This window comes from Gymnoscopelus braueri (genome assembly GCF_963280865.1).
Source record: "Gymnoscopelus braueri genome assembly, chromosome: 13".
In the NCBI taxonomy this organism is placed as follows: domain Eukaryota; kingdom Metazoa; phylum Chordata; class Actinopteri; order Myctophiformes; family Myctophidae; genus Gymnoscopelus; species Gymnoscopelus braueri.
The window spans coordinates 24,365,324-24,437,412 of NC_137615.1; the positions used below are offsets into that span (position 1 = coordinate 24,365,324).

Consider the following 72,089-nt stretch of genomic DNA (forward strand, 5'->3'; position numbering starts at 1 on the left):
ACAGACGTGCCTGACCAGGGCTTGTTGTGTGACCTGCTGTGGGCTGACCCCGACAAAGATGTCCTGGGCTGGGGAGAGAATGACCGCGGGGTGTCCTTCACATTTGGGGCGGATGTGGTCGCCAAATTTTTGCACAAGCATGACATGGACCTTATATGTAGGGCACATCAGGTAAATGAAACCAGACCGTCTGAAAGCTGGGATAGCTGCAATGTTGAATCTTTATCTGTTGCTTTTGTGAGGAACCGGTAATACGATTCCATTGACAGTAAGTGCATGGCGAAACAGGTTTCAAAATCACACTTGGCACATAATGAACATGAAGAAATCAAACAAAGCCAAGTCTGACGAGTCTGATTCTGTCTTACATTTGTGGAATGAGCAGCACAGCTGAGTATGTGGGTTGCGCCCATGAAAAATCTCTGCCTATGCAAACGGCTTATTCTGCTGCTGTTATTGTTTTGAGTTTCCTACCCCAGGTGCATGCAGGTACCCGCTCCGGGGGTCCTGGGGGGCTCTGTGTCACCCAATAGGATCCTACTCTAGCAGACCTCCAGGCCATTAAGGGGCCGTTCTAATTTTATCCGAAGGACAGGCCTTCATTTTCCCATGCACCTGCTGGCCTGAGTCCTGTTTAATGGAGGTTTTTCCCCAGAGAGGGGAGAGTGCAACAGCTTAGGAACTCGTGGGCCCTTGTCTCCCCATAGGATCCTATGGGGAGACACGGAGCCCCATGTACCCCCAGGTCAATAGCAACAGCAGGATAAGCTGTTTGGCACTGGCAGAAATTTGTCACATTTGTCATGGGCGCAACCCACATACTCCGCTGCGCTACTCATCCCACAAATGCATGTTCGTTACTAATGGGACGCCATTTAAAAGGGAAATATACAGGCTTTCCAACGATGTACAAGTTATTGCCAAGAGGGATTGTTTCAACAGAGAAATAATCTATCAAACACATTTGGGATGGCTGCAGAGGACTTGTATAGAGCCCTGAGGGACTCCGCTCAACAACGTATGGGGTTTAATTACGTCACTTTGTTCATACTACCCTAGCCGAACAAAGATCAGCGTTTGTTGTATGCTGCAGCCTTTAGTCTGTTTTCCTCCTCATTTCACATGTAATTTACTCGCACACCAATTTAATTTAAGCAACGTTTCGGTCAAATAGACCTGAGATGCCTGAAGGTGGTCTGTGCAGACGGTGTGCGGGTCATTTAATTGTATTCTCTGCGTTTGATCCCTGCCTACGCACGCGTCTGAGCCGATCAGGTGGGCATAAGACTTTGTTTCCTGTCACATGTAATTTAATGCCATGCAATCTCTGTCCTGAAGGTGGTAGAAGATGGATATGAGTTCTTCGCCAAGAGGCAACTTGTTACGCTATTCTCGGCCCCCAACTACTGTGGAGAATTTGACAATGCCGGTGCCATGATGAGTGTGGATGAGACACTCATGTGCTCCTTCCAGGTGGGTAGACAGACCTCTCATGGCTTTTCAGCCTACTGTCTCTTTAAAACCTTTGTTTTCAGCTGCCTAGGTTTCAAGCATTTCCTGCCTTTTTTCTGCCTGATGAGTGATTCATCATAAGGCCTGTCAGGGTTCCTGAAGGGCCTAGAAAAAGTCTGAAAATACCTTTCATAGTTTGTTTTGTTTTTTTCCAGGCCTCAATGTTTTAAATACTGTCAGTCTCAAGAAGAAGTCATAAAAAGAAACGTTCTTTTAGAATCTACCTAGTCACACTGACCTGGATTCTCATGTTTATTTTCTCTGGTAAAATTGGTCTCTTGAAGGGCAACATCGGTGACTTTTAACCTGAATCGTAGCAAAATGCTGCCAGCGCAGTCAGAACGTGAATTGATGTCCTCACAATTGAACCAAAATCTCCAATTTAAAGCATCTTTTAATTTAACTGGCAATTAAACATGCAGTCACCCTAATATCCTTAGCTGTGTAAAAAAACAACACATCTCTGTCCTGTCTGCCAGATTCTCAAGCCAGCAGATAAGAAGTTGTATTCTTACGGTGGCGGAGGTGGAATGGGATCCGGGAGACCAGTCACCCCACCTCGAAATTCAGCCAAGGGCGCCAAGGCCAAGAAATAACAGCCGCTGCTGGATCCTATTCCCAGAACCAGCCAGCCCTGTCGCTTCAACAACACTCTTCCTCTACCTCCCTACTTGTTTCTCCCTCTTCACCAAACAAAGCGACAAAGCAAACAGTATCCAGGGTTCAGTTCTGCTTTTTTGTTTTTCTCTAAAAACTACTATTTTTACCCGTTTGTGTGTCTGATTGTGTGCGTGTATGTGTATCTGTGTGAACGAGAGAAAACGACAGTGATGGGAGTTTGTTGTGTGTATGTTTTCTCCTGTACCCCCTGCTGTTACTCTGTCACTTTGTAGATTAAATGAGTCCTAAGCCCTCAGTGATGTAAATGCTCACCTGGGGGATGGGTGGGTGGGGAGGGAAAGGGGGAGGAAGAGAGAAAGGAGCCTTTACTGTTTATGTTAAGGTCCTGCACTGTTTAATGCTAAACACAAGCTTTTGTACATCCTGTTTGAGAGGTGTGTATGTGGGTGGGGTGGGTGGGAGAGGGAGGGTTTGGGGGGTCGGGGTGGAGTTGCACGGTGAAATGTTAAAACTTGATTTATACTTGGTTGCACGAGGGTGTAGTGCATCGAACATAGCAGATCTGCAAGCTCGCAGTGCATCGCTCTGCAGAGTCTTGACCTTGCAGATCTGCTATTTTTGGTGCTTGTCACAGGCATGCAACTAAGTGTAAATCAGGCGTAACAAGCACATACTGTACCACACTGAGAGCCCAGGTGGATATGTGCAGATGGATTCTTAAACTAAACGGATTCACCTCAAGCTATAAACTTTTTTCCCCCTTTGAAAACCAAGAATTGAAAATACAATCATGGAAGTGGAATGGTTTTTCTTTTCTGAAATTTCTTTTTTTGTTTTTTTGTAGATGCATAAAACAAAGGGTTTGAATTTTGCGTTTTTAGTCTTATCTGGAAGTCGAATAAAGAGAACCATTTATTTGAAATGTGCCACCGTACTGTCCACTGTGTGTTTACCATTGGCTTGTCATGTTCATGTATTCCTTCTCAAGTCTTTTCCATGCTTATTGTCTGCTCTTGTCTGAATATTATTATATTACATCAGGAAAAGCATTTTTTAAAGAGCCATTTAGCAAAATGTTCAAATCTAGTTTAAATGGGCACTGACCTCATTACAACTTTTAAAACTTGTTGTTTCATATTTCTACTTTTATTTGGATAGGATGATGTTGAATGGGGGAGTGGCAGATAAGAGGGATAACAATTGAATGCAAGTCTGAAATCTTGACATGGTCATTGAATCACCAGGGTGCCCCTATCTGTACTTTTATTGGTATCTGTGCCATTTCACATCTGGCTTCAGTGTGCTGAAAGGAGACACTTGAGTAGGGACTGACAGTGTTGCCATTCAGAGAAGGCAAGAACCAAAGTTTTTTTTAGTATTGTAAAATGAATTGGATGTCTCTTCAGTACCTGAAAAGCTACTTTTTCACATTTGAGAATGCAGCTTTTTGGCCTTTTGAAGCTTACTGTAAAATGTATATGAATTGAAGCCATAGATTCTACCATGGAGTCACTCTTAAGTGAGTGGTTCTGCTCATTGATCTACTGGGCAGTTTAATGAAAGATTTTGCTTAAAGATATTCTGTACATCCCCTAAAACAATATATATTGGAAATGCACATGGTTAATACACATGGTTAATACAATCTACATGTGTAACAGCATAGACATGTTAAATGTATTTTGCACACAAAATGCCTTATACAGTGTGGCTTTTTCAGCTTTCCATAATACTGTATAGAATTTTGTCCTTGAGTCTTGATGCAAAATGAAGCCCTTCAGTCTCGATTCAGACTGCATTCATTCTTCTCTCTGACACTAGTAGAACCTGTCCTCTGCTTCCTAACCTTGTGCACTGCTTTGGCAGCTTGGAAAATTCCACCTCAAATTCAAGTCCACCTCAGTTTGGTATATGGACCAAGAATAAGACCATAAACTAAACATGGATGTATAAATTAAGCTTAATGCAGACCAAGATCAAAATCATTTATGTTCAACACTATTAAGCAAATGATGGTACATCTGCATCTCTTTGTCCTCTTCCAGATTGTTTGGTTGGATGACAAAATAACGATTGTAATCCAGCGAAAGTAAGCAAATTACTGGTGTGTGTATATATATATATATATATATATATACACATCACCATTGTTGTCATCATTAGGTACCCCACAAATAGTATTTGATACAGGGTATTGTACAGAGTATGTTCTTAAAAGGTTGCTTGTGTGTGACATGAAACCCTTTTCCGATTCCATGTTTTACCCTAAGTTTTGGAGAGACAATTAAAATCAGAAGGATTAAAATTGCGTTTTTATAATTGTTAAAAGGGGTGCTTGTTGACTACAATATTCTTTTCTCATTTCTAGTAGCCTCTAATACAGTATAGGCCTATGTATAATGAACCACCATGATAAAAGTGCATTTATCTTTCCCATGTGATTTAGATTATTTGGTTTGAGCCTGTAAATAAATAAAGGATCTCTGAACACATGTGAACAAGAAGTAATTCAGCATAAGCTGTTATAGCAGACTATTTTTGTACAGTATTTCAGGGTCTTAAGTGGAGGTATAGTCTGGGTACATGGGGAAAAAAGAGGTATATGTTATAAGAGGTAAATAAATGTCATGTCGGTTGTTGCTCTGTTCCACTGCGTGTCAGGATGTGCAACCTCATTTCTCCAAACAGATGGAAGCAAAGCAATTAGTAATATTGGTCAACGGGAAGCATTTGCTGACAGTACATACTTCAGTAGAGTGTAGGGAAATTGAAATGTCTTTCCACCATCTGACAAATCGTCAAGATTTTCAACATGGTACCTCAGTAACTGCTGTGTTTTCTATACCATTTGCTCCATACAGGCAACTAACTGACATTTTTATTTGATATGTAAAGATTTATCTGTTCCACACACACACACACACACACACACACACACACACACACACACACACACACACACACACACACACACACACACACAATGCTTAGGGATAGGAAGTATAGTGGTGAACAGCTAAAAAAGCATCATGATAATCCTTCATGCAAGAGAACTGAGTACAGAATAGAATAGAATTAGAATTGAATTGATAAAGGAAATGGAATCACGTCACAGTTCAGATATGCAATAGCCTAGCTTTTGTGCATGTTCTTGAAAGAGTGCATAATTGCACTCTTCTTTTTTTAACTATAGCCTAAATATCATAAAGCTCACTTTAGTTTTAAGTAGATAGTACCCTACTGATAGTGAATACAGTATGTTGACAAAGAGTTCTTGAGAGTTGTGGAAAAAGGCCACTGACCACAGTTCAGAGAGCCAGTCTACCAAATTATGCGTTTTATACCAGTACACAAGCATTTAAACTCAATGACAATGTAAAGCAATTAAAAAGCTGCTGTTATAGAACAATATAGTTAAACACATAGGATTTACAGGTATACATGTTTGAAATAAGCCTATTAAAAACAGTTTCACCTCCATTTCCATGGCTGAGCTGTAAAATCTTCCGCTTGCATTTCATAATTGTTAAGCATTATTATAATTGTTATTATAATTTATTATTATTATTACTACGACAAAAGATCTATTCTTTTGTGTATTTTTTTGCATATTGTTTGCTGTAAAGAAAATTATGCAAGCTAATTTGTTACTGTAGGACAATTTTGACCAAACAGTGATGTTTTTGCACAATGTGCTGACTCTAAGAGATTAAATATTAGATTAATCAAAACTATAAGGAAATAATACTGGTTTGTGTGTCATCTGTTTTTCAATCAAATCAACCACAATCTGTCTTTGTTATGAGTAGGTAAAGAATGTCTTATTGCCTTATTTTGGATTCTTGTGATTTGGATTGGAGTACTGTGAGGGGATTGATGCTGGTCACTGGAATGTCTGTTGAGGTGGATCTGGTCACTCAAAAATAGCAGGGCTTTCACTGGCTAGATCTGCAATTATAAACAGTACCTTGATAAGAGTTCTTTATCAGCCAGGCACCATATCTTCTCTTAATTCTATATTTGAGCTCATGCCCATACACACACCCTTAGAGAGCCGTTGGTATTCCCTTAAACAGCTCTTTAGTGTCCCGAACAAATAATTAGTATAGTTATGTTGGGTTTTATTTGATATGATTTACATCAAATTCACCTCACAATGTGATATAACCTAAATATAACATAATAATTTTACTCAAAGGTAAAGAAACAGTAGTTGATAAGAGCAATGTTGTCAGTCAAACAAGTACTTGTGTACAATGTGTATATATGTCTATTTATTCATTTGCTTATTTTACCTGTCAACATGCCCACTAACAGTGTAGTGAGCAACTTTATCAAATCAAAACTTACCACAGTGCACCCCTAGGTTGAAAAACTCTAGCAATGAACAGCCATGCAAGTTTACTTTATGACCTATCCTTTCCTTTGGGTTACCTTTTATGAGTTTTTTTTTATGAGGCTGAAATGGCTATAGAATGAAGGTGGGTCAGTGCTGTCATCTAGTGAATTAATGGTGTTGTGTTAACATTACGTTCATTTTAGCCCATAGGCTGGGCACAATATAGTGTCAGATATATAATGAACTCTAAATTCAAGTCAAGTCAATTTTATTTATAAAGCACGTTTAAAAACAACCAGGTTGACCGAAGTTCTGTACAACATGATAAAACATCCTCAAGTGTAAACAAACAATGAACAACATTTAAAACAACAAAATTGTACAATGACAGACCATAAGATAAGAGACGTGTGGGGCGTGTGTTGGACTTTGAGAAGCCTCTGGTCAGAGGATCTCAGTGATGTTCAGCGATGTAGGGGTGGTGGTGCTAGTAGTCCATTTAGTGCTTTAAAAACATATAGGCCTAGAAGGATTTTAAAATCAGTTACAAATCTGACTGGTAGCCAATGGAGAGCGGCCAGTATAGGGGTGATGTGGTGCCGCTTACGGGTGTCAGTAGAAGTCTTGCGGCAGCGAGAGCAAGCTGGAGGCGGGAGATGGAAGAGTTAGCAACCCCTATATAAAGAGAATTACAGTAATCCAGCCGGGACGTGACAAGACTCAAGAGCATGAATTACTTTTTCTAGGTCGTGGGCTCAGAGGAAGGATTTTATTTTTGTGATTTGCCTAATTTGGAAAAAGCTTCCCTTAACCACAGTGTTTATTTGCTTGTCAAATTTGAGGGCAGTGTCAAATAACACACCAATGTGTTTTTCATGTGTTTTTATGAAGGGGGATAAAGATGCGAGAGAAGCTGAGATCTCAGCGGTTTTGTCTGGGGGACAGAAGAGTGCAATTCTGTTTTGTCATCATTCAGCCTGAGGAAATTACTGGACATCCAAGATTTGATTTTGGTGAGACAGTCAAACAGGGGTTTCAGGGAATGAGTTCTGTCAGGTTTTAGTGGGAGGTACAACTGGGTAGCTTCTGCATAAAGATGGAAAGAGATGCCAGGTTTACGGATAATGGAGCATGTATAATGAGAATAGGATAGACCCGAGAATTGATCCTCGGGTGAGAGGGGCAGGGGAGGATGAGACAGAGCCGATCTCGGTTGAGAAGGATCTGTCTGGGATGTAGGACTCAGACCAGTCTAAAGCTGTACCATGGATGCCAACCTCATGGTTGAGTCGGGAGGTGAGGATATTATGGCCCACCGTATCAAATGCAGCGCTGAGGTTGAACAGCACCTGAACGACACAGTCACCGGAGTCAACAGATAAAAACAAGTTGTTTGCTACTTTTAACAATGCAGACTCTGTGCTGTGCCGTGCTCTGAACCCAGACTGAAACACTTCAAGGGAGCTATCATCAAGGAATGACTGTAGTTGGCCAAATACAACCTTTTCCATGACCTTTGATATGAAAGGTAGCTTAGATATAGGTCTATAGTTTAAAAGGACGGTGGGGTCAAGGTTAGGTTTTTTAATAATGGGCTGAACCACAGCATGTTTAGAATATAGGGGGACATAACCTGAGATAAGACAGCTATTGATAATTGACAGGGCTCTAGGACTCAACATGTCAAAGGCCTCTTTGAGTAGATGTGATGGGACAATATCAACGGAACAGGTTGTGGGTTTCATATGAGAAACTATGTCCAGCAGACGAGGGAGGGACACAGGCTCGAACTGGCATAGGACAGCACTAGACACAGAAACAAGGGGTGTAAAATGGTCACTTGCAGATGGTGAAACACGTGATCTAATATCGGTTACCTTTTTAACAAAGAATGAGAGAAAGTTTTCACAAGTGGTCAGGGATGTCTGCTATTATAAAAACATCTATTCTAAAAAAAAACATCTATTCGAACCCATTTTTGTGGCACACCTTTTGGGCATGGTATTTTTGCTAATGGACAGCTATTCATTTTGAAATAGGGAAGCCTTTTATAATGTTGTAAATCCATTGCTGACCATGATGAACAAATGTGCTTTTTGTCTGAGAGAAGTACTATAGGGTTACACAGCTATTCCAGGAAGCCATTGTTTTCCATTTATTTCAGTAAGCTATTATAAGGTATGAAAATCTTGAAAACTTGCTTAAGTTCAACACAGTTAACTGTCACTTGCTATTGTCCTATGTGCCTGTCTATGTACCCAGCCAACAAGCGTGACCAGGCTTTTTTTCATTTGGGACATTATAGATATGATTTCTTTAAAAAAATAATATACTGTAATTTGCACCAGAAGGCACTGGCAAATAATGACTGACAAATGACTTGATCAAGTGGACAGTTCAATTTGGACTTCTGTAGAAGCTCTCAGATTGGAACCATCCATAGTTTTGTAATATTATAATATTTCTGAAGTCTTTTCTATATTCACTTGCACATGAGGCTACAGTAAACCCATTACTGTTTCCAGTGTAGCATCCAGTGTAGCTGTTAGTGACTGGAGTGGGGGAGCCAGCATGTCCCAAGGTGAGTTCGGGTTTGTGCATTGTGTTATTGCATCATTATTTACTATGGTAATGTGTTGTGGGGATTCATGTGTGATTGATTAATGTAATTGGCTTATTTATGTTATGTTATTTTGATGTGTGTGTTTTTTGGGTGTGAGCTATGGGGGAAATCACAGGGAGCACCCCACCTCCCTTATCTGCCTTGTCATCAAGGTGGTTAGGGTTTGATATTAGTTATAAATAAAAAAAAGTTGAATATCATAGGATGACCGAGCTGAAAGAAATCAACTGCCCCTTAGGGTCCAAGAGGTGAACACTGGGAGGGGCGAAAAGGACACTGCCGTAGTGGTGCCTGCCGCCGGATATCAGCTCATGTCACTGAAGACACTCTTGAAGAGGAGACCAGGGAGACCAACATGGTGCCTTGCTGTCCTTGACGACTTGCTGTACAGACAGCGGTGCACATCTGAGGAGGACCGCAAGACTCAGCTCATGTAGCCCCATGGTCTCCGCAAAAAGGTGCTAGTCAATGGCTTGGTTCGGAGTCTCCAAGACCCTACGGCAGCTTTAGGCCCGGATCTACTGGCCAATCTGCCAGCAGGATGTGGAGACGTACGTCCACCAATGTGACCTGTGCACCAGCCAACCCAGAAAGGCCCTACCCAATGCTCAAATTGTCCTCTACAACAGTACCAGGTTAAGGGGCCCTGCCCTGGAGCATGTGGGGGTTAATATCCCATTCCCTGTCATGAATCATGAAAACTGCTTTACCGTCATGAATCATGGAGACAAATACCACCTGAGCTGGAGCTAAGGTGGGAGGTGGTGTTGGATTACTTCACGCAGCTATATTCTTTCAGCAGAAGCCGGTGCTCACCTTTAGCAGGCCTACGATTCCTAATAATGTGGGAATGGACTTTGATGTGGGTGTGGGTGTTTGACCCCTCACAAAAGAGAAGGTATCACCAAAGCTTTGCAGTACGTGTACTGGGCCATGTATACTGTGTCCCTGTCCCACCGGCCATTACAATAGAGTAGGCCTCCAGTATACAGTATGTGAACAGTATCCAACCCACATCTTTACTGTATAGCACATCGAAATAGGCAAGTTAAAGGCAACGGTAGTGATCAGGGCCGGACTGGGACCGAAATTCAGCCCTGGCATTTTGGTCCTCACCGGCCCACCACCCCCCGGGCCGTTTTGTCAACGGGGGGGGGGGGGGGGAGTCCGTTTTGTCAACGGGGGGGGGGGGGGGTTTCACTGTTTCAGACCAGTCCTGCACATGAACTCTGCAGCCGCACTGAGGCCCCTGCTGGAAAGCATCCCAGCCCAAGCATTAACGTAACTAATAATTGGGCCGCGCGACCCGGAAATGACCGTAATAATCCTAAAACGGGCATTTGCACGGTACGCCAAATGGCCAGTCCGCCGCTGGGAGTGATACAAGAAATGAGGACTGCTTACAGCGTGGGGTGGCCAGAGGTGAGTTTTCAGACTGCAGCAAAATAATTGGGGAAGGAGTTTGCAGTCCTCCTGACTTATGATTGATTGATTGATTGATTGAACACTTTATTAATCAGAAATGTAAACAGCATGTGGTACAGTAATTCATTAAGTCTGAAAGGATAACACAAAAGAGTCCTGGGGACTTGTTTCCATTGTGGTCATGTATTCAATTCATCAACGTACGTAGCATAAAAAAATTACACAAATAATACATGTCATCAACAAATACAAACACTATTATGTACAAAAGAGATGGGGAAATTACATTTACCTCCCCTTGAGGTCTCCTAATAGGGTTTTTTTTTTTTAGGCCAATTTTGAAAGAACATAATATCAGTACCATGGAACTGATATCAGTCCCATGGTAAAGTCAGTACCAATAACAATGCAACAAATGAATAGTACAATCAGCATCTCCAGTGAAGTTGTTGTACAGTTGTAAACGTGTCTACAAGAAATCAGCCAATAGGCTACTCAAGTTGTCATCAGTTGAGTTTTGGTAAAATTGTGAATTTGTATACTTAAAGGTAAGGTAAGTGATATTTTTTGGTTAAAACAAAAAGTATTTTGTTAAAAGGTTAAAGCACTATATAGTGATAGTAATCATTGCTATAGAGTGTTTGTTCAGTAACAGGGGCCTCCCCGTCTCTACAGCTCTTTAATAAACAGAAGAAAAGAAAATTGGTAGGTGACATTATTTCAGCCAATCAGAAGAGAGTACCCATTTATCAGCTTAATTTTTTATAGTGTTCCAGTTCCCATTTTGTCAGCTCATTTCTTAGTTTCATCACTTCCAATTTCACTTGTTTAATCTGTATCCTGACTGAATTCTCTATCCTTATTGGATAAAATTGGAAATGAAACTGAAACTGAAACAAAAATGCATTTTCTGTTTTATAAAGAGCTGGAGAGACATGGAGACTCCTGTTACTGAACAAACACTCTATAGCAATGAGTAATATCAGAGTATAGAGCTATTTAACACTTATTTTAACCAAAGAAAATCACTTACCCTACCTTTAACAACGTGGCAATTCATCGAGTGACAACATTTCAGGTAAACATTACAATAGCACACTTGAAACAGTCAGCAGGGCACAGCAGGAAGTTGTTGAACCCTGTTTCGGTAAACCAGGAGTACTACCATACTACTGGTGCCTTTTTTGCTTTTTCACACCATGTCCTTACTTGCATGAGAATAGAGTTATTTTTTACATCACAAAGCAAAAGGAGGGTCATGTCACAGCCAGACTAGGCTACTTTTATATCCTACTGCATATTCCATCTGTCTCCCTTGCTGTATTTACAACATAATAGACTAATTGCAATGGATTGCTTTATTAATTAGATGCATTTCAAAATAAAAAATTACAAAACTCAAACAAAAATGATGTGACTTGTAAGTTGTGACCAAGGCTAAAAGAATGTGATCATGTAACCTAAAAACAAGAGCGTTGCGTTAAGACTTTCAATATTTAGGGCGCTATTTGGGGGAAATAGGCAAAAGCCAATGGAATGAAGTGCAGTCAGTGGCGCTTGGTGTCGACAGACTCAACACGTCTGAAGACATTTTTTCTTTCACTTTGGCCTTAGAGATGGGGCGTGAGCTGCGTGACGACGGCTGGGCTGACGTTTGGTATTGTGGCGGGAGGCGGGTGGATGTTAGGGATGTCCTTGTGCGGAAGGCGCAGTTGTCTAGTGTCAACCAAAGAAAATCAACAACAGACAGACCGCTCAAAACAGAAACGGGCGGCCCGTGTTTTCTCTTCAAATGGAAATGATACCTCATGATTTGGGCGCAGTTATTTAATGGGTATGATGAAAGTTTTGATTAAAGGATTACTGAACAAATACCAATTTTCCTGGTCATTACAATTTAAGGCATTTTACCATCATATTGGAAAGAAAGAATAAAACAAAAAAAATATGACAGGAATCAGGATGTTACATAAGTATTCACATAACATAATTTGTGAACTACAGTACCAAGCATAATCTAATCTAATGTACTGATGGTGGAAAAAACACTCTGTCCGTCCGTCCACTGCATGAACCATGTGCGGTCCAACCCACAAGCAGCCTCCACCAATCACAGCGTTCGAGAACCTACGAGAAATGGTATTTTCTCTGATCAACCTGGGGTTGAACCAATCAGCGCGGCGCGTGGGCCTGTCTTGCGGTAGTAGTTCGGTTACACTGTGGGTGTCACTCATCATCTTTTTTGGTACTAGGCCAAAGTCTTGAGTCAAGCTTACCTTCAGTTCCCACACATGAAACTGCATCATTTGGGGGTTAATAACACCAAGCAGCCATTCATATTGAGGATTTAAAGTGGTCCTAATCTAAAAGGAACAGCTGGACCAGGTCAGCCTACAGGGCGCCGGAAGGGCTAGCTGTGTGGCTAGTCGTTAGCTGCCTGCAAAACAAAAATAGCTAAAAGCCAGAAGAGAGCAAGCTCGCAGCTTGCTGTTGCAGTCGAATAGCTTGTCTAATCTGACGAAGGTTCCGTTGACTGCAAAATACTCCCAGGTATAGGTTTCCACCACGTTAGTTATATTTCATTATGCACACGCTGTGTTAAAGTGTTTTTTTCTGTACGCCTGCGGTTTGATAACGGGAGAGCTATCGTCGGGGTTGCTAAACCTAGCTTCCACATTCTTCTGCTGGCTAATGCGCTACTACTGTGCTGCTGGTACACGTTCACACACTGAACCGACGCTGAACTACCGGTAATCAAAGCTAATTATTTGAGGCGTGATGTTAACTTTGCGAACAGCTGTATTCTTATTGTGATGGGGCTTTAAGTTAGCCGTTATGGGAAGTAACGTTAACGGTGCTGTCATCTCTGACAGACATACTTATGGAAAAACATACCCTGTGGGTGTTTTAATTGTTACTTTCAATGTTGTGACTGAACAGTAGCTAGCTTGCTAAAACAACCGCCTATGTATGATAAGTGATTGCACCATCTAGTAGTTGTGTATTATTGCCATTACAGTTATATGTATTGTTAGGTCATTGACCTCTGTGCTTTCACTTTTTACTTGTATTATACATTGTTTTATGTCTTGTGTGTGTGTGTGTGTGTGTGTGTGTGTGTATACATATGTGTGTGTGTGTGTGTGTGTGTATATATATGTGTGTGTGTGTGTGTGTGTGTGTGTGTATACATGTGTCAGCTCAGTCAGAGGAGCATGTCACACCAACATTTCACAGCACATACTTGTATGAGTGACACATTGAAACTTGAATTTTTCAGCATGCTGATGGTGGGAGACGATGGACTGGTGCACTAGAATGAGCGTGAAGGAGCTGTGTGAGACAGATGACTTGGCCACCAGTTTGGTGCTGGACCCCCTGTTGGGGTTCAGCACCCACAAGATGAGCATCAGGTACTGGCACTCCTCTGCAACAATGATTCTCAACCTTTTTAATTACAAGGACCCCCAGTTTCATATACACGATTAGGCCACAGGCCCCCATTTGATATGATTTTTTTACCACCTGGTCCCCAAACCACACTTTCAAATCCTCAGTCTGAGAATGTAAATGTGGTGGAACCAAGTCAAACTAAATATAATGCCTGAACTCCTACATTCCAAGTGTTTGTGAGGGTGACAACAGCTCAAACATGATTATTTTTGGGGGTCACGGCCTGAAAAGGTTGAGAACCACTGTTGTAGAGTAGTGGTTCTCAATGTTGAGTCAGGGGACCCCCTAGGTGTCCTTGAGAGGGTTCCAGGGGATCCGCAGGTAAATTATTGATAGGCAATAAATGGACCCTTACGAGTCTGTAACTCAGAAAGTGGACAAATGCAACCAAATTGACTCTCACAGGTCCACTTGGATTGAATGATTGCACTCTCCCACAGTAATAAGGAAAAAACAACACATATTGGGCATTTTTACACTTTAATAATGTTACACTCAGTGTCAGGGACCTCAGTAGCGTGTGGAAGAGCCATACACAGCCACAAGAGCTTGGCATCTCCTCCTCATGCTGGTCACCAACCTAGCCACATTTTGCTGTGGGATGGCATCCCATTCCTCAACCAGGATTTGTTGCAAGTCAAGTCAGCCAACGTGGTTCTGTTGGTCACTCAAGCATGTACAGCACGCCCAAGCTGATCCCACAAGTGTTCAATCGGGTTGAGGTCTCGACTCACGGCAGGCCATTCTGTGAGGCGAGCGTTGTCATCCTGGAGGATGGCGTTGGGTTCCAGATTCTGGAGACGTGGGATCGCCACTGGCTCCAGGATCTCATTTCGATATCCCCATTGAGATTGCCTTCAATGATGACATGTTCCGCCTTGCCTGTGAGAGAGATGTGTATGGATCGTCCACACGGTACTGCAGTCCCTGACATTGAGTGTAACAAAAGTGTAAAAATGGCCAATATGTGTTGTTTTTTCCTTATTACTGTAAGAGTGCAATCATCCAATCCACCAAACAACTCAAAACAAGGGTGAATACCAACAGAACAATGCAGGGTATTTTGTGGCGCTAATCACACGTTTAGCTAGGTTGCTCATTCCACAAATGCCCGATCCTTACAAGCTGTACCTAGTTCTAAAGGTGACTAATACGATAACGATAAAAATTATATAAAATACAATACCAATTGGTATTAAAGGGGAGAAATGATCAACAAAGTTACATTTAAACTTTTTGTGGGCAGTTTAGTTAGAATATCAGCATCACCTTTTAATTTTACAATCCTCATACCAGAAAATCAGAAGGCGGAAACGTATGCCATGAAGCATTCATGTTGTGCTGCGCACTCTAAATATGATGTATTTATTTGATTGATGAATCGCCCAAACTACACAGTTTACCTAGTCGAGAAGACGGTGTACGTTGATCTCTAGTGATTGGTTATGGAAAATCAACGCTCCCCCTGAGGCCTCTAAACAAGCAGACAATTCAGTCTAATATCAGGCTAAAGGATTAACACTATAGAGTCCAAGCAGCAAAGCTGCTGGAACCCTAATAGGGTTCCAGCAGCTTTGTATTGAATATTGTATTGTATATGTTAGGATTATTCTTTCTTCTGTAATAAATGTACCAGGTTCTCAGAAACGGTAACGGCTACAGTTCCCAAACCTGCCAGATATTATTATTTCACCCACTATACAGACAAAAATTTTAATGATTGGTCAGATGGTGGTGCTATAAAAACAAACTTTATGTTTTTGGCTTAGGAGTATATTTGCACAAGTTGCTTAATGTGATTTTTAATACTATTTTTCCCTCACATCATGGGGGACACACGTCTGAACCTGAAAATTGTACTTGGCTCACATTGCTACAAGATCAGAACCAAGTTGGGTTGAAAGAAGGCCAGGTTCTCATTAGGACAGGAAATGTGATTCATCCACAGTATGTTTCTGATGATAAACGCCTTCTAAATCCTGAAGTTTTCTGAAAAACTTCAAATATTTATTCAAAAATTACAACAAATGTATGTTGCTACAGTATATACTGTACATAGCAACAAGAACCCCAAAAGGGATTCCCGTTAGGGATGCCATCGATTTTTCGAATATTCGTTACAGTCTCCATAATCGAAAATGATTAAAAAAATTCGATTTTAATTATATATATATATATATATATATATATATATATATATATATTATTTTTATATTTTTTACTTTTTACTTTTGTATGCCTTAGTTTCAACCAAAATATATGCTGATACTAATAATAGTAATATAGTATTAATAATTGTAAATGGCCATTGGTGTTTTACTGTAATAATGTAGTAGTGGAGGAAGCCAGCTGCGCTGTCTGTGCAGAGAGCAGTCTGCTGCTGCCTGCTGCAGCCTGCTACACACTGACCCGCCCCCCCCCTCTCAGTCTCAGACACACACGTGCGATTGATTGATTGAGAGGCGTTTTACAGAACAGTGAGAACACAACTAAAAATGAACAAAGCGACACGTCCAAAGAAGAGTTCCTCGTGGAACTACTTCGAACTAACAAGTGCAAGTGGCGAATAATTGAAGAATATTTGCCAGGGCTGTCCGATTTTCAAATTTGATCATGGTCATATTGTGGCATCCCTAGTTCCCGTCCTGAAAGTTATAGTTACAAATAGGGGTTTCCGCCCAAAATGGGTTAAAGAGAATAAGGATATGGATGGAGTCATTTTAAGTAAAGTATGGATGTACATTAATCAGGAAAATCCCATGTATGTGATCGTATAACAAGAATTGGATAAAAACGACTAGAATGACTGTAGCAGATGAGAAACTGAGACCTGGGGTTATCACACAACATTGTGACAGAATTCTACACTGTGTTTTCTGTCCTCATCTGGTGTTTCCCCATTTGTTTTTCTTCTCAAGCCCCATACCAGAGATCCGTCGTTGGGGTATCCTGAAAGAGACTCTGTTACGCTTCAAACGTACACTTGACTTCCAGGCCACGTTTGAAGCCCTGACAGAGGTAGAATTAGCTGGTGGGGATTACTTCAATGCGCTGGGATCCCATCGTCAGGAGCTGCTGAGACAACATGTACGGTTCTGTTTTCCCTGTTTACCCTATATCAGCAGACATTCTTAATTATTTTAATATGAGAACAATAACATATAGCTGTAACCATTTCCATGTTAACAGGTGTATCGCTACCTCGGTGCCTTCCTCTTGGAAAGTGGTGTCACGATACAGGGCTGTGACAGATACTCCTCAGAGACCAATGGAGCAAAGATAACCGCAACGAGGCACTGGTAATCACTCCTATTTTCAGTATTTATGTGACTCGGATCGACACTGACACTTACATATTGTGGATAGCAGTGATATGTCCCAGACAGTATGTAAACCATTGACAGGGCCTGAATTTCGGCTTGGGATTTGTGTTCAATTTAATATATGGTATATGGTGCATTTATATAGCGCTTTTATCCAAAGTGCTTTACATTGATTGTGCCATTAACCCATTCACACACACATTCATACACCGATGGCGGAGGAAACCATGCAAGGCACCAACCTGCTCATCGGGAGCTAAATTTTAATTATTGCAAATTCAGCACTCATAACGCGGGATATTCCCACATACATTTACAGAGATGTTAACACATTGGGTGCCAGAGGTTTATTAAAATATTATACGTTGAGTGCCTGCATTTCTTCCATCCACTTGCGTTATACGTTTCGTGCTGTGAGAAGCCCCGACGCGGAAGTGCATGTAAACAAAGCGTGCGTGCGTGCGAGACGGCGGAGGGTCCCGACTAACGCCTGGAACAATAATATTTCTAACGCGATCCTCCATTGCAGCGTGATCGCCGATCGAAAACGGCTCGTTTTCACCACATTAAAAAGAAATGGAGATATTAAGCTTTTAGTCAAGGAGATAACATTGAAAACGCCGACCGGAAGGATTTTTGACATGGAGCCAGATCCAGCCTCTTCTTCTCAGAAACTCCTTGGGTGATGTCAAAGTTTCGTTTTAGCGCCCCACGTGGCCCACATGTATAAAAATAGAATTGGGTCAAAAACGGTCCGGACCGTTTTCGGCACTTCTCGTTTGGATCCTCAAAAACGGTCCGGACCGTTTTTGGCATTCAATGTGTTAATAATATGGCCTGGACCGCTGGCCTAGAGGTCCGGGCACTTGGGCTCTAAAGTAGCCTGACAGTGCATCGCAGTCCCGTTCCTGACGATCTTTACTGCATGTCTTTCCCCATCTCTCTTCCTCCCCGTTTCCTGTCTATCTCCACTTAAAAACTATCAATAAAGGCAGAAAAGCCCAAAAAAATCTTAAAAACATAATAATATAATCGCCTGATGTGAATGCGGGAGGACCGGCTGCTGGCGCTGTAGACAGACCGTCCGTCTATCATGCCTCTCGCTCTCTCTCCAGAGTGTCTGCCATTTGCCTCTCACTACAAACCCCTGTCCCCCTCGCCTCCGCTGGCTATGTATATTTGTGCTCCGTCGTGCGACGGTGTTGCGCTTTGGGGGTAGCCATTGTGACCTCGTGGTGCGTTGTGCTGTTGTGCGACTGAGTATAAATCAGGCTTAAAACGTAAATACATTATCTGAAGGGAATCCCGCTCAGTAAAAACCAGACCAATAAGCATTGGTGCAAATGTCTATTTGTTTCTCCAAATATCATGTTCTGTCTGTATTAATCTTCCGCGTTCCACATCGTGTTTGTCTGCCTGGTTGTTAATTAGGTCCTATCTATCTCTGTTTTTCTGTGAAGTGTAAATGTGAGCGGGTACAGTGCTTTAGGCAGCAACGGGGCATTTTTCATTTTTCATTTTATTACAGATTGTTGAAGTACAGAATATAAGCTTTCATATGATGTATCATTCATTGAAATTGGAACACATTTGAAGAAGATGTGATCATTTGAATCTTGTCATCTATAATAGTCCAAACTGAGATAATAGCTTCCAAAGAATTTCCACTTTCTAGCACCTCTCAGCTCCAGGTAATGGGCGTGAACAATGGGTAATTTATTCAACCTAGCCACTCCTCTAATCACTCCCCCATTTTCGGATTTTTACTGTGGAAAGTAACTAAGTACATTTACTCAAGTAGGCTACTGTACTTAAGTACATTTTTTTAGGTATTTTATACATAGGCTATTTGAAAATAGCCGCTCTACAAGCTCACAATGCGCATTGCAACGTGTTGTGAGCTTGTAGATCAGCTATTTTCAAACATTTGAGTACTTTTACTTTAGGTACTTTAAGTATATTTTGATGCCAATACTTTTGTACTTTTACTTTGCTTGAACGTAACATTGTGAGCACAGGCCTTTTACTTTTTATATTGTGGTATTGCTACCACCAAGTGCTTCTTCCACCACTAAATTTGACCCACTGGTAGTCGACTATAGTCGAGGTTTACCTACTAATGATAAAGATACGCACCAGCTATAGGTCCTGGATTAACTCCAACCTGGTGTTTGCACTCTCCATTTACAACCCGTACATCTACATAAACGTTCAGATTTCAAATATAAAGTGCTTACCTCATGACCACGGATGTTACCATTCACTTCGGGTGGGTCTAAGTACCCGTATCTTCCATATTGTTCAATAAAAAGCATTTTAATCCGATCGGCGGCCATTTTCTCATAGAGTTATAACGTATCAGGAGTGCAATACACCCCCCAACCGATACGGCCGCGTAGTTGAAAAAAAAAAAAACGGAGATGGCCATCGGATCAAAATGCTTTTTATTGAACAATACGGAAGATACGGGTACTTATGAGGGCCCGTCCATAATTATAACACCCGTGGCCATGAGATAAGCACTTTATATTTGAAATATGAACGTTTATGTAGATGTTGTCAATGGAGAAATGCAAACACCAGGTGTACGTTCTGCCATGACGCTTGGCGGCGAGCTAACAATGCTAGCTCCTAGCCTCGTTACTCCACTGTTGTTTTGGCCACATCTTCAGTGAAATACTTCCATACGAACGTCGAGCGGCCTGTTGTTTAGCTGGGGCTGCCCTCACCTACTGTAGCTGCTGTGTTCGCTACAATGTTATATTGTTTATACAACTAGATTCTGTCCCGAAAAAGACTAACGCAATACTGGCCGCTTCCTATCCCTGATCCAGAGCGTTAGTGAGATTATTTTTATTTACTCCACTGCGCCCTCTACAGATCTGGACAATTTGAACTAACCATCAACCAAATCTGTAGAGGGCACTGTGGAGTAAATAAAAATAATTTCCGTCTCGCGGACATAATTATATATTTTATTTTCTGCCCAAAAAGTGTATTTTACAGAGTAGGTGGGGTGCTGAGAGGCTTCCCACCTCCGAGAATAGACTTTCAACAACACAAAATAGCCTTTGTTTCGGTGAGTAGCGAAATGGTTTTGTTTATTTTCACTACTCTTGAGGGAACTTGAGGGAACTGACTAACGCTCTGGACCAGGGCTAGCCGCTTCCCACCGTGGTGAAGTTAGTTTCAGCCTCAGGTTGAATATTCACCCAGTGGATATTACTCCAGTAAAGTAAAATACCTCAAAATTGTACTTAAGTACAGTAATTTAGTAAATGTACTTAGTCACTTTACACCACCACAGAGAGGAGCGAAACTGATGGGCGGGGATTAGGCTTGTAACCAGAGAACAATGGGCCAACGACCAACCAAAACCACTCATGCTACTGTTGTCCCTGCAAGTTAAAACGACTCTCCGCCCCCACAAGACCGACAGAAACACACAGAAACACTGCTGTGTTTGTAATGTAATTTAAACCACTTAATGATTCTAAAACGGATATCTGTTGGGATCGAAAGCTTCCTCAACATTCGAACTGTGTTAATATGGAAAAAAACGAAAATCAGCAAAAAAAAAAAAAAAGTTATTTAGCTAGTTTCTACTGTTTTTCAACTCGCGAGTTGATGCCCGAAACACCAGGCCTGCTCACAAATGATCTTTTTCATATTATTATGAACTTGGCATCTTTGTCCCTCGTGTATTCTGACTTGCCAAGTAGTATAGATCTACAGTAGCTATAGAATAGAGCTACTGTTGGCTATTAGGACACATGTAAAGTAAGCACAGAAATGCATAGACCTCATACTGTATACTCATGCATCTATGGCATCTCTCGTCCCCTACTCCCTTCTCTGTCTCACTTTGTCTCACATACACACACACACACACACACACAAATTAGAGCAGAGTGTCAAAATGCAATCTCAGACAGACAATAATATTGTAAAGACATTAGCTACACTTGAGTAGTATCCTCCCCAAAGTGTATAAATCCCTGCAATGTGAAGCATTTAAATGGGGAATTCCCCCCATTTAGAAAAATGAATTTCAGGCCCAGGTTGATACTTAAGATTTTGAATTGTTTCTCTGCAGGTTTGTTGGCGAGCGGGTAGAGGTTCTGCTCGGATGTATAGCAGAGCTGAGTCCTGCTGACAGTGCTCTTCTAAGGACAGGAGTGAATGATTTCAGTGTGATGTACTCTACACGCAAACGGTGTGCACAGCTCTGGCTTGGGCCAGCTGCTTTTATTAACCATGGTGAGTGTGTCAACCCCCCACTTTTTATTACCATCTACGCTGCATAAGCACGCACGCATGCACGCGCGCGCACACACACACTTTTATGCCTTAATTTTCCATTAGGTGCTCTTTGCAGTGAAGATGTATAACTTGAAAATGTTGTGAATTTGATCAGGGTGGCCTAAAGAAACCCTGTAGGGTCACATGCTTAATGTGAACCAAAAACAACATGGATCCATTCAAGTGCTCATGAGCAAGGCACTGAACCCACACCTGATTGCCTGTTATGCTCTGATCTTGTATGCAGGGCTCGAAATAGCGACCATTTTGGTCGCAAATGCTCCTGAATTTGAATCTGTGCGACCTAAAAATATTATTGGGAGCACCTGCGCGACTGCAAATAATTGCTGTGGTGCGACCAAAGCGGTCGAGTGAACCAAAACGGGCGCTCCCAGCCATCCAACTGCCTTCCCCTCTGAGCTGCTCTAGCTCTTGGTGCTAATCTAATAGCATGCTGTAGTCGTGTAGTGTGTAGTTAACTACCCATTGACGCAACGGTGTGGAGTGTCGCTGAGCGCTGCGTCGTGATCTCACTGCGTGTCAGAAAGTACATTATTTCAAGCTTTTAAGTTCATAAACGAGCCGGGCCGACTATGGAGAGAAAGGGAAAGTCTCTGCCTCTCACTGTGAAAGAGGGAGGCGAACGTGTGTGTGTGTGGGGTAACTAGAGCTAGACAAAGATCAAGTCATAGGAACTGACAGCTGGTGGTACATTTTGGCAAATGAGTTTGGAAACAGTTGTAAATATTCAGAATCAATTGAATTCGTAGCCTATTGACAACACAAAAAACCTGATCAATGTGCTCATTTGAAGTGAGTAGGCTTAGCTATACGCAATATGGCCAATGTAATGACAAATGTTATATTTACATTGCAATTATTTTATAACTTAGAAAGTCTAATTATATTATCCAAATAGGCTATGAAGGTGAACAAAAAAACTGATGAAGATGTGATTGGCCAGAAACAGTGTAGACTAGGTTCCTCATCTGTTTGATACCTCAGTCTCTTTGAAGAGATAGATGGTTGAGAGACAGACAGTAAGGACACTGCATTTTTAATCCTGGCCCCAGCATATTGCATAAAGTCCCAGTAGTGGCCTACCATGCATTAAGACTACGTTCATCATTTTGTGTTATTTGTAAACCTCACTGTTGGGCCTATATTATTGTTTTTATTAATTAAAAAAATTGATTATCTATTGGTGCTCCTTTTGGTGGGTGCTCCTACATTTTTTGATTGGTAGCATCAGTGCTACCAAGTAAAACAAGTAAATTTCGAGTTCTGGCATGTGACAAATGCATTTACGTATGTCTGAGGAGGATGTGAACAAATGCCAAATTGTGTAATTCAAAAGTCTTAACTTTGGTATTACCGGTAAGCCCCATCATGTCTACAGAGAAACCTATGAAACAGGGTTTTTTTATTTGACTATTTTTTTTATAATTGCATGGTGTGTACTGAGTCTTAACCCATTTAGACCTGAGGCCGATTCTAAAAATGCCTTCTAAAACCTAACCATAGTTTTCTGAAAACGCTCAAATTCGTGCTAAAAAATAAATAAAATAAATGATGTTACTATATTATAGCAACAACTAATGAGACACAGAGGTGTCATCCGGATTGAAAGGTATAACAATGTATAGGTAGCAACATGTCTCAATATAAGCAAGTAGTCCAGTGAAGTCAGTAATCCTTTTGTCTTAAAGGGATATTTGAAAAAAGTAATCGGAAAAACACGGCCCCCTCGCGTATTAGGAGGGCAGGGTGAGTCACCAGAACCAAGGACGGGTGTTTTTGATGAATCTAACATGTTAACAAATTAGTTTGAAGTTATAATGGGTTTGTATAGGAAGGGGGTGTGTCTGATAAAATGAATATCAAATATCTAAATGAATCAAGCAACTTAAAAACGGTCTGGGGGGCTCACAAAAGCCTGAGTAGATGATAAAATGACCCAAAGTTTTTTTGAAAGTGAAATATCCCTTTACATTTCCATCTATTTTTGCACGGAAGTCACCTGTATATATTGCAGGTATATACAGGTATATCCGTAACATATATTTTTTTTTTTTTAAACTTTCATTATATTCTAGATTCATTGCACTGACATTTCAAAAAGATTATTACGGCATACAGCTCATGATGCTTACATATTACATAAAGACTAATTAAAAAAAGATTTATGGGCTACTTTTGAACAATTTACTTCATCAATGTGGTGTGGCATTTAGGCGACGCGTTGTGAGCTTATAAATGTAGATCGGCAATTTTTGGCAAAGAGATTTGGTTTGGTGGTTAACTGTATCAAATTTGCATTGGAGAGACAAGTCAGTCAAATCAACTGCGAAAGCTCTTATTCATGGCTATGTTTTTAACTTAAATTGTTTTGTTTTCTAATCTCTCCTTTTGCTTCTCTCTGGGATGAAGACTGCAGACCAAACTGCAAGGTAAACGTTAACATTCATTGATCAGTTACACTTAAAAACGTGGACTATTGCCAAATAATCAACAAGCCTCTCAATTTCTCCTCTTAGTTTAGAAAGGTATTATTTATGATTATTTATTCTTTATAATTATAATTGTTCCTTTCTTTATTTTTGAAAATGGAACATACAACTGTAATCTCTTGATGTACAGTAGTTCATTTGCCCAGTGTGTTCTCACTGTTCCTGGTTGTAAGTATCGTGTAGATCATGTGTCCCAGGGGCTAACAGCATGTCACCTTTTGTCTTTGTCTTTTGCTCTGTTTCTCTTTTATTCCCACCCAGTTTGTCCCTGGTGAGAAGGGCGCCTGTGTTGAAGTGGTTCGACCAATCTCGCCTGGGGAGGAGATCACGTGTTACTATGGTGCCAGCTTTTTTGGCGAAGGCAATGAAATGTGTGAATGCTGCACCTGTGAGAGGTGTGTAGCACATTTACATCACTTCTTTTGTTTCCCCGTAACAAGTGTGGTTCACTCACTGATTTTTTACTTTTTGTATTTTTATGAATGTCTCTTTAGGAAAGGGGAAGGTCACTTCAGACACAGTGGGAAACCGCCTGATAATGAAGAAACAAAAGACGCTGTTGGCCAGAAGTACCGTCTGAGGGAGCGATACCTTCGTCAGAACAGAGAGAAGTGCTGCCCTACAAGACCAGGAACTCACTTGGGTAGCTTTACAGGTAACCAGTCTTGTGTTCTCTTAATATATATCATTGCCATTCATTGTTATAATTGTCAATCCTGATCACTTATAATGATAATAATAATACTACTACAGAGCTTGAATTGCTCTGTTAACAGTGGTTCAGACCTTTTTAATCTCAGGGTCCACATTTTTGGTCTGGGTGTATTACATTAAAGAGAATGTAAGTTCATGGCAAGAGAGTCTGCTGGTTTAGTTTGCAGAGAAATATCAGTCCAATCCAAGGACCTGGGGTCATCCCATTATAATAATGCCGAATAATATTTCTCAGATGATTTCACTGTTATGCATGATTGTAAGTTCCCTGTTACCCTATACTCCCAGAAACATCAATACACAAGCTGTCAAAAGAGCTGTCTGTCAACCTATATTTATTGCACATAAAAAGTTAAAAGCTCTTGTAGTACAAGCTGGGGCCAAGCCTTTATTGATTTAAAAACAATAATCAAAATATGAAAGCCTGATTTATACTGGAAGAATGTTTTAGGTATGCAAGAATTGGAGTAAAAAGATGACCACTTGTCTTAGCTTCTAGTTTAAAGCTCAAAGACCTGTGTCATGATGATCTATCGTTTTTTTATGTGCATGTAGAGATGTCTACAGTAATGTTATAGACCAACCAACCTTGTGTATTTCACATTTTCTCTAGCAATTAAATCTAGTCTATAACTGCACAACCATTGACAGCCTCCCCTGCCCTCTTTAACATATTGGGAGACCCCAACCCCAAATCCTGACCCCAATTTGGGGTTGTCAAAGGCTATCTTTATACTTGCATTTGATTCACCTGAAAGTCTATTTATTTATTTTTGCTCCTTAAAAACATAACCGAACGAAAATAGCTGATCCACAAGCACACAAGGTGCTGCATCGCAAGAAGTGTTGAGCTTGTAGATCTGCTATTAAATGTCATAACCAATGCAAATGCTTAAAGGGATATTTCACTTTCAAAAAAACTTTGGGTCATTTTATCATCTACTCAGGCTTTTGTGAGCCCCTCAGACCGTTTTTAAGTTGCTTGATTCACTATTTAGATATTTGATATTCATTTTATCAGACACGCTCCCTTCCTATACAAACCCTTTGTAACTTCAAACAAAATTTTTAACATGTTAGATTCATGAAAAACACCCGTCCTTGGTTCTGGTGACTCACCCTGCCCTCCTAATACGCGAGGGGGCCGTGTTTTTACGATAACTTTTTTCACTTTTTTTATTTAATATTCTTATTGTATTAAATTTTTTTCATTTTCCAAGAAATAAATGAAAAAGGTTATCGAAAAAACACGGCCCCCTCACATATTAGGAGGGCAGGGTGAGTCACCAGAACCAGGACGGGTGGTTTTGATGAATCTAACATGTTAAAAATTGAGTTTGAAGTTATAATGGATTTGTCTGATAAAATGTATATCAAATATCTAAATACTGAATCAAGTAACTTAAAAACTGTCTGGGGGGCTCACAAAAGCCTGAGTAGACGATAAAATGACCCAAAGTTTTTTTGAAAGTGAAATATCCCTTTAATTATGGAGTCCAATCCGACTCATCCCAGTATAAACGCAGCCAAAGTGGTGTACAGACTTGGAACCAGGGAACTTTGGGGGTTTAGTTCGATTGATAAAGTGATTTAGGCCATATTCAAGATGTGACAAAATTCAGAAATGTTGTAAGCCAAAATTAGATACTTTTAAATACATGCATTTGCAGTCTTTGGTTCTGTTTTGGATGGGTTATACATCCAATTAGTAGGTGTGGCTACTGCTCAATGTTGTAATATGTAAATTCAACCAAAGCAGTGTATGCTGGCGGTCTTCAATGTAGGCCAATCAAAACTGCATGAGGGTTAGTTGTTAAGAATCTGAAACACTTCCGCAAAGCCTTTTGCCATAATGCATCCATGCTCAAGCTCGGTCACAGTCACTACAGGCTTTATTGTACTGATCTGGTAGGCTACATGAATCATTATTTAATGTCTGACAGTATTCTAGGTAGAATTATCACACAGTGTAACCCAGGTAAAATAATTGCTCATTCTGCAATAGTTTAAAGATGTCCACCAAAGTCAATTAAACTCTGTGAAATAAATATTAGTTCTGTGAAAAATATCATAATACAAATAATTATAAAATAAAAAACCCAAATGTGCGCAATTTTGGCCACATACCACACCGTACACCTCTACCTGACCTGATGTCATTTTGGCTCTTCCTAGACTAAATCAGTTCCTGAAAAATAGGTTTGTCTGTGAAACTATAGTCCCATCTTCCGTTGAGATGGCAGTGCTTTGAATGGCAAAAATATAGATATGAGCGCTCCATTCTGGTACCGGTCCCGTGAGGTCCGTTAGTAACCAGACTGAATCACAACTGAGATTTCGGTGCTTCATTTCGGTGCCTGAGCTGTCATTATGGCTTCTGTTGCCTGTAATTTCCTCTTTGGAGCCACCTGGTGCTCCAAAGCAGACATTACAGGCAATAGAGCATCACATGTGATTACTGACTAGTAAACAACAATACTGCTCTGACCACCAGCAGCATGTAGGCTACACTTAGCTTGTTAGGTGGTTCAAAAATGCCTAATGCTAGTCAGTCTAAGCTGTGTGGCCACATTTCACTCCAAAGATTCCAACACCGGGACGTGCAAATAGCGGAAGCAGGGACAGTCCCCCAACCATTCTATGGAAAACAATATAGTGCACAGGATACTCACAAACGCAAATCGATGCACCCATGGATTAAAGTTCTCAGTCACTATGACTGATTTCAGTCATTTGGATTCCATTCAAGGAAGGCAGCATCACCGAAAATATCCGATCTACAAGCTCACAACGTTGTGAGTTTGTTATTTTAAGATTGAAGAGTCATTAAAGTGGTCATACTAGCAATAGGCGATTAATCTCTTTAGGCGATTAAAGAGTGTTTGAATTGATCACACTAGCAATTGAAAACCTGTCACGGGCATCTTAATGGAGTAGTTCACCCCAAAAATAACTCTTCTATCAATTACACACCCCATGGAGCCTTGAATTCATGGAGATTTTTTAGTCTTTGTCACATTCCTGAGCCAATATTCCTGGGTCATTTGCTCAATAGGAGACTCCGTAAACTCCGCCGGTTTGAGATGGGGGTCCACGGCCAAATACATGGGGGTCCTTGACATGAAAAAGTTTGAGAACCACTGCTGTGGGAGATGAGTTTCTGCACCACTGGCTGCTGTGTGACTCCTCAAGCAGACTGTGTAACTACCAAACATTTAAATTAAATGGTTGGTTCAGGACTCATTTTGTTTCAAGATGCATTGTTCCTTGTGTGACCCTCAACACAGGATTTGAGAATCCCATGCCCAAATTACTACCACCACCAATAAAAATTATTGTAAGAGAATGCTTTCTCCACCAAAATTTTGTTTTCAGTAGAGTAGAGTAGTGGAAAGGCCCATTGAATGTAATTTCTGAGCTCACTTGATGGCCCTACAGCCAAAAACCTTAAACATAAATATTTACTTCACAGTTGCTTTGCCAATCATAAAGCTGTAACACATTTGTGTACTTTGCTTATTGTATGTCTCTGAAAATGTGAATATTGAATACCTGACATCTAGGCCTATGGAACATATATGATAGCCTGGTATCCAGCCTGCTTCGCTACATTCGGCGGAGTTTTTTTTCTCTCTTTGCTTCTCAGTCTGGAAAGCCTCCCATTGGGAGGTTTTGCAGAACTACACTGGAACTACATATGTTACGTTGGGCAACGTCGTTGCTGATTGGATGTTGTTCAAACGAATGACGAATCACAACGATCACACTGTTTTTTTGGTCCCGCCCCGCACCACAGACCAATCAGAAGCCCCAGGTTCGTTTCGAAGCTTTTGGCATGTCCCGCCTCCCTTGGAGATAGGAGGCTTTCCAGACTGAGAAGCGAAGAGAGAAAAAAAAGTCCGCCGAACGTAGCGAAGCAGGCTGGATCCCAGGCTACATATATGAAGCTTGACAATATTTTCCGCCATTTAGTTTATTTTTTAAATTATTTTACTAGTACTCCTACAGATTTTGACCAGCACTCGCACACATCGGAACACATTCTCTTTGGAGTCATGTGATCAAGATGTATCAATCAGATTTCTCATATTCGATTCAGATTGGCTACGATTGGTTTCCAATGTTTGCCAGAGGGCCCCGTTTAGCAAAAAAAAATCACAAATCCTCAAGAAAGTGGCCCACATTTGAATCACACATTGAGGGGCCTCTCAAAACGACATGGAGGCGTAAACATTAGGCACAAATGGTCTCCTGAGTCATATGACAATGACCGTCAAACAGGGTTTTGATAATCCATACCGTTTGCCTGTAATTGCTTAAAAAAAATTCTGGGCAGTGAAAAAACCACCATATATCATGATAGCAACATCCAATCATCCCCTAATTAGAATTGCATGTTGAGGGGCCTTTTATTTAGATCGTAACTCAAAAAGTTACCCAACCTCCCCCGACGGCTGCACCCCACACCTGACACAGCCCTGGTTAGGCAACCCGGCCTGGCGGAGATCTCTTCTTGTTTAGATGGTGTATGCGGTGTTCAAGCAAGGCATACCAATCTAAATACAAGGTCCTAGGACATAACTATTGACAGTGGGACACAGTTTGACTTTTAGTGCACTGATAATCAAAACATTAGCAAATGTTAAAACTACTTTTCTGTTGACCAGCTAAAGCTCAATATTTCTTTGTTCTTGTTTCTCATTCTTAGCCATCCCATCAAGGAACTCCTTTACTCTGCAAATGAAGAAGAATGCCTTGATGTGCAGAAAGTTGACTCGGAAACAGACGTGGAGACAAGCAAAGCACAGAAGAACAAAAAAAAGTCAACTCAAATCCTCCTCATCCAGGCAGTGGCAGACACTTGCATCACAAGTTAAACTGAAGGACCTTAGAATCAGAATACGGCGCCACACGTTGGAATTTCTGCTTAATTGTAAGGACCCCGGAAGTAAAGAGAGAGCCTTGCTCCACCTGTTGGAAGAAGTTAAGCCAAAAGATAAAGTTGAACAGTTGAAAGAATGTTTGCAAAGAGAAAACCGTAGTGACATTTGCAATGGTAATACAGTTCAACAGTTGAAAGAACTACGCTTGAAAACAGAAAATGACAGTGACATTTGCAGTGGTAACCCAGTTAGTGAGGTAAACTTGAAGCCTTTCACTTTGGACTCTGCAGTGGCTTTTCATGAGAAAAGAGTCCCTAACGTAGCTGTAACAGGCCTTAGTGAGAAGTCTGCCAAAGTGGCGAACAGACAGGTTGTCCAAGCCGTGACCTCTTCAAGAATAAGTATCATGGCTCTAAACGTGGACACACGTCAAACCAGGTCCAGCAACGCAGCAGTTGGTAGCCCTATTCAAGTAGATGGAAGCAATGAGAAAAAATCTCCAAAACTAGATCAGGCAGATAACACAATCACAGAAAGTCAAAGTAACAAGTATATAACAGTTGGTGATGGCACCAGGGGAAGTGCAGATGCATCCTGTGTTACCAAACTGACTTACACTGTAGGCAGTGGGCCCAAGGACAGCAACGCTCTCAGTCCAACATCAAACCAAATGGAGATCAAAAACATAAGACCCCCATCATCCCGGTTGAGGAGTAGGAAACCCGAATATGAATATGCAGCGGAAATTGGTGAAGTCTGTCAAAGTGCCTCGGATAAATCTGATAAACTTGAGGATGAGCCACTCAAATCACTGAAGCAATACCTAACAGTGAACCTGATAAGGATGTCAGAACCAAGAAGTATGAAAGTGGAAAGGGCTGATGAAGAGGAACAAGCACAGGTGATGGTGAGAGGAAAGTGCAGTGTGACATTGAATAAAAAGCCCCAGACGAGGCCAGTGACGGCACAGGCAGAAACCAGATCTCAGCAGAAGCAGGGTGAAAGTACAGAGGTCTCCACAGCTGATGGTAAAGGTGTGAGGGAGATGTATTTCAAGTCTCTTGATAAGATTGATGCAACAAAGAGACAACTAGGTGAAGCTGTGGATGATTTATACTGTGGGAAAAGTGGAGATTGCAAGGTCATTGAAATACAGACAGACACCGAAGAGGGTAGTGTACAAAAGGTTGGTATACAAAATAAGAAGACTATTAAAGATAAAAGTGAAGGAAAAAATGAAATTGGTAGTGTTGCAGAAGCTCCTGTTGCAGAGTGTAAGGATAAAGGGAGCCTAGAAAAGGAAGCTGATGCAGGAAATCACAGTCAAACATGCAAAAGAAAAACAAGCATAGTTTGTGGCAACATTAAGGTTGAGGATTCTTGTAAAGATGGGGGAGAAGAAATAGTGGAAAGAACGGATGAGAGCAAAAAGGTTGAGAACATAGCCAACAAGTCCGGTAGTAAGGAGGACATAGTTGAGAATATAGCTAACAAGTCCGGTAGTAAGGATGAGAATATAGCTAACCAGTCCGGTAGTAAGGAAGACATGGTTGTAAAACGGGCAAGAGTCCTGCTCTACGATATTCTAAGGAATGAGAAAACAAATAGAGATGCGAGTTCTGCAGTGAAAAATACAGGAAAAGAGATTTCTACCTCAGTTAAAGAAGAAATGGAGTCATTTAAAATGCACGGAGATGGAGATGCATCTCCAAATCCATTGCCGAGAAGGAACGTAGCAAAACGAAGCCAGAGGTTTAGAGGAGCAAAACATAAAACTGAACCTGAACAAAAACGAGTTGTAGGAACCTTGGTTGCAGAAGTTATAACTAGAGGCAAGGTGCAGAGAAACGAAAATGTGAAGGTTCAATTGGCGCCTAAGAAAGATGACATACTTGCAAAATGCCCTGACCCCCTACCTCCTTGTCAAGACTCCCTGGCTCCTGCGAAAGCCATGAGTAGTCTTCAACCAGACACCAGTGCACAGGCACACGTACAGTCCAACATTCCTCTGAAGAAACGCATGTTCCGAAATTCTGTGGATATGGACCCTGAGCAAGGACTCAGCTCTCCTCTCACAGAACTCAACTCTTCCACAGAACTCAACTCTTCCACAGAGCAAAGGCAGGACCTTTCCCCGTGTTCAGGTGAGGGTAAAGGCAGAGTTAAGAAGACTGAGGCCCAGGCTCAGAACTTGATGCACAAAAGTGCAATTAAAAATGATTCTCCCATCCGACGTACTCGTTCCAGCGCTGAGTTAGTTCAACATGCTTGCCTACCGAGAAGAACTAGGAAGGTTAAACTGGAGAGACAAGGCAAGGACTTGATTGACAATGCCAAGATACTAGAGAATGATAGACTTGCTAATTACAAACAAACTGACCCACAACATTCCGAAGGTTATGAGGGGGGGAATGAATTAAAAATTGAACCTGGATCTGAAATGAACACTTCAGACCCCCAGGAATTTGACGAAAAGGATGAAACGGAGCAATGCTTCAGGATTCGTTTTAAGAGAAAGCAAGGCAAAAAATGGGAGCTGAAGAAGTCTGAGGCTGATTTGCCATTAACTACGGAAATTCAAGATGATTTGCTGACATGTGACCCTTTTAAGGCCATCATGGATTCTGTATCAAATTTGAACATGGAGATGGCAGCAGCACGGGCACATGTGCATGCTAGTATGAGATCAAAGGACAGATTGCACCGTTTGAAAAAGAGGGGTGAGAGGTTGAGGCAAAATAAAGGATTACCTGCAGGCCAATGTTCACATGATGACCGAGATCTTAAAAACATAGATCAATGTGAACCTAGTGAATCTGGCAAAGACAAAGTGGAAAATAAGGAGAAGCTAAAGGATATTTGTGGAGTCAGTCAGGTACCTGAAAAGAGCATGGATCATAAAAATACCAGTCAGACTTTGTCTGTCTTGGGGCAAAAACCAAAAGTGGAAAATACGGTTGTGACAGATAGCTGCTGCTTTCAGTCAGGGGCACAACACGAACAGAAGCCTGAATTTAAATTTCATCCCTTACCAGTAATCAAACTACGGAGGCGGACAGAAGATGTTTGGGAGGTGGAAGACAGGGATGAGAAACTGTTCGAAATGGAGTTCAAGAGAGAAGCCAAGCAGGAGATAAAGGCTCATGTTATAGACACGGAAAATAAAGGGTTGCTGTGTTTTGGCAAACCCAAAGAAGAATGTCCACCTGCTTCTTGTCAGAAAATGAACAGTATCTCAGGTCCTCTTAAAACAGAAGCACCTCCACCTGAACTGCCGTCCTTATGTCTTTCATCTTTGGCTTCACCTCTTAATGAAGGTACAACTCAAATTAAAGCTTCTGCTCAAAACAGAATAATTGAAAAGCCAGTGACAGAGATGAGTGCCGGGGGAGGGAGGAAACTGAGGCACAAAATGGAGAGACCACGCAAGAGTGGGCCTGTTGAAACACCCACCACTTGCCTCAGTCATACCCTCCAACAAATTGACAACAGTCTGTCCAGACTCACGGAAGGCTTGTGTGCTTCTCAGGCATTGGAAAAAACGGTGTCCTATGCCAGCGGCTCTGCCTCTGTTATCCAACCCCCGTCCCAGTCACCACCATTCACGTCCTCAGATGGTATACTTTCCACTGAGCCTAGCTTTACAAATTGCTGTGATGATGACCTTCTGGACTTTCAGTGTCTCAATTTTGAGGGGTATTATCAACCACCGACTGACCTCTGCCCATTAGAGCCAGCCTCAGATCCCTTCAGCAGTCCACTCTCTCATAGCCCCTCTGATACATGGAACCCAGAAACGCCATATCTTGGACCACCCAGTCCAGCAGGCAACTTCAACAGTGAGGATCTGCAATGTTTCCCAAGTCTCATTACTTCTAAAAGTGACTCTCTTCCTTTGGATTGTGAAGTGAAGGATCTCTCGAAAGACAAAACCCCACTTGGCCACAGTTTAAATTTCCCACCTCTGAGCAGAGCTGAGGTGACTGCTATGGATAGATTTTTGAGTAAAAATCCAGGAATGAAACTCTCCAGAGAAGACTCCAAAATACAACTCCCACCAGGGGTAAACATGACTCGGCCTTTCGGCACAACCCCCATTATGCTAGGCCAACCTACCAATCAAGGCATTCATTTCAGACCTAATGCTAGTCAGAAGTACAGCCAGTCACAGTGTAAACCCCAGGGCCCCTTCCATCGTATGGGCATTCCCAGCAAGTCTCAGTCTTTTCCCAATAATCAGACAAACGCAATCAGAGGTGAACCCCAGCATCCCTTGAACAAGGCTGTCCATTCCCCCCACACAGCCAACAAATTCTTCCCTTCTCAACTCTACACTGTGAAAAATCAAAATCCTGCAGACAATCTATACAACTCCCAGGACAAAACCTCTACTGTTATACAGAGGGTGCTTAAGTATCAAGGAGGAAAGCCGAGCCAAAATTTGTGTAGTGCACCATGTAAAGACAATGTGGCTGCCGGCCGACCAACGGCTATGTCTAAAATACCGACCGCAAAATCACATTATATTATGAAATCCCAGCAGAGTCGTCAAATGGAGACTGCCGCACGCAGAGACTTTACAGACAGCCATAAGGATAACCTTTCAGTTCACGGATTTACCTCTCAAAAAGATGTGGGTCATTTCAATTCATCCAGAAACCCTGCCAGGTCAAATGTTTATAACAACAAAGCTAACTCAGTTTTCCCCCAGTCCTTGAATAAAAACAAGGCATCAGGAAAACCCCAAACTATTGAGACTGACTTGGCACAAAAAAACTTCTCAACTCTCCCAAGGCCTTTCTACTTTTCCAACAAAGTGTCTGAAAGTTATGGCTCACCACAAGGCAAGAGTTTGATCCAGGATAAGTCCACTCCGTCGACCACACACAAACACCAGCCATGTTATGCTCAACATGACCCTTTTGACTTTAGCTTCGACGCAAACCTTTCTCCCGCCATGTCTGAGCACAGTAGTCCCCAAGTGGCACAGCATACACCTGGAACACAGACACCAGCAAACAAGCAGCAGACCACATCCTCGTCGGCCTCTTTTCCATACGCTTATCAAGGTCCTCCTTATGTATTTAACTTCACTGGAGATCACTCATTGACCCTGGGTCTAAGGGATGGGGCTGATGGTCAGACATACCCAGGTTTAGGGCCCACAAACTATACCTACCATTGTCTGATGGAGCCCTCGGGCACTCAAGGTAGGCTGGTCCTTGAGCCCTGTGGACTTCACCCTTCAAATCCGTCCTCTTTTTCAATGGAGGGCTTTGCCGGGCTCAAAGGACAGGACGAACATTGCAGGAGGGACACACAGCAACCGTGCCAGCCTGTTAACCCACCATCAACTCCCCACTATGGACCTGCCACATCCTCCCACTCCATGGGCCCCTCAAAACCCAAGAGAGTAAGGCTAGTGGTAACAGATGGCACAGTGGACTTAGACCTTCAGTACTCAGACTAATTTGTACCCACAGCCATCTCCTGGATCTTAGGCTACATGTATATATGCTCAAGGGGATAATTTCTGCAACAAAATGTTTTTCTAAACCATGTCATTTACAGCCTACCATTTATTGAAGCCCATTTAGTGATTATTGGCATTTGTTTGGATGGACTGTTCTCATGGCAAATGACTTCTAGAGTGATGTATGGTAGTGAAATTTGAAAGTAAACATTTGTAACTTATTTTTTATGAAATACTATATCTTAAATAACATCAAATTGAGAATGCATCTTAAAAAACAAATAGAAATGTTTTTAACTTTAGGACATACAGTATGGCTCAAATCATACTGTGGCCTCAAAGGATTTAGACCCCTTCACTTTTTCCACATTTTGTTATGTTATTTAATTAGATGTGGCTCGGTAAGAGGCTAGCCATCAATGGGTCTGAGTGTCTTGTGTTTTATGGGGATTTGTGGGTCATCAATCTACCCACAATTCCCCATAAAATATTTCTTTTTTTTATAAATACTCATTTATATGATTGAGACTAGGGATGCAACTATTGATTATTTTGCTAGCAATTATTACTTTACTTTAATTATTACTTTATTGAGTATAATCTAATAACCGAGAAGCACGTTATTTGATAATTTGTTTTATCTGTTATACGTATATCAACAAATGTGAACTAAATTGTACAGCAGTGTTGCACAAAAATGGTTGAAGTAGCAAAAATAGTGTAAAATAGGGAAAATCGATATTTAAAGATTTCTCCCAAATTCTATTTCTTTATTAAAATCTATTATCCATTAAAAAAAATATATATATAATCGATTAAATCAATTACTTGATTTAACTGTTGCACCCCTTATTCAGATCCCACCAAGGCCAGATCCATCCATTCCTTTGAGTGTCCTTAAAATGTCTCTTCAGCTTGACTGGAGTCCTGTTGTTGCGTCTATAAATTCTCTCCCCATCATTATGGGGTGTTTTTTGTTTAGATTGTTGTCGCATTACTCAATTCTATATCACAATACAATGTGGAAACAGTGAGGGGATTGAATATCTTCCGAAGCCACTATATAAACATTGAAAACCCCAGACTGTAACATAGATGTATGAAGTTTCCTATATATATGACGGTAGAAATAACAGCTCCACAATAGTTTGCTGGTACTTGTACTGATTGGATATCACATGGCAGCTTTGTGCCTCATTCTTTAATATGCTCTTGTAACTTCCTGCAGAATCTGTTGAAATGCTCTACCCTCATTTTGTATTTGCAGTAAGCAACACATTTTTATGGTATGGTCTTTTAAAGATCACTTTGTATTTGATTCCATGCGTGTGTGCGTGTGTGCTGATGCACATGTGTGTGTTGTGTTTGTGTCGTACTTGATTGTGTGAGTGTCGCCATGCCAAATTGCATTAGGTTTTTTAATGTCAGTAGTGCATAAATGAAAGGCTTGTGCATGAACAGTACTGAAAAATGGCTTCCAGACCTGGAGAGATGAAAACAATTCCAGGTCAACTCCACATGGGACACTAAGTGTGTGTGACGTGAACTGTAGCTCTTTGCAGCTGCTTTCTGGAGTACTTACTGGGTGAGGTTGGATGGCAAGGAGGAGACTGCAATATACTGACACCCTGAAAAAAGACAATCTATCATTGGATAGCTCTAATTTGGCTTCATTTCAAAGGTTGAATGACTTGTCTGCTGAAAGTAGAGTGAGATAAACCTGCTGTATATGCCATGTGGTTGCTGGCTGTTATTTGGTCATGGCTCGTGGAGATATACGTGCAGTTTTAACATGGAGATTATTTACTGTTGACTATAGAGGTGTCGTGAGCATTCCACTCATGTCAGGAGGTATGCTGCTCCATTTAACAGCTTGGGGGAGGTGTTGTGTGACTACATAGCCTTACATGACTACCACGAAACTGTACTGTCTATACGGAAAGGACAATTATTTATTTGAGTATCCTCATTCTTGAAATGGTGCTTTAATGTAACTGAACATTTTACATTGTTTGTGCACGATATAAAATGATTTTTTTATTTAAAGATGATATACTGTACTGAATATTTACGTTGAGTATTATTTAATTTTAAGTCCATTTTACCTACACCATGATTTTGATAATTTCTGTTACAGCCTATTTTTCTTAGTGTTTTTTAAATGGGCGATTCAGTCTTTCCCAAAGTCTGCTGTAGTACTGTACAAATGTAGCCTACATCATTAAAGACAACTAATTCTTTATACATTTTTGCACGCTCTCTATATTCCTGTTCATGTTTGTTCCAAATGGTCACTGGTGGTACCGTGGTGGGGAGGCCTGGAGAGTACTGCAGTCTCAATTTAACAGGAGCACTTGACACCAGGAAATGAAGTAAGACAAAGCTACATGGACAGTTCCATTATAAATGTCTAATACAATTTACATCTACATTGCTTAGCTGATGCTTGTATTCATGTACAGTATTTAACTTCACAGTGCAACTACAAATACATTCCTATATTGCCAACATTGCGTGGAGCCAAATGTAAGGAGTGCTACAGGTCGAACAACATTTGGCCTAAAATTAAGGTTCAGGGTCATCTAAATCTCAATGGTGATCTCTCTTCAAATAAGAGTGAGAGTCTTCCCTAGTCTAATCTATAGGGCATTCTTATCTACCTCACATTTTTATTCCATTGCTCTGTCCACTTTGTATTCAAATTCCCACCCCTCTCTTTCGGTACATGACCCAGTTCTGCTTTTCTGTTGAGTTCAGTGGCATCTGAGTGGTTAAATGTGATGCCAAGTTTAACAGTTTTCTCATGAGGATGGAAGGACACGGAGGGATCTGTTTACACTATAGAGAAGGATTGGGTATTTTTTGTTGACCACTGACATGCCCTACATGCACCATACTTTGTATTTAATCACGGTGATGATTAAAAGCCATTGCAGAATGTAGTTTAAGAAGAGACCAGCTAACTGTTGTTTGTGCTCTTGTTGTACCTTCATGCCACACAATCTCTCTGCCTCCGAATCTGGAACATTCTTCAAGAGTATTACATGGTCTCAATTATTTAATGAGACAGCAGTTCACACTACTTGTCGTGCATTTGTGTACATCACAATTCCATTAAACCTTAACTCTGTGTGTTGCTGTATAGTACCACCCAGCCCCCTGCCCCATTCAACATTTTCTTGTGATTATAGGCCATCATTGCATACAAGTGTAGCACAGTGGCGGTAGCCTCTAAAATGGCTGACTGTTTTGAGTTGGTATTGGGAGTTTCTATGAGATCAGTGTAGTGGAACCAACCACCCAATGCAAGACAATCAGTCACCCTAGCAGTAAAGGAGCAAGAGCACAAACCATCTGTAACGCTGAGAAATGAGCTCAGAGAAGAGAGAGGCAGGGACAGGATTGGTTTAGAAAGCAGCTGAGAATAGAAAATGGTGAGGAGAGAGCTATTGAGGGATGCTCTGGTATTACACATTATTTCCCAAGTGACAGGTGGCAGAAGCTCCAAATAACTGGCCACTGTTTGAGATGTCAATACATTAGTGTAAATTATGTCTGTAAAGAAACCCCACTGTGTCTGCAAGAGGAGAGTGAATAAATATGTCGGCTGCACAAGCAGGGTTATTGCTCTTATCATTATTATGGTCATCTTTCTTTATTAAGTCTGCTTGCTTGCCCTTAAGGCTGCCCCCATTGCACAGAGCGTGTTTTTGATTAAGCACAGCAATCACAGGCTTAGTGCAGCTATTTGGTTACTCTCAATCAGTTAATTGATCTTATTGGTTCCACTTGAGCCTGATAAACAAAATCTGTTTTAACACATGCTTATTCTGCATAGACTCATTGATTGGTGTTGGCCTAACAAATCTGACTAATCAGTCTTAACTCAGATCATGGTATGTACTGTATGAAGGCAATGTGTTATATATTTTGGAAATCTGTGAGAAAATTACCGTATTTATATAATAAATTATAAGGCGCAATTATAAGGCGCACCTTCAATAAATGTATTATTTTCATATATAGGGCGCACCGCATTATAAGGTGCATCTGCACTATAAGGCGCACTGACGGTGCGGCTTATAGTGCGGAAACCAAGGGAACCAATATTGATACATATATAAGGCGCATCGGATTATAAGGCGCATCCGCACTATAAGGCGCACTGACTGTGCTCCTTATAGTGCGGAAAATACATTCAGACTGAAGTGAACTCCCAATATGGTGAGGTAATTTCATTGAAATCAAGTATATTAGTAGTAGTAGTACAGCTTGGAATTAATAGAAGAGGTGTAATTTGGAAAAGCCTCTTGGGGATCTACAGGAATCCTCAAAAATGTATCATATGGAGATAATTGGCAAACTCCTTATAGCCAAACTGAGTTATTAATGAAACTCTGAAGACGTCAAGGCCTTTGACAACATGGGAATCAAAGCACACAATGTACTGTATGTATGTGCTCCAAAGCCATGGCTTTTGCTTCTCATGTTAAAAGCATTCTCAGCTCAGCTCATGTATTCCAATACACACACTTAATGAAAATGATGCAAAATAGCACTAGAAATGGTTCTCTGGCTCACAATATGGGGAACCTTGTTGCTACATGGCACCTATCTTAAAGGTTCTAGCATCTTTAGTGACGGAACCATTAAAGGTGCCTAAACTGTAAGCTGACAAACCAGTAGAGAACCTCTAACGAACCATGCAGGGGCTAAACAGACTCAACCATCCCAAGAACAACTTGAGAACCAATGTGTGTGTACTGTGTATGCAGTACATTCTTTGCCCACTTGAATTCAGAATCCATTTAAAGGTGGTGTTAGTGATTGATTGATCAAATAAGTGTCAAACAGCTCTATATACTGATAGTAATCCCTGCTATACAGTGTTTGTTCAATAACAGGGGTCTCTCCAGCTCTTTAGTAAACAGAAAATCCGGTTCTGGACAACTGGATATCCTCGACGGCGGGCACCGCACTCCCTTGAGTCCTTGCTGCTGTGCGCGCAGAGTTTGAAGTCGGTCGATTCCATATGTGCACAAGACCATATATCTGTCAGTCCTTGTCTCTTTTATTCCCATATATGGAGATTGATGATGTCATCAGTATATGCCCATATATGGGCATGCACCCTTTTGTGCCCATATTTGGACACAAATTTCAATATAGGATATGGAGAATAAACAAGTGAAGTTAGAATTGATAACACAAATAAATCAACAGACAATATCAAATACATGGTCTTTGTGCTGTTCTCTACCCTAAAATTGGTAACCCACCTGAAAATGTATTTTCTGTTTACTAAAGAGCTGTAACAATGATTACTAGAATAATTATAGGGCTTTAACATTTTAACTATAAACTTTTGGTTTTAACCAGTACATATCACTTACAGCACCTTTACGTTTCAGTGCAATACTATCAACTATCAAGCCAGATCTTAGTCTGGGATATTATTTTTTACAGATGGTTATTTGTTGGGAGCGTTCACACATCACTGGAGCACTGGGTTGGAGCACTGGGATTTAGCTGGTGTAGGCCTACAGTACTATGGATTCTGCCTATGAAAATGTCAAGCAGGCTGGACAGCCTTTAATCACTTAAACTATATACTTAGTTCGTTGTACATCAAATAGCGGAAATAGCAGATCTACTATAGATATATTTTTGCTGAGTGTTTGCCTATAATGACATGCTCAGAATACGGCAGAATAGGGTTAATATGATTAAAATATCGTTGCTGTCGGGTCCAAAATGTTCCTTTTTAATTTTATTAATATAAAATAGTGAAAACACCCTATCTACAAGCTCACAACGCGTGGCATTGCGACATGTGAGCTTGTAGATCTGCTATTTTCACTACTTTTGTGTGACAATCTTGTATGATGAAGTAGGGCATCAATTTACACACAAAAAAAATGAAATATGGAGATGCAAGGTTTCTGCCCGACAGCAACGATATACAGTATGTATGTACACATTTGAAAGTGAGCCAGAGAGTTATCACCATGGCTATTCATTATAAGCACTCCTGCTAGCTCTGCTAATGTGCAGAACCATTAAAGGGGTATCGGCCATCGAAGCCTCTGTGGCAAGTTTGACAAGCTCCACTCACTTCTGATGGCTATAATGGAGCTGATTTCTACTTGCTATTAATTTCAGCTAGTCAGTGGAAGCCCCCCCCCCCCATACACATGCACACGCAAGCACGCACACGCACGCACACATGCACACATGCACACACATGCGCACACTCACACACACACACCCTCTCTGTATGGTAATAAGCATTGCAGCAGTGACTTGCCCATCCTCTTATACACATCCCTTCCATTCTTAATTCATATTTTGTGTGTGTGTGTGTGTGTGTGTGTGTGTGTGTGTGTGTGTGTGTGTGTGTGTGTGTGTGTGTGTGTGTGTGTGTGTGTGTGTGTGTGTGTGTGTGTGTGTGTGTGTGTGTGTGTGTGTGTGTGTGTGTGAGAGAGAGCAATGAGAAAGAGAGCAAGCAGATTGTGGTCTTCTGTGTCTTTTTTGCTGTCTGTGTCTCGTATCGTCCATTATTGTTTGATTTGGCCTGTAAATTAAAATTAACATGCAAACATGCTTTTTTATTGTTATTTAGTGTTGGCATCTCTGTACTGTTGGTTGGATCCTGCTGTGTGTCATGGTGCTTTCAGTTCTATGAAATAGAGTCTAACTCCTCAAAACATCAAAGACCAAGAGACAGAAAAAGAGAGGGAGGGAGAAATTCTGCCCTGTTTCTGGGTGATGATGGTGAAGAGGGAAAGAGATCGAGAGAGTGACCGAGAGAGACGGAGAGAGAGAGGGAGAGAAATGGTGGGGGGAGGGGTGGGAGCACGAGAGAGAGAGAGAGAGAGAGAGAGAGAGAGAGAGGTTGGGGAGGGAAGCTGAGAAAAAGAAACTAACCAACCAGATGAATGCGAGAGAGAGCGAGTGAGTGAGAGAGATAGGGTCTGTTTGAACATGCTTTGGGGGGAGAGAGAGGGAGATTGTCAGGACCAAGCAAATAGAAGTGTTACTACAGAGCTGCTGCTGGGAATCGAGGATAATAGCGCATCATCTCAGCGCATTCAGCCACACTGGACACCTTGTAATTTCTGGGGGGGCTAATTATTACAGCAGGGTTTTTTTCCCTCTTCTTCTTTCCCTCAGCCTTCCTTTCCTTTTTTTATTGCAGTCTTCATCATCTGCCTTCCCCATTCTTCTGCAACTGGCAGCCGCTGGGCTTCCCCTGTTTCCCACTCTCGTGTCACTCTCTGTCTCTCTCCCTTTTTCCAAAAGGAGGGATCTGTGTTTCAACAGGAATTGAAGAAGACAGTAAGAGAGCTTTCTTTCTCTACATCTGAGGGAGAAGAGGGGAGATTGCATAGGCAGGGGGGGTAATGTAGCAACGCATGCAGAGGAGTGGGATTTTCTTTTTGCAGGGTGGTGGTGATGGTAGTGGGGAGGCGGGGGTAAAGCGGGAGATTTGTCGGTGTGTGTGTGTGTGTGTGTGTGTGTGTGTGCATGCGTACGAGCGTGTATGTATGTGTGAGCTCGACTGGAGAATGCAGGGTGGAACATGGCAGGTTAAAGAGATGCATGCTACTGCATTGGTGTGCAATGTAATATTAATTCATGACTTCAGATAAAGACACAGTTGCACAGAGAGATGATGAGGGGGAGAAGAGAGGATCTGCTGAGGATGCATGTAGAGGAGAGAGACAAGCCGGGCAGCATTTGGCAGTGGAGTACTCCTCGATGCCCCAGATTATACATGCACACTTTAACCCAGCTTTAACCAGAGAGACGGACCAAGGGACAAAGTGGGAGAGTAATGCAGCAGATGCAGTTCCTTGTGGGCTTCTATATATCAGCTATTTTCAGTGCACGATAACGTCATACAACAGAGCATAAATTAGGCATCAGAAAGATGAGTGGAGGACAATATAGACTACCTGAGAGGACAATGATGGGACCATTGTATACTATAGCAAACACATAAGAGTGATAAATACTTGGATTGATGGATATACCAAAGATCGATGTAAGCTATACTTACAGTAATTGATCTACATTCTGTAACACTGATGCTTGCCCACCCACATACATTTGCATGCATGCCAAGGGCTGGGGATGATCTGGCTCACATGTGTACACAGTAAAACACAGGGTGTTAGTTCATAGGGCATAAAATAAAGCGGTAAAAAGAATTACACTCAGGAAACGAACATTCAGGATTTTTCTGTGTACTCAGTGCATACATTATATGGCTATATGCATTGCATACAAAAGAAAAGCCCAGTAAACCGTACATCAGCTGTCCTGACATGCCATGCACAGAGAGAGTGCACATGAATGAACAATGCACACATATGTTACATCTGTGCAATGACACACACTTACTTACTGCCCTTTATGCCAGTCGGCATGTAGGGCACCTAGATACTGAAAGTACAAGTATATTAGGAATTCTGCCATGCATCAAGAAGCAGATGCTCTTCATAGTGGAGAGAGAGAGAGACACACACACACACACACACACACACACACACACACACACACACACACACACACACACACACACACACACACACACACACAGAGCTAATCTCTCTTGAGTGGGTACTACCTCTATAGGAATTGAGTCACCCTCCCACCAGGCAATGTGTTTGATCTGCCCCTGTCATTATTATCCAGTGTGAGTCTATCTATAAACACATCTATTGTCTCTATTGTTCATGTAGATTGTGCAGCCCACAGAAAGGGAGTTGGAGATGGGTCACTTTACTGGGCACGTGTAATTACACACACGCTACTGTGTGTAGGGGCCAACAGAGGAGGAGGACGCCTTCAGTGTACTGAAGCAGAGCAGAAAGTTTAAACATTGATCTTTTGCAACAATTCTATGGGTCGGGGCATCTACGACATAGGCATTAGGCAGATAACATAATTGTGCTGTGATGGGTTCTTATGTTTACATGCCTGTTCAGAGTGCTTTCTAATACGTTGCGTACAATTAGCCTACATAATTAAATGACTCTGGTGATGTGCACTCGCATTTAACCTCTTTCAACCTGGCATCCCTTTTTTGGGCATGTGATTATACTGTAGGCAATATGAATTGGCAAACATGGGCGAAAATAGCCAATATACAAGCTCACAAGCTTGTAGATCAGCTACTTTTGCCCATGTTTGCTATTTGTTATAGGATGAAGTACATAGGGCTTTAGTGGTTAATTTAAACCATGTGGTTTGGATAACTGCTGGCGACACACAATGCCAGGTACGTCACCCAAACATGGTGACCCTCGATGGACTTCAGGTTGTTTCATGTCGGGTGGTGGAAGAAAACAATGAAAATCCTGCCTGGATAATCAAGCAGAAAGAGAGAATTTGTCACTCACCGTCACCACTATAGAGCAAGTGACAATACAGAATACTTGAAGCCACACTGAGATTCAGAGATTTAGAAATCTCTCTCTACCTCACACCTCCCACTCAACCGCCCAGCACATGGTTGCAGAGTTCAGAGGAACTGATAAATGCTTTTGTACATCTTGTGTTGTTTGAGTCTCCTGATGCATGTTCTGTGCATAGAGTCAGAGCCAAAGCCAGGAGTTTTAGAAATGGTCATTAGTCCCAGCCCGTGTCCCCCACCCCCAACCTTGAGAACATTTTGAAGACTACAGTACAGTATAAATCTATGCATTTTAAGGCACCTATAAGAGCAAGAACAATCTAAATTCCAGCCGTGTGTGTCTCTGTGTGTGTGTGTGTATGCGCGCCAGAAAGGAAACAATTCAGTTGTTGCTTAATAACATAACTAATAATTAACTAGAATAATAAAGTCGGAAGATTACTATAGTCTGGTTGCCACACTAACTGTCGTTTAGATCCAAAGCAATATAGTCTGAAGCCAACATTAAACATGTCTGTTGCATAAAATTAAATATGCCATTTCATCAATAGATTGGATACAATATAGTAGCCTATTTAACCTTGTAGTTTAAACACGCAATTTCAAACAATATTAATCCAGTATGGTGACGGAAACATACAAATTAGCAACAATCTGCAATTGTCAACTCAGAAATTGTAATATCTAGCCTAAAATAAATGTTTAAAGATCTTATCTTCAAAAGCATACAATACTAGGCCGATGCCTGTTGAGAATGCATGCCACTATGGTTATGCAATAGCAATACCCATTGCTGTTGTCAGAGTACACATTGGCCATTCTGGCACATCATGTTTTGATTATTGTTTATTTCCATATAAAAGTATTGTTCCTTTTCCATTTTTGTTGTTTTAAAAATGTATGTGCAAATAAACTAAACTAAACTAACAACTTAACATTGCTATCAGCAACTGTAGCAAAGAACTGTTCAAATGTGTATTTAATACAAGCTTTACAAAGATGTTAATTGTAAATGTCTGCAACTGAGCCTATGTTTTTCCCATGGTGCCGGCCAGCAAGCCGCCATGGGCATACAATGCCAAGTTCAAGACAGTCATGGCCAAACTGCAATGGCGCATGCGTAAAGAATGAATGCATGGCAACACCACTTCACTGTGGGCTTCGAATGTATTTGTGCTGGTTTTCTCTCCAGATACAGTAGGCAGGTGCGAGAGCTTAGGTCTCTCTTGTATTTCTCCCTACTGAAACGTCACGTAAAGCAACGATTAGGGATTCATTTTAAGTGTTTTAAAAATAGGATGAACTGTACCATCAGGTCACTAAAATCCCCAAATCATGTCAATGTAAAGCAGTCACATGTAGACTACACTTGACAGATCACACTCACTCTCATGAAAAGAGACTGTAACTAAGATAAGTTCAATCACTTACTTAATCACTATCAGATTTACCAAATAGCCATCCATAAATACTTTGTGATTGGGCCTTTTTCCATTGGTTTTCAATTTCAGTGTAGTTGGAGGATACAGATGAAGAACAGGTAGGAAGGGTAAGCGTGCACATGAGTTTGACAGTACAATAAAAAAAAAAGTAGATTCCAATTCCAATTCAGTTGAGTCATTATTATAATCCCAGTGAGCTCAATTAAGTTGGCTGGCAGCTGAGCTGGTTCAATGGGTTTTAACATGGATTCTAATAGACTGTCATGGATTTTGTACTTCTGTTTTTTATTTGGCATAAAGAGAGTCAAGGTCCAGTAAACCTCCATGATTTGCCTTCCTGGGTGACCAAATTAACATTCAGCCAGCGTTGGCATGGAAATACCATTAATTCTTCCTCAGTTGGAAGTGTTATGGAGTGCCATACTTTTGTTCCGCTACCAACCGACAACCACTGCGCACAGTTGCCATTTCTGCCCAAGCAAATCCCTCCTGGGTGTAGGAAGTAATAACGCATCCCTCCTCAGGGATGAAGGAACAAAAATCGCTTTTTATCACACGTTCATTTGAAACTAAACTAGGCATTTTGAAGATGTATCTGCATTCTGCACAATGGCGTACAGTGCCTACCTGTCCCAAATAAAAAACAGGCTTTGAGTTGGGTTAATGATTAATTTGTATTAATTGGATTGTTTCAGACTCATTCAAAAATCCTCCTTGGGGAGTTATACACGTATATTGTATCTTTATACTCATTTGCTCTTCACTTGCGAGCGACTGCCTAGCACAGTGGTTCTCAACCTTTTCAGGCTGCGACCCCCCAAAATAATCATATTTGAACTGGGGACCCCCCACCCTGATAAGCACTTGTAGGAGTTAAGGCATTACATTTTGTTTGACTCGGTTCCATATATAAATATTGTGAAAATAGCAGATTTGCTTGTAGATTGGCTACCTAGTATATAGTTTGACCAGTATTTATTTTATAGTATAGTTTGTTGATTACTTTTGATGCAGGTCTCTTTTCTAGGTATTGAAAAGGTCCTTAAATTGTCACTTCACTGTCATCTGGGGACCCCCCAAAAATCTTTTGGGGTCCCAACCCATGAGAACCACTGGCCTAGCAGAGTCCCATATCAGATTTACATTTATTGTCAGTTGCCCCCCCCCCCCCCTCCTATATCTGCCCAAGAGTGAGGAATAGAGCTTAACTTTCTTTTCAATATTTGCTACCCTACTCTGCAGGGATATAGTTCATAACTCCAGATTTAGACCATCCGTTTACTCTCTCTTCTCCATTTTCCTTTTCTCTTTTCTACCTATTTTCCTCTCCTTCGCTCCTGCCCGCGGTAAACGACTGATCTGGGACAAAAGGCCTCCCCTGCGCTCTGTCCTACTTGAGGTTGTCCTCTCCCTCTCTTATATCTCACTCTGTCGCTCTCTCTCAATCTCTTGTTTCTCCTAATATCACTGTCATTTACCTCTTTTCACCTATCTCTTTGTGAGTCACTCTGTCTCTATTAATCATAGCTTGTGTCTGTGTTTCATCATCTTAGAGTGATGGCTCTGTCAGGTTTTAATTGGGTGTCAGGCAGTTTGGTAGAGAGGAAGGTTTAGCACTGTCATTTACAAAAAAAGTGTTGATTGAGCATGGGTGGCTGTCTGTGCAGCAACACCCTGTGTCACATTTATACAACTGCAAACATTCACACCTGTCCAATACACAGCCAGAGACAGAGAATGTTCACCAGAGAGCAGTTTCAGTATTGGAGCTTCTTCACTCAAGGGCACCTCAATGGTGATTGTTGAGATAGGGGTCTCTAAAACCATTGGGCTTTAGTGACCCCCATTTTGCTAGTCAGGTCATGGATTTAAACAGGCGCCCTTCAGGTCACAAAGCTCCTCTAATCTCCAAGTTACTGTACTGGCAGTCCTAAAAAATACATCACTGACGGTGCATTTCTCTATATCTGGCTGCATGTCTCTGGGAAAAACCATTAGCTTGAAGTGAAGTACACATATTGGTTTAGTGCTGTAAGAGCAACAAGCCACACAAAGACAACGTCCTGTGTTAGACACCGTGAAAATTGCCCATTAGCAGCACTTCTCCTCTAGTCCCGCTAGAGTAAAGCTGTAGTTCGCTGATCCAATCATGGCTACTGAGCACTGCTGTGTATACAGTGTTAATCTAGTGTAAAATAAACCGTGTGTGTGTGTGTGTGTGTGTGTGTGTGTGTGTGTGTGTGTGTGTGTGTGTGTGTGTGTGTGTGTGTGTGTGTGTGTGTGTGTGTGTGTGTGTGTGTGTGTGTGTGTGTGTGTGTGTGTGTGTGTGTGTGTGTGTGTGTGTGTGTGTGTGTGCGTGCGTGCGTGCGTGCGTGCGTGCGTGCGTGCGTGCGTGCGTGCGCCTCTGTGTCTGTCTGCCATAGAAAATGCTGTTCACTCTAACATTATATGGCTGACCATCTATCTCTCCATCTATTTCTCCCAGTTTTTCCGTTTACTCATGCAAATACCTATTCTTCAGCCCCGCCCAGACAGCCCACATCTGTCGCATTCTAATGACTCCATTCAACAGTAATTGCCATTCACAGTAATCGGGCCGGTGGTGGGGAGTAGGGGGACGTGAAGGGCAACGTCCACACGGCGGATTGGCTCCCAGTTTATTAGTAATAATTGTGCCATCGAGAGTCGGGGTGGAGGGGGCTGGGATGCGAGTTCTCCCAGCAGTCACCACTGCATCATCAAAGTGGTGCTATTTTTAGCAGCATGGGGTTGGAGGAGAAGCCTGGCCCAGGATGGTGATCACCGCGTAAGGCAGAGAGGGGAAGCGGGTGGGGGGTGGGGGGTCTTGGCACAGTCAGAGCCAGCAGCATCAGCAGCAGTGGGAGCCCCTGCAGATCTCTGCCTGATGGGATCTACTGGGGTTGGTCGTGGAATGTTGACGTTGAAGCGCATGACTGCATTGTGCAAATTGCTGCCAAGGTTGCTGTTGGGTTGTTGCATTGTGGCATCTTTATTTGTCATGGCATTATGTCATGGGGGAAACCGTGCCACTGACTCAATTATGGGAAAGACTTTTGGGTGGTGGATTTGGTTACAGCCATACTTTTCTTGCATTTTCTGATACTGTACCTCAAGCTTTTCACTTGCCTTCTCCCTTCACCAATTTTAAGCAGCTGCTCCCCCTGATTTATTTCTGAAGGAAGGAACCAAGTAATAGCCTGGTAAACACCCCCTCCCTCCGGAAATCTCATGCATTGCATTGCATTTGGTTTCAGGAAGGAGGGTCTGGGATTGCTCACAGAGTAAAGCTGCCCGAACCGCTGCGCATACGAACCAATCAGCGGCTGCTAGGGGTGGGATCATCCAATCACCTGCCTAGTAGCTTGAAAAAATGAAACTCCGTCTGTCATCGATTCTGCGCCCGAAGTCTCAGATGCAAGTACGCTGTGAAACAAAATGTGTGTCGCAAGCTTCTTCCATTTGACGGAGTGAGGTTAACCAAGTAATGGAAGACACAAAGAATAGAAGAAAAGATTGCTTCAATGCAACTGTAGTTTCTGCTCAACTCTGCCTCTACATTGCAGTAATACTGAGTTCACACAGTTTAGCAGCTGATCGGTCATCATCATGGTCAGATGTAGTGCGATATTTTTGGTTTCCTGCTGACCTTCCAATCATACTGCCTCTGAGTGAATTATTGTTGCTATCAGTGACTGTCCACCACCAACAAACTAGTCTTATTATCAGAACTGCCTGTGTGTTTGCGCATGTGCACACATCTGGAACAGCTTCCCCATACACATTACATCTGCAACTTCTGTCTTGAAGTTTAAGAAGCTTTACATTCTTACCTTTTTAACAAGTATGCAATTAATATTGTCTCCGCCACGGCCGAAGGCGTGGCCGAGACACAAATGTTTTGCACCCGGTCCGTCGGTCCGTCCGTCCGTCCATCCCTCTGTCAGTCCGTTCCTCTGTGCACAGCTAATCTCCGGCACCGTTTGTCCGATCGACGTGAAACTGTGCACGCACACTCCCTGGATGCCAGAGCAGAATCTCTGGCTTACATTTTTCGTAACGCCACCAGGAGGCCAATTTTTGCAAAACTAGTTATTTTACATGACTCCTGCAGATTTTGTACAAACATCACGCAAATCGGTACACATTATTTCTATAGTCATGTGATCAAGACAGATCTATCCGATTTTTCATATTCCATCCTGATTGGCTAATATTGGCATCTATAGTTTGCAGGAGTGGTTAGCTTCGAACAAAATGCCTCAAATCATGAACGCAGCGATTCCACTCACCTCTAATTCCGAAAATTGCTGGCCCACAATAACCTACCTGGCCTTGCGGAGACCTGTGCTCCGAGGAGCACTTTTTCTAGTTATTCATTTATTTTTGCATACTTTCTGTAACATCTCTAAACAGATTAGAGACTCAGGTGCAGAGAAAGACTCAAGACACAAGGTGGAATAAAAAATAGGCATGTCTTTACTGGGAAGCGGGTAGTCATACACAGGTTCACAGTCCTAGAGCAAACAAATCCAGAAAGAAATCCAAAACAAGGTGGGGAAAAAAAGAAAGGAATCACTGGAGAGCACTAAACACACACGGTAGAACAAAGACTATCTGGCAGAGGAACAGGGAAAATGGGAGTACATACATGTATACATGGTGGTGGTTGCCACATGATGTGCGAAGGCACACCATTTGGACAAGTCACAGTGTGCTTTGGGATTTTATGTCACGCACATTATTATTGCAATAGTCCAACTATACAAAAGATTATGATTATTATTATTATTATCATTATTATACGTTTTCTTAATTTTATTTGTTTCACAATGCATCACAATGAAATGCGTTGTGATGTAGTAGATGGTCCATTTTCACTATTTTAGAAAAAAATGTAAAGCGTTGAAAAATGGCTTAAGTGGTTAAACTTTCTATCTGGCCTCAGTAAATAAAAATAAACATTCACTGAGTTATCAGAGAGTGATATCACATGTTATAGAGGCTATTTTGCATAGATGTGAATGTGTGCCTTGAGATCTTTACGTGCCATTTAGGTGTGCCACTGCCTTTAAAACCCACTGATTACAAAATCAGAACTAACTGATTGCAGGTGTAGATGATCTGGGCGAGAGGCAGACACTTGAAGCCAAGGCTGTGTAAAAAAAAAGGTGAGAACATGAATGGCACTTTCTTGCTCAATTCCAGTTTTCATATTTGTCGCACAGATATACATTTTATTTTCCTGAACCACCAGGCTCTCACTGACCTCAATCCATTCCATTGAACTTTCGGCTCCAGTTTATGCCCTTCTTTACCTTCTTTACACATAGCCTTGAATGAAGGCAGGTCCTGAAATGACACCACAGGTGGAACAAGTAAAACGGTACTACAAAACAAAACGGGGACATTAGAAGATAACTGCAAAATAAAACGGGGAGCACTGAGGTGCCTGCATGGCTCAGCCAGTTTGTGCACAGACCACAAAGAGCTTGTGAGTGCAAGCGCCCAGGTTTGGGTCTGTCCCTCCTGACTGTCCCTGTCTGTCCCACGTGTCTCTCCTCTCTCTCTCTCTGCTGCCCTTGGTTTCCTGTCTCTCTTCACTGACCTATCTAAAGTCAAGCATAAAATGCCCAAAGAAAAATCTTAATTAGGGAACACAACAGGCAAGGATTAATGGAACGTTACACTCTCTGTGTGTGTGTGTGTGTGTGTGTGTGTGTGTGTGTGTGCGCGTGCAAAAATGTGTGTATGCATGTGTACTGTATGTTAATGTGTGTGTGTGTGTGTGTGTGTGTGTGTGTGTGTGTAAAAATATGTGTGTATGCATGTGTACTGTATGTTAATGTGTGTGCATGTGTTTTTTTTATATCAGTAGCAGTAGGCAGTAAAGGGCATTTGAACGTTTATCTGCAAGGATGAATTCACAATATTCCAGCTGGAATGGATTGGCCGGCATGCTGCATTAATAATAGAAGCACAGCTGGCAGTATTTATAGTAACAGTGGAGGCGGGGCTGTGGCGGCATGAATGGGAATTGATGTATGAGATCTTTTCCTGCCAGGCCAGAAGGCTATTGGACACAGTGTGGGCTGTGACACTTCAGGCAACAGTGGCTGTAGAATTGTGCACACGTGCACATCCATACAATGTTTTGTACCTTCTGTGTCCCATTGCCATATGATGTCGCTGCACCTAAAGATTAGGTGTGTTGACAGGGAATGAGGGAAAAGGAAAGATATAAGTGGAAGATATCACTCATGTTTAGTCAATAGCATAGCATGGGAGATTTAAAAATTTAAGATTTAAAAATTTTAACAAGCCTTTATTGCTTAGTCAAGACAAAAATGACATGACAGTCTACAAAATGACATGAATAATGGCAAAACAAGGTAACCTAGAGGTGTACATAGTTGAGCCGCGTATTTATATACAGTTTATATACAGTTTTCTTCTGACTGGTTGAAATGAAAGAACAGGAACTGGCTGTTTCTACCAATAAGGGGCATAGGGTCACATTCAAATACAGCCCCAAAACCCCATTCCAGAACCTTGCCTCGGTTGTGTGCCTTGCTAATCGGTAGACTTTCAGCCTTAACCTCCCGGGATAGAATCCTGCTGCCGCCACTGACATAAAGTATAGTTTTTGTCTGCGACGGAGGCGCGCCGTCTGAAGCAGATTTGAGCCACAAGAGGCGCCGCCGATCGAGCTTCGCCGCGCTGAACGTTACGAAGTCTGCTTCAGCCGACTCAGCACCGCCCGAGTTATTTCCCTGATAGGGATAGAATCGTAAATCATGTTTTGGGGTGAGCGTTCGGCACAACTGCCAACCAAAGTGACTACTGGCCAAACACAGCACGTCTTTTCCGGGACTTGGCAAAACACTGCTGTAGATTGTATATACGCGCGTGGCTCATGTCCTGTAGACTCAGTGTTTCAGCCCAAGTTTCTTTTGGTGTCTTCAGCACCCTCCGGTGGAAAGATTTGCAGACAGAGTGTGACATACATGTATACAGACAGACAGACAGACTTCTTTCCTATTGGTTTAGATTGATTGATTGATTGATACTATTAACACGATTTTTAACAGTACAGGTAGTACAGTCAAAACTGTTGGTGAACTGGTTGACCAGAAACGGGAAGCTCCACCCCCTCAGCCTAGGGTTTTATCCCCCTTTAATTAAAAACCACAACAACAAATAGTAGCCTACTTTTCTGGTGCATCCCAAAAATTTCCAACTCTGAAATTTCTCCCTTCTTCCTCCTACTTGGTCCGAAATTAAATCGATCAGTTAACATTTATTCTTCTCTTCCTTGCAAGGGTAACCAAATATGTGGGATGCGGAAGGGTAGAGATTGAGTAGGATGTATAGGAAAATAGACAAGCTGAGAAGGATGGAGGGAAGAGCGGAGGGAAAAAGGCCAGAGTAGTCTTTTGATGTGAAGCAGTATTATTGATTGGCCCACATAGCATAGATTAAGACAATGATCTCTCTCTCTCTCTCTCTCTCTCTCTCTCTCTCTCTCTCTCTCTCTCTCTCTCTCTCTCCATGGTTAGAATTTATTAAATCAGATTCAATTTGTGGCTCGCTGTCATATGGCCTCTCATCTTTGCTCAACAGTTATCTGTCAATTACAAGCCCATTAACAAGAGAAGTAGAGGAGAGTCTTGCATTTGCACGCACAAACACACACACACACACACACACACACACACACTCCTGCGTGAAGGACAGGTTAACCTTTCATTGCACAAGACATCAGTATTGAGCATACAGTAATGCCAGTATTAGGAGATGACACAAAATATTTTTCTGATGTAATGCATTGTTGAATATGAGGTAAAAATGTGAATAATAAGTCAATGTAGAAATCATCTCATTGGCGATTATTGCTGAGAATGGAGTGGGTGGTGAAAGGTGCTTAAATACTGCATATCTGTATGGGATGCTACTATATCTGTCGAATAGAAAATCTATTCACTGTTCTGTGGAATAGATTTTCTATTCAAAAGCCTCTAAATGTGAAACCACAAACCCTTCAGGAGAAAGCGCTGATTCAGCGGCAGCGGAACCATAGGGAGCTGACAGACTCGCTACACTCAGTCAAATAAGTCTCTCTCATACTGTGGCAGCTTTGTCCAACCTTTGGCCCCACTCTCCTCTTCCTCGCTTACTCTCATGTCTATTTATGTCACAAGCAATAATCCACTGATCCAGACTGTTATGTTAATTATGACATCTACCATGTAAATCATTGTCTCGTTAAGCCCAATTTATAATGCTTCGTACGGCGAGGTGTAAATTAGCTTGGGAGCTGCATCGCTCATCATCGCAGCCCCTGCTTTGGACACATCTCCCAGCAGGGCCAAGATCAACATTTCTTAAACCTGCCCTGACTCAGCTGATGGTTCGATTTGAAAGGATTGTTTTACAGAGAGGGGTGAATGAAGTGGAAAAAAACCCTGCAAGAGGCCTGTCAATTAAAACCGACAGAAGAACGTGTCAAGTCAGCTGCCGTTGTGCTTTCTTCTCACAGGGTTGCATGCTGTGCTCTGAGGCTCACAAAAGGAGCCTCAGCTTGGTTTTGCCACATGGTTGCATCCTGTTTGCCGCCTGCAGCCACGGAGCAGCACCCACCATTTAATATTTCACAGCCCCTCGTATGTTCAGTCAGTCTCCTTCCCTACAGCTATTCCCACAGTCGCTTACTTATTCATCATCCCCTTGCATTGCCAACTAATGGCCCTGCCTCTGCCCTCAGTAGAGCCATGGTGGCAAGCAGCAAGTGGGTGGTTCTACCTCTCAAGTTGATCTCACCACTTCAGCCAGAGCATTACTCACATCCTGGTATGACTAAAATGGTGTGTGTGTGTGTGTGTGTGTGTGTGTGTGTGTGTGTGTGTGTGTGTGTGTGTGTGTGTGTGTGTGTGTGTGTGTGTGTGTGTGTGTGTGTGTGTGTGTGTGTGTGTGTGTGTGTGTGTGTGTGTGTGTGTGTGTGTGTGTGTGTGTGTGTGTGTGAGAGAGAGAGAGAGAGAATCTACTGTCAATTACATAATCTGGTGACTTGTTTTCCTACACCTTTAAAAATAACAAATGAATAATCACGGGGCGTGCAGGGGTAAAGTTCGTATCCACCAACACAGAGACTGTATAGGTTTTGAATCATCCGTGGTGCATCCGTCTTGGCTGGACGCTCCAATGAACACAGCTGTCCATGTTCGTGGGTGTGAAGCCGGGCAGGGAGGGCGATCTCTGTTGCTGCGCTTTGACTCCTACAGGGTTGGTCAGGGGTGCCTATTCAGCGGGGTGCAGCACTGAGTGAAATAGCATGTTCTTCTGCTTGCGTTTCCTCCTCCTAGTAAAACTCCTCACTGTAGGGGAAAAGAAGGCGGCTGCCAACTAAATGTGTATCAGAGGAGACACTGGGAATTAACATAACTGGGCAGATGCTCGTTGGGAACGATGCCTGTTGGGAAAGCATGCCCCTCCGCTTATGCAATACCCATTGTACCTGTTGTCAGAGCACAGAACTCATGATCATGGAGGCCAGTCTATGAAGTGAATGACACGTGATTATGAATGCCACCAACGTTATAGGATAGACCCGCCTTACCTGTGTCTGATTGGCTCCCTGGCAGGCATAGTTTTACTGAGGTTAGGGTTAGGGTTAAGGTTAGGTTTAGGCATAGTTTTACTGAGGTTAGGGTTAGGGTTAAGGTTAGGTTTAGCCATAGTCTTACTGAGGTTAGGGTTATTGTTAGGGTTAGGCTTAGGCTTAGGCAAACGAGAACTGTCAATCACAGCGACTACAGGCCAATCACAGCGGGTTTTACCTCCCACTGCGGTGGGATCCATAATAACGTGTGAAGATCAGGGATCTCCAACTGGGTTGCTAGTCAGACACGTGCATGATTAATTCAATGTCCAGAGCTGTTGCATCATTTTGGATATGTCAATCCATTTATTTAACAAAGCCATTCTAAAAGTGTTTCGTTCCCCCATTCACATCTGTAAAGATAACAAAAACTCACATGATATAAAATAACATTGAACGCCGCCAGCAACACACGGCGTGACATGGCACGGTCGAAAACTGTGTGGCCTTCCCTCATTGCACACCTGCCCACAATCACCACTGCCAGGTATAAATTAGGACCACGCACTGTGATTATAATGACGTCATCGTCACTATTACCTAGGCCACAACCTATGCAGCGTTCATTTAATTAAAACAAAACAAAACTAGAAAAAGTGCTCCTCGGAGCACAGGTCTCCTCCGCCAGGTCAGGTAGGTTATTGTGGCCTCCTGGTGGCGCTATAATAGGCCAATGTGGACACTGCATTCATGGCTTGGGGTATTTTGTGCAAAAAAAATAGTTTTTGCTAAATTAGACCTGCTGGTGGCGCTATAACAGGCCAATGTTAAAATGGTGGCATTTGTTCCTCAACATAGTGTGAAGGTGCGTGCAAAGTTTGACCGCAATCGGACGGTGCGTTCATGATTTGCGGAATTTTGTTCAAAACAAGCCACTACTGCAAACTTTAGATGTCTTAGCCAATGAGAATGGAATATGAAAAATCAAACACATCCGTCTTGATCACATGACTATGGAGATCATGTGTACCGATTTGCGTGAAATTTGGATAAAATCGGAAGGAGTAATATACACATTTTTTTTAACGTAAGTTGGCCTCCTGGTGGCGCTATAAAAGGCAGATGTGAAAAATGCAGGGCAAAGCTTTTTCCTTGACCTCTAGGGAGTGCGCATACAAAGTTTTACACAGATCGGTGCAGTTATAGGTACAAACATTGATTGATTGAATATTTTATTAGGCAAAAAATGTAAAACAGCACAGTTACATTTAAAATACTTTGTCTAACAGGTCCGTTCATAAAAGTCCTTGCGGACTTGTTTCCAATGAGGGCCTTGGTATTTAATTCATAGGCATATATAGTGGCACCACAGTTCAAATATCATTACAAAATAAACAGCCAAAAAAAATATATAACACTATGTACAACAAAAAAAATTAAAAAGAGGGGAAAAAAAAATATGTACAAGAACAGGGGGGGGAGGGTCTGCTGTCTAACGGGAAAATGGTACTACCTCCACCTTTGGCCTCCTGAAAGGTGATTTTTTAAGGCTCTTTTAAATGAGCCCAGCGAACTGCATTTTTTGAGGGATGGATGAATCGGCCTGTTATAGCGCCACCATGAGGCTGATTTGAAAATGTTCAAGTGCCATTTCTTCCTCGGCATAGTGGAAATATCATGGAAATTGCATGCTGTGTTCATGATTTGAGGCATTTTGTTCAAAAAGGAGTACTCCTGCAAACTTTGGAAGCCATTTTTAGCCAATCAGGATGGAATATGGAAAATCTGAAAGACCCTTTTTGTTAAATGACTATAGAGATACTGTGTACCGATTTGCGGGATTTTGGGACAAAATCTGTAGGAGTACTGTCAAAAAATATGTTTTGCACAAATTGGCCTCCTGGTGGCGCTATAAAAGGCCCATGTGAAAAATGTGGGGCAGAAGTTCGGAATTGGCATCCAGGGAGTGTGTGTGCACAGTTTCGCTGCGATCAAGGCAACGGTGGCGGAGATTAGCTGGTCACAGACGGACAGACGGACGGACGGACGGATGGACGGACGGACGGACGGACGGACACACGGACGGACGGACAGGGGGTAAAACCAAAACATACTCTCTCGCCAGCCTTTCGGCCTGGCGGAGACAAAAACATACTCTCTCGCCATGCCTTTCGGCCTGGCGGAGACGATAAACAGTAGGTGTAATTTGGCTCCAAACCCGTTGTACCCGTTCTGTCTGTCTGTGACCCTTTTATGGCCTTATATGGAAATCATTCACAACTTGATTGTTTGGAAAGAAAACAAGCCAACCCTCTTACTCGAGAGGCTGCAGTGGTGAAAGACCATTTGTATCCAAATTAAGCCTAAGGTATTATACTCCATATTATGACGCTTGCCCAAAACAAAAAAACTGATTTTGAAGCTAAGAAAATCAGTTCTTGTTGGCAAGTGACACTGTCTTGCCATAGAGTATAAATTAAGGTTCAGGAGTAGAATATGGTTTTCTTTTCTCATCCTGTTTGATCCAGTTTTCATTTGTGGATAGCCTGGAGAATGTCATTGCGATCGGGTAAATCCCCTTTATATTCACTGTGTGATGAGGCTATGTTTTCTACCCTGTGGTTGAAAATATCACATGCAACGCCACAAGGAATTAGGCTATGAGGTCATTCAAATCCTGAGGAAGAGCTCATGTGCAGATTTATTTTACCTTTTGTCTATGTATTTTCAAACACCCACTCATGTCTTCACTATAAACCCATAGTGTTGTCTATACATGGAAAACCCTCCCAGGCACTATTTTTCCACTGCTTTTCGCAATACATTTTCTAAATCCTTTCCGTTTGCCTCACTACTACTGTTTCGTTTGATGCTCAGAGTGTCTGAATCAGATAGACAAATGTTTGCCTGTCTTTGTTATCATCTGTGTTAGAGCACTTTGATTTCTTGTAGGCATTGGCCGGTGGTTGTAGTTTGAGCTTTTTGGACTAGGCTTACACCATAATGCACGCAGCATGACGTTACACTGGACTAAGTGGGCTGTTTCAAGTTAGGTCAGATATCCCATAATGATTGTTGGTGCTGCGTGGTCTGAGAACTGATGAACAGGCTGTGATACCAGGTAGCATAATACAAAAAAAGTGTAAACATTGACCCACAACACTCAGTATTTTACAGCGCATTGATCGGACAAAATGTATTTCAAGGCACTTAAAAATGTCACAATATTTAGTAAGTGTACAACATCAAATTTAAATGTGAATAGTAGCAGTACGCAGCTTTACATCAGCTTATATGTTTGCATGCCTGTTGTTCAGAGTAAAAGTCATGTGTAATGCTGCAGGGTCTGTGTAAGTCTAAGTATAGTACTGAACAGTGTAGTGCAGATTAAGTCTAGGTCAGATTGGTGCCGCAGCCGAGTGCAAATATAGTGCGGGTGATTCTGGGACACCACAATTTACAGTTTGAAACTTCTGGAGGTGCTGTGACCTTAATTCCGTAAAAAACAGGTACCGGTACCTAGAAGGAGGCGCCCATTTGATAACCCCCAATGACACACCCACTCCCATCCCAAACCAGGTTTCGACATCATGCAACTCACCCTAGTTTTTAATGGCACAAGGGAAAGTTACATAATATGATAGTAATAAAAAAGAAAAAGGAAGAAAAAACCCATTTGGGCTCTCCTGTGTCGGTACAAGTTGATTGACATTTTTCGAAGGATGATTACGTGAGTGTTCAATTAGCCTACTCACCATGGCGCCCAGGGATCAAAGTCACACACATTATTAGCTACTGTCGATCTGTAAGCACAGGCTTCACCCATTTTCAACCTATCTTCATAAAATTGGTCCTCACTAATGCTCATGGTAAAATGGTAAAATTTTTATACTTGGTCTGTGTCTCATAGGAGAGCTGTGGACACTTCAGAAACCCGCCTACCAGTGACATCATCATTAGGCAGTTTTTTTTTTTCAAACATGACTTTAAAAAAAAGATATTTATGAACGTGAGAACGCTTCTATTATATTATAGCATGCTAACTTTCCAGGAATAGAAAGCCTGCAGTTTCTATTAGATTGGATTACCAATCGATGATGTCTCTGGTAGGCAGGTTTCTGAACTGTCCACAGCCTTCCTCTGAGACACAGACGGGGTAGACAAAAATGGTACCATATTATTATGAGCGTAAGTGAGGGCCAATTATATTAAGATAGGTTGAAAATGGGTGAAGTCGTCCTTTAAGGTAGGCCTAATGGCCACGCACGTGCATTTGTTTGCCCCCTTGCGTGTGACATGGCGGCTTATTGCGCGTAGATGTCAGACAACGACGGAAGGAAATTGGCCGTTCCAGTTTAGTGGCAGGAAAGTGGGGCGATCTGTTCTTTGGAAGTTTCCCAGTGAAATTTCCTGGGGACCAAGACACTGAGAATATCTATATCTAGCTTTGTCCTACATAAAGAGAGAGAGAGAGAGAGAGAGAGAGAGAGAGAGAGAGAGAGAGAGAGAGAGAGAGAGAGAGAGAGAGAGAGAGAGAGAGAGAGAGAGAGAGAGAGAGAGAGAGAGAGAGAGAGAGAGAGAGAGAGAGAGAGAGAGAGAGAGAGAGAGAGAGAGAGAGAGAGAGATGAAAAAGATGGAGAGAATGACGGAGACAGGAAAGGGTAAAGGTCACGGTACTGGTGGGCTATCAGTCTTCTCTTGAGACCATCATCGCAGAGACCACTGGTGAAATAAAGTCCGAGCGGAACATAGAGGGTTTTCCTGAACCAGGCCAACGCTTCTGTGAGCCACTGAGCAAAGTTACCTCATTTTACCTTGTGCTGCTCACGCAAAGTGAGTCCAGTCTTTGAGGTCCAATTTTGGTCTTTGAAACAAGTTGTCGCATCCTTAAAGCCTCCTTGTTTTGGTCTTTGACATATTTGACTGCGTGTGTAAAGTTTAAACAGTCCTTTATATGCCAAAAACATTTTCCTTTTTCATGACACGGTTGGTAATAGGCAATCTGAAAGGTCTATTGTAAATATACATGTTTTAGTCATTGCATAGAAATGTAGAGCGTTAACATTGTCTGGTTGCCTTTGGAGCTACAAAGCCAACTCAGAGTTAATAACATGACCTGAAACTGAGATGCAACTCTCCAAGGAGAATAGAAACAGATAAAGATTTGTGCAAGGGAGATAAGAACTGAAGAGAGATGATTATCAGTAGTCTGTATTTGCATTGCAATATCTAATCGTTCCATCATCCTCTTCATCTTTATATGTGTGCACCCACCCACACCCGCACACACACATACATGCATCCATCCACACACACACACACACACACACACACACACACACACACACACACACACACACACACACACACACACACACACACACACACACACACACACACACACACACACACACACACACACACACACACACACACACACACACACACACTTACATTGAGGTCTCATATGTGCGAGTCATGACTAATATCTTGAAAGTGGATTATTGCTTTCTGTGTGCATTTCTCCTCTGTGCTCCTCTGTGTTCAGCTGTTTCAGCTGTAATGATGATGACGATCAACACACTTAACCTTGGTATCTGGTATTTCAGCTAAACCTGCCTTGTCTCGGTCCTTCCCCACCCATTGTGTCTCCGTGCGTCAGACCCTCTCTCATCACACCTTGAGCTTTAGAGACACACTTTTGTATTTTTCCATTTTCTTCCAATTTAGTTATTAGTGCATAGCCTGTTGGGAATGCATGCCCCTTCAGTTATGCAATACCCGCTGTACCCGTTGTCTGAGTACTTAGTGCAGTACCCATTATCACAGGCCAGTCTATGACGTCAGTAATATGACATCAAATTGATGTCATCAGGGATCTCCAGTCTGTATATGGGCATATCCCCCCCGGTTATGCAATACCCGTTGTACTTGTTGTACCCATTGCCAGAGTATCTAGTGTGGTACTGTTACGAACCCTTTTAAGGTCTAGGGGAGAGTTACGTAAAACGTAAAGGTTGAATCACCGTGATGTTGTGCAAATAAAGGAGACCACACAAGGTTTTATAGTGCAAAGAAGTGCCGTTTTAGTATTTGCATAGGTATGCACAGGGCATACAATGAACAAAAGCAAGCCACTACCAGGGGACACGGATGGGAAAATAAAGACAGACAGACTAACTAACTAACTAACTAACTAACTAACTAACATGTAACTAAATTAGTAGTGGAAACAAAAGCCTGCCTATCTACTGTAACTACTCTAACCAAAGTTCAAAAATACATAAAGTGGCAACCAGTGCTTAACAGAGATTCTGCCTATGTGATGCCTCTGCCTTGCCTGTCCCAAGGCAGAGCATATACAATTTTCTAGGTAGGAGAACAGATACACAAAATACACAAAGTTTGCTCTGGGATTCAAAATGAAGACTACAAAACAAGGCTACAAAGGACGGGGCTATAAACTGACATGTCAAATGGTTGAAAGGGTGACTGAAGCAAACTGAGCCCTTTTAGGGTAGCAGATGCATGGGTCTGATTGGTGGGGGTGGAGTTATAGGAGCAGAGACTGACGAATGGGAAATGGAAACAAATGGAAATGGTGGGGAAGGGACCAGGTAATGGGGTTGATCAGCAACAGATGGGACCTGTATAGAGTGATGGAGGGAAGGAGAGACTCATAGATATCCCAGACAAAACTACCATCATACTACTTAGAGGCTACTCTAGTACAATGATATATTGATGACATCAGGGATCTCCGTATGCCCATACGGTAAGGGGATATTGGTCAGATTGGCGGTTCTGGACAACCAACCAGAGCACTCCCTTGGGTCCCCTGTAATACACATGCCGGGTTTGAAGTCGATCGTCTGGATGCTTCTTGAGATACATGGGGTATAGATGTGCAAGCAGTGAAGCACACACACAGATATTTGTGTAATTTACAGAAGGATGTCAATTCCTTGTCACCAGTGACCACTACTGTTTGGACTCCTCCGATACATGTGACGTCGCTAGCCGCTTCTTTTCACCTGACAGTGAGGAGTTTCACTGGGAGGGCATAACACACACAGGAACATGCTATGCTCCATAGTTCCGCTACCTGCTGAGCAGGTGCTCCGAAAAACCTAGTACTGTAGGAGTTGTTAGTGTAGCGACAGAGAGATCGGGCTCCCCTGCCTGCATCCTACCCACAAGCCGGATGCACAGCGGAGGAGTCAAACCTCAGTCTCCGTTGTGGTGGGCAGGAACTTTACCGATGCGCCACAAGGTTCCCCCAAGAGCCACATTAACCTTTCGCCTGCCAGTTTCCTCTTCCAATCTTCTGTTTCCTTTTCTGTAGTATTTCTGGTCTATTTTGTTAGGTTTACTATAGTTACTGAATTACCATGAACTTTTCTGTGCATCTTCATGCTCCCACAACTACCCAAGAATACCTCCTACTGATTTTGTTGACCCCTTTCCCTTTCCTTAGCACCACCTTAATTTAGGCACACAATTTAAAGGTAGGGTAAGTGATATTTTTTGGTTAAAACAAAAAGATGTTTTAAGGTTAGAGCGCTATATTCTGATAGTAATCATGGCTAGAGTGTTTATTCAGTAACAGGGGTCTCCCTGTCTCTCCAGCTCTTTAACAGAAAAATATATTTTCAGGTGGGTTGCCAATTTCTGCCAATCAGGAGAGAGTACCCATTATCAGATTACATTTTGTAGCGTTCCAGTTCCAATTTGACCTGCTCATTTCTTTGTGGCATTACTTCCCATTTCATTTGTTTATCCTGCATCCTGTTTAAGTTCTGACCTGATTGGATAAAATTGATATCACAACCTGAAAATGTATTTTCTGTTTAGACCCGTCTTATCTCTTCTCCTTCCCACTAATCAAAACTGTCACCTTTCTATCCAGTACTTTATCTCTTCACATATATCCTTTTCTCTTGCAATCTATTTAGCTGCCTCTTGTCTCCTTGGACCAAATCCTCCGCTGTGTACTTTAACTTTCCCTACAGCCACTCTCTCTCTCTCTCTCTCTCTCTCTCTCTCTCTCTCTCTGTTTCTCCAGCTCTCCCAACTCCACTATTTTCTGCTCATCTTCTTCCTTTCACTTCTCTTTTGTCTGTTTGCTCAGCACTATGCAAAAAATCACACCCTGTGTGAAGTGGGCGGTGTCTTGCTAGCTAATCACAATACTGAATGGAGTCAACCAATCATGTACAAAAGATAAATACATTTATTGAAACACTCTTTATGATGGACGAAACCATAACTTGAAAAAAACAAATTTTTGGTTTTTTTCAAGTTATGGTTTCTTATATAGGGCTATGCACATGTGTCATGTGACACTGGCCAATCACAGTCCTGAATAGACTGTGATTGGCCAATCACAGCGCAGGATAATTGTACAAATTTCCTGGGCCCAGATCACAGCGCAGGAAAATGTACATTTTTCCAAATCTCACTTATAGGGGCGGTTTCACCGCCCAAAAATATGGATTGCTCACTTCCATCTATTATCATATTCTGTTTGCCATATACTGTATACTGTGTGTGTGTGTGTGTGTGTGTGTGTGTGTGTGTGTGTGTGTGTGTGTGTGTGTGTGTGTGTGTGTGTGTGTGTGTGTGTGTGTGTGTGTGTGTGTGTGTGTGTGTGTGTGTGTGTGTGTGTGCGTGCGCGCATGCGCGCATGCGTGTGTGTACAGCCAGTCAGCTATTTGATAACCTTGCTGTCTTCTCCAGACCTTCACACATTGTGCACCCTTTTCTGCTTATTTGTCCATTTCCCGATTCAGCTCTGACCCCTTCCTTTTTCTCCATATCTGTTCTTAACCTCTCTTGTCTGTGTTACTGGGCAGTAGTGTTCATCAAGTCTGCCTGTCAAAGGGGTACAGTATGTTTTACAACAGTCGCCCTCTTCATTAGAACCAGGAGGATGTGACCCACTAACAGCCATGAATGAGTTGGAAGTACCGTGAGAGATTGTTTGGCAAAACTTATGTTACTTAGTAATTCATTTGTGTAGAAAAACTTTCGCACACCTACGTTAAAAGGTTTAAAAGCAGGTGCGTATGTAAAAAACTGTAGACGATATCAACAATAAAATATATACTCACACACTTGCCCGGTCAAGAGTTAAAGTTAATGTGAAGCAACTTTTCGGTCATGTAGACCTTCCTCAGGCCTGTGACCGTGCAAGTGGCAGTGTGCGGGTATATATTAAATTGTTGATGTTGTCTACTTTGTAATTCATTAAAAGTAGCCTATCATTGTAGTAATATAACATATTTTTCTATGTAACGTATAGAAAAGAATAACCTATTCATGTATGAATTGTTATTTAGTGAAATAAGTGTTTTTTTTCAAGACACTGTATGCTAGTCACATTCTCATTAGGGGCTGAGACAAGGTGTGCGTCCGTGCGTGTGCGTGCGTGCGTGAGCGTGCGTGCGTGCGAGTGAGAGACATGGGTGGGTCACAAACACGAGCACACAACACCACTTTAAATTAGATTTAGAGGCTATGTAGCAGCCTAAGTAAGTATCTAGATTTGAAGTAAGCGTGGCCTGAATATCTACACAGTGGGTGACGTCCACCCCAATGTAAGATACCATATATGGAGACCACTTTAAACTCGACTAGATGTTCTGAACATCTAGTATTATTATCTTCTCAACTTATTGACATGATGTCACATGATCTCTATCATTCTCTCAACCCCTTGCTCTACCTCTCTCCTTCCTCCCTTTCCTGTACCATTCTTGTGTGTGTGTGTGTGTGTGTGTGTGTGTGTGTGTGTGTGTGTGTGTGTGTGTGTGTGTGTGTGTGTGTGTGTGTGTGTGTGTGTGTGTGTGTGTGTGTGTGTGTGTGTGTGTGTGTGTGTGTGTGTGTGTGTGTGTGTGTGTGTGTGTGTGTGTGTGTGTGCGTGCGTGCGTGCGTGCATGCGTTTCAATGTATTCAATATAATCATTAGATGTACCAAAGGGCTTCTTGTTTGGATTTTCATTCATCTGCCAAATAGACAGGCTCCCAAAAAAATTGATGGGTACCCAATTACCCAATTATAATCTTCACAGAAGGTACTGTACATGTGTTACTGTTTGTTAGGCTCTGTAGATGTCACAGGACACAGGTATATGTGTTTCTGTGTTCACTTTCAGTCAGCCCCTGCTTTATTTTGTTCATTCAGGCTTTCTACAGCTGTTCTGAATGGACCGCCCATTGATGCAGTGTTTGAGTGTTTCCCAGTCATTTGTAATTCAGCTTTACTGTCAGCGTTCTGCGGCGCCATTCGTTCCGTAGTGGCGCTGGAACTGAAAGCCCAGAAACGAAGCACAGTGCTGCATAGTAACCACGAGGGACTGATCTGTACTCTGAACACATGCTGCATCACTGACGCTCTCTTTGCTCTGAAGTGGGTCCTCCTCTCCTCTCTCCAGGGTCACAGCAACCATGAAGGAGTGTATACTCTGCCATGTCAAGTACATGTCATCTGAATTATGAACCATTGCAGAATTTTTATTTTATTTACAATGTAAAATCTTGTCAGTGTAACCTTTATCTAATCAGGTTAATCACACTGACATTAAAAATGCTTCTGCAAAAGAGACCTGGCCAAAGAAAAAAATTTCAGACACACATAAATACAACATATACATTGAATTAGCACAGAGTAGGCCTCTAGCAATTAAAGATTAAAAAGAAAAGGGTTAGTTACACTTTGACATGAGGGCAAGATTATTTCGAACAATGTTACCACTTGGGTCAAAACAATACCTGCATTTAATTTAACTCCATGACTTTAACCCTAGCTTTACATTTTGTTAGTGAGACAAGCTCAGTCCGAGCCTTTGGTACAGTCAGCAAGACACTGTTTTGTAGAAGGTAGCTGTGAGAAACAGATCAAAACCCTAGGTGTATATTGTTTAAAAATAACACAAAAACAAAACACTGCTAAGCGTTCTGATTTGACTGCAAGTTTATGCGATAACCAATCTCCCCGGCTGGGCAGACCATTTGCTGCATGTCACTCCCCTACTCTCTCTGCCAGTTTCCTGTCTCTCTACACTGTCTCTATTAGCCACCATTGTTGCTCTGGTCGGGCACACAGTTTGGTCGCAGACAGACTTAAAGGGGAATTTTGCCCCACGATTTTCTTACCTTTTCTATGATGTTATGATATCCTAGGATGAATGGTACAGTAGAAAAATGTCATAACTCCATCCCGGGTCCACCACAGCTAAATACGCGCGCCTATGGTCCTTGCGCTAAATCGTGTACTGTATTTGAATTGCATTTTTTTTGTGAGATCTGATGTTCATAGTCACAGAACACTATGCACTATGTGATTGTCTTGAATGCGCCCCACCGGAAGTCTCGCTAGACGGGATTTCGTGAAATCCCGTCTAGCGAGACCTTTAATACTTAACTGTGTCATGTACAGCACGACCACTCGGTCCACTCCTATGCTCCAAACTCCAAGCCCCACTGGTTCTGCCACATAGGATCTATTGCCTCGTTGCCACGTCCTAAACCGCTGGCGGTAAGCCTCGGGTACCAACTCGTATGCTTGGAGCACTGTGGCTTTGACCTTTTGATCTTTTGTGCTGTCCTCTGCTGACAGTGAGGCAAAAGCTTCCTGCGCACGACCAGTGAGAACACACTGCAACAGGACAGTACGGTCCAAGTCACTCCAGCCCCTAGCGTCGGCCACCCGCTCGAACAAAGTGAAGAACACATCAACCTCCTTCTCACTGAATTTGGGGACCAACCGTAGGCTATTCAAGATGTTGTTGCTGTCACCTTCACCTCACTCAACTTGCATTGCCCCACTAGCTTGAGCCTCGCAACCTCAATATCTAGCTTAGCCATCTCAGCTCTTTGCCTCATCTTTTCAATTTCCAAATCCTTGTCTTTAGCTGTAGTTAACTGCATTTGAACTTGCAATTGTAAGTTTAGCAATTCTTTCTGCTGCTCAAATGTTAAGCCAGACCCAGAGGGCACGCTCTCCTTAACAGCCACATCAACCTGCACACCTACTGTCGGAGGTGGGGTCAACACTTGCTGCTCATACGAACTATCTTTAATCATAGCTTTCATATTATCCTTCTTTTTTTTTATCCCCAATAGCTCCAGCCGCTTTCTCCCCACACTACATTTAGAACGCCCACGAGTCCCAAGGGGAAACGCGCTTTACCTACACAGTTGGCCCAATAAAATGACTTGCAAATTAAAAGGTACATACGTTCTTAAGTCTTGTGACCATTAACAAAATTCACCTCCCTCCGATCGTTCCCCAATGAATTTGAATAGGGAATCCCCAACTCTGACGTCACTCGCTGATTCCCCAATTCCCACGGCCCCACTCCCTGCTGCCACCAAGGGTAGGTGCGAACCTGAACCTGCTTGTTAACAAACACAAGCAACCTAAACTCTACCAATTTTTTGGTTTAAGACGAGCCCCCATTTGTTATGGCCTGGCTCCAAGTCCACAACAAAAAAGGGAAAACCACTCGGAGGGTATGCAAAAAAGAAGTTTATTTTATTAACAAATTATTTCATTTTTTGAATAAATCAAACAATTTAAGTTTCCAACTTAAACAGGCAGGGAAACTTCTGCCTACTTCAACTGAGGATGAAGAGGAGATCATTCCAGAGAAGGTGTTTTATAGTGTGAAGAGACAATGGCCAGGTGTCTCCCCTTCCCCTGATTATCTCAGGCTCCCTCCAAACTACCACTGCAATAGAAACTGGTTAGGCAGTAACGACACACGCACATAATCCTGGCAAAGGCCCCAGGGGGCCGTCACAACTGTGACATCGGCCCTTAAAGGTTTCATGACGTTCAGTTTTACCACACATTAAAAGTCTTTGTCATGGTCCTTCAAACGTGTATAGAAAGTTTTAACAAAGAATTCCACTCCATTGATCCATGGCAGGTGTTTTTCTCTCACATTTCTAAAGCCTTTTCAACTGCAATGAAAAAATTAATCTTTGCCTGCGGGTGTCGCTGGTGAGGGATTTTGCCTGTCAATCATCGCCTCTACTCCGCCCCCCCCCCCAAAGGAAAGGATAGGGGAGGGGAGGGGTGAGGAGGAGAGTGGGCGGGATTAATCGGCTGTGACCTCACTGCCGAAGGGCCGAGCTCAGATTACTTTTCAGCCTAATTATTCAGAAAACCCCAGACCACAGAAAATCCACTGAATGTTCAAAGTTCAGATTTTTTGGGTGTAATTGAGGTCATAAAAGCCCCCAAAAAACATAAAAAATAAAAAAAGTGAAAATGAATGTCATAGAACCTTTAAATATAGTTACGTATCGATTAGAACTCATAATTGTTATTGTACTGCAGGGTAATGAATGTGAATAAACATGATGAGGAGTAGAGGAGTATAGCCTTATTTGAGTTTGGATGTCTGCTCTGTCGGCACACTTCATCATGCCATCACTTATTGTACTACTGAATAGCCTCTCTTATGTTATGATAGCCTTCATTATCCTACCATCAACTAGATTGTAAGCCGTATCAAGTTTACTTGATGTGTTGAATGGAGGCATGTGAGGTAACTGAATAGTCCATCACTCTGTGGTGAAGTATGGTAGAAAAATATCTAGTCTGTTCCCATAGTGACCAGAGTTTGCAGGAGTTATGTGGGATGGATCCTTGCCCTTGCGGGCACACTGTTTGTTTTTATCGTCATTCAATGTTACATAGTCAATATGCACTTTTCTGATATTTATAATATTTTCATGCTCTTCTGATGTCTGCTCTCTCTTGACAGTGTCTCTCCAGAAATGATGCCATTGCCGCTCGTGCCACCCTCCCTGTCGCCATGACAATGCCATTCAGCCCCCTCTCCAGTGACGAGGAGCAGCAAAGGATGCTGGGAAACAATCGACATCTCTATCCAGGGGCAGAGGATGAGGAAGAGGAGGAGGAAGAGGAGGAGGAGGAGATGGAGGAAGATGACCGCGATGAGGAAGGCGAGGACGGGGAGAACGGAGAGCTGGAGGGAGAGGAGGAAGGAGAGGGTGAAGAGATGGAGGAAGTGAGGCGGGGAGGTGGCGGCCTATCGCGGGGAGGCAGGGATGAGGGGCACAGGCAATCAGGCAAAGGCGGACGAACCACAGGGGACAGACAGGTACGGTCCGGAAATCCCGGGCACACCGCGAATCCCTATTCGTCCAACCCGGGACCCGCGCACCAACAGCCGGCCAATCAGATGCAGGCCCAGCAGCAGAGGAGACTGAAGGAGCGTAGCTCCAACTCAGTGCCATCTGAGGAGGCCCACATCTCCATGATGGTGTTCCGCATTGGCATCCCAGACATCAAACAAACGGTCAGTCGCTGGAGCCACCCACATAATACCCCTTCTCACACACACACACACACACACACTCACACACACACACACACACACACACACACACACACACACACACACACACACACACACACACACACACACACACACACACACACAGTGGGTCTGGCCCCGCTCCGTTGTGAATCCATTTCCTGCTCCCGAAGTCTGGGGTGACCAATCAGGGCAGTATTCAAATATGGGAGACTGTAATTGGTAGTTGGTTGTAGGTCTAACCAATTGCGTCCAGAGTCATTCTTTTGATCCCGCCCCTTGGAAAAAAAACGTCCTCATAGAAGCACCAGATTCATATCCACACAGTGATATAGTCTGGCCACGCGAGGCCACACACACACACACACACACACACACACACACACACACACACACACACACACACAGCTTCTGTGAGGCTGCTCTGACAAGTTGACTTCACAAACTACCACACCCACTTGTTCTTTAGTCACAGCCACACACACACACACACACACACACACACACACACACACACACACACACACACACACACACACACACACACACACACACACACACACACACACACACACAGCTTCTGTGTGGCTGCCCTGACAAGTTGACTTCACAAACTTCATGTCAATCTACCACACCCACTTGTTCTTTAGTCACAGCAGACTTCCCTGTAGAAACAAAGCTGTTGTTATGAAAGTTTTTAATTACCCTTTACTTACACCAAACGAATCGCTCCTGCCCTTTTACTGGTGTGCACATATTTCTGTATGGGTGATCAGTTCTAATCTTCAGTGCATAGTGTTTTTTAAGGTTTGCACACACACACACACACACACACACGCACACACACACACATGCACACACACATGCACACACACACAGACGCACGCACGCACATATACAGCACACAGTACACACACACACACACACACACACACACACACACACACACACACACACACACACACACACACACACACACACACACACACACACAATTGCATTACCAGCGGAAAAGAAAAGAAAGCCGCGAAATACTCGTCAGCAAAGTGTCTGATCCGAGAGAGAGAGACAGACCTTCAAGGTGACCCAGCTCTCACACAGAACAAGTGCAAGAGACAGATGAAGTGAGACTGAGGGAGGGGGAGAGAGAAAGAAGTGAGTGAGTGAGAGTAAGAGAAAGACACCGCTCAGAATGAGAGTATCTGAGGAACACTTTCAAATCCTAAACCAATCATCATGGGACGACTAGGAGAAAGAAAAACTAAAGAGCTTTAAATGGTGTGACAAACTCCTGTTTTCAGTGTGCTTGATTTTCTGAGTTTCGTCCCAAATCGTGAAACACCAATCCCCTAGCCTTGCGTGGCCAGACTATATCACTGCGTGTATATGAGTCTGGTGCTTCTATGAGGACATTTTTCTCCCAAGGGGCGGGATCAAAAGAATGGCTCTGGACGCAATTGGTTAGACCTACAACCAACTACCAATTACAGTACGGTAGATTCGTCTGGTCCCAGTCTACCAATCCCTTCTTTCCAAGTTCCGCTGATTTGTCTCTTACGTAAATTAACATATAATTTAACACTTCTCTGTATGACATGCATCATAACTGGTCTTCAACTGAAAAGTTGAAGATCAGCAATCAGGAATTGCATGCTCCTCGTCGTCATACAATACCTATTGTCAGAGCCCGTTGTGCTCGTCTTTCTGTCTGTCCCATCTATACCCATAATGAAGATCTATCAGAGTACAGATGTGTTTGCCTATTAATCACCAGAGACGAACACTGACTGCATTTGTCCTACCCACCTGTCGAGCACGACTGCTGCTGGTATATGAGCCGCCTGGAGCTCACACTGGACCTCAATTTGCCTATTAATGGCAGTATATTAATAGATCCCTCGCTGCAGGCTATAGATGTAGTGAACCAAATTATTATATAGTACCTATTCATGTTAAATCAATCGGTACCAAATGTAAGTACCTGGGGGGGTGGGGCTGCATAGGTTGTATGCGAGAGAGAGAGAGAGAGAGAGAGAGAGAGAGAGAGAGAGAGAGAGAGAGAGAGAGAGAGAGAGAGA

At 42.3% G+C, this 72,089-nt stretch overlaps 3 protein-coding genes across 4 annotated transcripts in view; all 3 read left to right on the forward strand.

The window, feature by feature from the left end:
• The window catches only part of ppp1caa (protein phosphatase 1, catalytic subunit, alpha isozyme a), an 11,317-nt gene extending 8,853 nt beyond the window's left edge, over positions 1-2,464 (forward strand). The window contains exons 6-8 of the mRNA XM_080448012.1: positions 1-171; positions 1,339-1,473; positions 1,992-2,464. The exon at positions 1-171 is cut by the window's left edge and continues 53 nt beyond it. Coding sequence (XP_080304138.1) covers positions 1-171; positions 1,339-1,473; positions 1,992-2,108 — 423 coding nt within the window. The 3' untranslated portion in view covers positions 2,109-2,464. The remainder of the gene's footprint in view (positions 172-1,338; positions 1,474-1,991) is intronic.
• Positions 2,465-12,765: 10,301 nt separating this feature from the next.
• Positions 12,766-37,422, forward strand: kmt5c (lysine methyltransferase 5C). Of its 2 annotated transcripts, none has more exons than XM_080447988.1 (9): positions 12,766-13,070; positions 13,801-13,933; positions 16,892-17,060; positions 17,163-17,272; positions 21,393-21,556; positions 24,029-24,048; positions 24,370-24,503; positions 24,603-24,763; positions 29,531-37,422. In XM_080447988.1, exons 2-9 carry the CDS (start codon positions 13,821-13,823, stop codon positions 35,173-35,175), a joined length of 6,516 nt encoding a protein of 2,171 aa, XP_080304114.1. In that variant the 5' UTR covers positions 12,766-13,070; positions 13,801-13,820; the 3' UTR covers positions 35,176-37,422. The 2 variants fall into 2 exon arrangements, with proteins under 2 accessions (XP_080304114.1, XP_080304115.1); XM_080447989.1 differs by lacking the exon at positions 12,766-13,070 and adding an exon at positions 13,164-13,270.
• A 32,064-nt stretch (positions 37,423-69,486) lies between these two features.
• shank1 (SH3 and multiple ankyrin repeat domains 1) overlaps positions 69,487-72,089 on the forward strand; it is a gene marked incomplete at both ends in the record, with an annotated part of 52,033 nt that continues 49,430 nt past the window's right edge. Inside the window, one exon of the mRNA XM_080447324.1 lies at positions 69,487-69,993. Coding sequence (XP_080303450.1) covers positions 69,487-69,993 — 507 coding nt within the window. The remainder of the gene's footprint in view (positions 69,994-72,089) is intronic.

Coding starts and splice junctions, on each gene's coding strand:
- kmt5c (XM_080447988.1), top strand. CDS start 13,821: ATGGACTGGTGCACTAGAATGAGCGTGAAGGAGCTGTGTGAGACAGAT. Junction 24,049..24,369: donor ACTGCAGACCAAACTGCAAG/GTAAACGTTAAC, acceptor ATTCCCACCCAG/TTTGTCCCTGGTGAGAAGGG. Junction 24,504..24,602: donor GAATGCTGCACCTGTGAGAG/GTGTGTAGCACA, acceptor ATGTCTCTTTAG/GAAAGGGGAAGGTCACTTCA.